Source organism: Cornus florida, unplaced genomic scaffold (assembly GCF_030987335.1).
Source record: "Cornus florida cultivar Cherokee Brave unplaced genomic scaffold, ASM3098733v1 CherokeeBrave_3.0.0_Hap2_Chr08, whole genome shotgun sequence".
NCBI classification, from domain to species: domain Eukaryota; kingdom Viridiplantae; phylum Streptophyta; class Magnoliopsida; order Cornales; family Cornaceae; genus Cornus; species Cornus florida.
Window position 1 is genome coordinate 33,871,817 of NW_026775578.1, and position 64,039 is coordinate 33,935,855.

A 64,039-nucleotide genomic window follows, 5' to 3' on the forward strand; every position below is an offset into this window, starting at 1 on the left:
ACGTCTGGATGTATGATTTTCAAAGAGCTCTGTGATCAAATGGTTTACAAAGCGTATGATGAGAAGAAGAAAGAAGGCGGAAATTTTTGTTGTTAATGGGAGGCTTTTTCATTTGGGATCCGGATCATCGGCTCGTTGAAAATCACTCACAGATATATTAAACTTTAATTACAAATAAATATATACATAAAATTTTATTTTGGTTTCCTCCAATAATTCAAACTATGCAATGTTTTGAGAATATTAGAAAGAAAACCATTAAATACGAACCGGTTTTTGTTGCAATAAATTAAATAAATTATAATTATTTTTTTGTTAGGCATTACAGTTTGTTATATAGGGTATAATCATTCTTTTTGAACATAAAAAATCCCCATTCATGAGACTCACACAACTCACACAATTTCAGTGGGTGAATTTCTGTCACAAACTACGTGTTCAACACTAAAATAAAAAATTTATAAAAGCTGTAAATTATTTAACAGTTTAATGTATTAGATTAAAAATGTGACAAATAAAAATATATAACAATTACAATATAAATATATACTATCATTAAAAACTTGTTCCAACAGTGTCATGATGTCCTTGTGGTTGTATCACAAGGTTTTCATTGCATCATAATCACTGTAATGTGAGAATGAGTCTCCTCTCCCCTAGTTTGTCAGGTAATAAAAATAAAATAAAATAAAAGTGAATTAAAATTTGACGTGATACTTTGATTAATAAACTCAAAAATTAAAGATGACAAAGATTAGGAAAAAACACAAGCATGTTAAGAAAGATTGAACCACACATTTGTCTATTAATTATAATCATTATTTCAACTAATACTGATAATCATAAATATAATCTTTTTTAATGTATTGGGTTACATGCACTATCATGATTCAATTGGATATGTTTTCAATATTTGCTTTTGGCTCAAGTGGGTAACTCGCTTGGTTCTGCTATCTCGCAAAGCATCAGGTTTAAAGTTTGATGTGAGAAATGCAATGGCACAGATACATGGAATTTGATAAATGTACTCAATGGAATGAGAATTCAATTGATAATGCATTGTTTCTGAAGTTGGATTAAGCGAAATTATAACACATGAAAGAAAGAGAGCAAGCCATATGCTTAGAAACAATATGAGAAGCAGCAATGCACAATGTAGCAAGTATGAGAGCAAGGCCTACTTCAAATAATGTTTCCATAGAAAAATGCCAACACGAAGACTATTTTCAGCATTTGCTTTTACTGTTGAATGCAACAGAAACAAATTTAAAGCTTTCTTTCTCATTTCATCCATAATGCTTTCAAGAGCATTCACAATTTCACATACCATCTAATTTTGGCGGTAACTACAATGCAATCGCTATAACATTCACAATAAAAAAACTAATATGAGCGCCTGTAAAAACTGAGGCATTCCCGTGATTTCCAAAAGATTTCCTTTGGCAAACATACAGGAAAAAAATAAAATGGAAAAGAAAATCACATTTGAACTTCTATTCAGAATGGTTTGCATATACTACATAGTCCGCAGAAATCCACGAACTTCAATAAGGAAATTGTGCAGACTCTTTCTGAATTTTTGGTAACTTGTTCGGTCAAGTGTAGAAGAAAAGTGGTTCGAGCTTGTGAGAGACTGCAATGCATTTGCCAACCTTGATCTGAATGTTGGATCTGCCTGTCTTTCTATCAGCTCATTCCCTAATCTCTGTAAGAAATAAGAAGCCATACAACTCTCAGAAGATTGGCATTTAAAAGGAAAAGAGAGTCTGCTACATGTCTAAGTAAATTGAAACTGTCTAGAATTCCAAATAACCATGTAGTTTGGCGAAAACGTGTGATGTCGAGTACTAAATCATTGCTAGCAAGTTTTCAGAATTTTTTTGATGAAATTTGTCAGAAGCACATCCAACTGTAATTTGCGTTATAATGGGTGACACTAATAAATCTGATCGGAAAAAAGAGTGGACAACAACAAATCAATTTATTCTTGGAAGAAAATGGAAAATACAGTCCCAACAGATCCCCAAGAAGTGGGCCAGGTCCATTCTTCAAAAACTTTGTATCAACTAGACAGATTAGATAGAGGTCATCATAACTTCACGGCACCCTCTTTGTACCTTTTAATAATAACCAGAATCTAAATACTGTTTAGTTATCAGGTTTTATAGCTTAAAACTGAAATCAGAAATTCTACAGTGAAATCATACAAAAATCTAAGCAGAAATACCTGGTAAAGGTTTTGTTCAGAAAGGATCAATGGAAGGAGAGCATCCGCCGCAGCACTGACGAGATCAATGCTGGAGAGAATTAAATAAAGATTATATCATGGTTGTAAAGAGAGAAAAATATTATTGCTTAAACCATCCAGGTATATAAAAAATAAAAAAATAAAAAGGCTTTGATTAGTTAATCCTATCATGAGGTATGGCAATCAACTTAGTCTTGCTTTTATCACACCTGTAGTCATCAAAGAGGAGAAAGTGCAGCAGCAAACGAAGGAACCGGCTCAGAATTCCTTCCTGTGATTTCCCATCAGGGTCCTTGAAATCTAAAGCATGCGGACCTAACCCAACTTTACCAGCAGCCATCTCCTTGTAGTGGTAAGAAGCAAGTGCTTTCAGAGCACTCAGACACATGTCAACAACTTCCGTGTCCTATCCATCAGAGGGTTAATAAAATAAAAGTAAAAGGAAAAAATATATATATAGAAATCGGTCAGCCACAAATTTTCGACATGCAATTCACCGAATCCATTACAAAAATTTGTAGCCTCAAGTGGATTTAATCCAATTAAGTGATCAGTTATTTACCTGATGGTGGATACCAAAATCAAGAGTTCCAAGTACATGAGCAAAGGCTTCACTGTTTAGTCGTGTAACCATTTCAGGATAAACTTCCAACATATGTGATAGTAGTGAGAAGTACTGCATAAGACAAAAAAAAAAAAAAAAAAAAAAAAAGGGTATTATCTTCCAGAAAACAATACCAGCATGTTCTCTTATGATGAAAAAGAATGCTTACATCATGAGAAAGCTTCGGGAACTTCAGCAGGTCCAAAGTTATAAGAGGGGTAACTATGTGAAGACCCAAATAAACCACCTGCAAATTGAATGTGTTGGAAACCATTCGAGGAAATTGTACAAGGTGAAATGCAACACCGATATACCTCAGATATGTTTGTGCCCTGTCCCTCAATGGAATCCGATGAGAAGTCAACCTGCAAATTTATTAATTTAGATTGGGATAACTAATTTCACACTTCAACAAAATTAAACACGCCAAAAACAAATTTTGGTGGAAATAAATCAAGAGAAAAAGTACCAGATCCTTTGAACAGAGATGTGCAAGGAGTTGTAGAAGAGCACGTAAATCCCTATATTTCTCTGTATTTGCTTCACTCAGTAAACTGCTTGAAAGGCTAAGTGATATCTAAAAAATCAGTGAAATTATAGAAGTTAATATATTTTTTTGCCCCCCTTTGATATCAAAGACGTACATTCACATTCACTATGGCAGGACTCTGACCCATTAAATTTTCTTTGGAAAGCGGAGAGAAAAACACTCGAGCTAATCTTTGGCGGTAGAGACAATAGGGAAAAAAGCACACACAAGAAGACAAAATTAATAGATTAAAGATAAAAAGTATACAAACTTAAAAGATTACCTCCAAAAACATTAAAACCATCTATTTTGGCAAAAGTCAATGACAGCTAAACAAATTTTGCGCACACAGAAAATAATCACCATAACCACTAGGGAAGAAACTAAAGAAGTATGATGATGGTTAGTCCCACAAATTTTAAAACTCCTTTATTGGTCATTTACACTAGCCATTTCTTGATTATTGGAAGTCCACAATTTCCTTTGCCTCTTTATCTGGGCAACTTGTATTACACATATGGCTGCACAACCACTAACGTCATTTCATTCCTATCCTCATTCTGCAACCAGAGGGGAGCACACAATAAACTCAAACCTGAACAGATGTCCTTTTAATCGTCAGAGTACTTGGAAGGTTGGTGTCATTTACCCTTTTATAATTTAGAAATAATCAAGTTAACAATAACCTTAATGGACCAACTACTGATAAAAAATTCATTTATCATCACATAAATAATTAAATGGTAAGCGAATTCTAAGTCATAGGGGCATCTTAAATCACATATAATAATCTCCCAGGGAATCTATGAAATGCACAATACCACTACTCAAGTTGCCCATTAACTAAATATAGAATGAAAATCAATATGTGGTTGCGACCGAGTCACGATTCAAGAAATGACTCGAAATTAATTGTTGATAGAGTAGAGTGGTGTAGCCATGATTCCAAATTAGTTTCAAATGTTAGTTCCGATCTTTCAAGAGAAAACAAATGCTTTAGTACATCTGGAAATGAGATATATATATACATATTTTCCATAAGATGTTTAGAAATGAAAATTTCCGGCAGGACGTTAAGTAAGAACAATTTGTTAGCATATATGATACCACGATTTATGGTATGACTTACCATAATAGCAGAAATTTGACAATACTATAGAATATGCTTTAGAATAAGTTGTGAATTGATTTTGATTTGATTTAGTTTCCTTTCTTGTAATATGAGCATGTGCTCATTTTATCTATAAATACTAGAACTGTGAATGAGTAATTTATATCATTCAAGCCTTTACACAATTATCTCATTTCTCTTTTTTATATATTTCTACTTGGTATCAGAGCCAACACCTTTCCACACCTTTCAGCAGCCTTGTTACTTGTGCGACAGCTACCTTAGGCTGTTTGTAACACCGTGTGATGTTGCCCACACATATTTTTCTGTGTTGCTGTTTTGTGATCGACAACAGGTATTTTTAAGTTTTACAATTTCTTATTCACTCTTCTAGGGTTAGGTAAATTGGGATAGTTGGTTTCCAACACCTAGAAGGGCTTGGGTAAAAATAAAAAATAAAAATAAAAATGTCTACAAAGAGGTTCCGGATATTAAGAAGGAGGCTGTCTGGTTATATGTAAGCGGGCAGCACTCCTTAAAAAAGGTATGTATTTGGATTTTTCGGGAATGGTCTGAGGAGACATTGTTATTGTTTATGGTCTGAGGAGACCCTTTGATTTATTAACAGAATTTGTGGTGTTTTTGGAGTTTTTTATTATCGTGTGACAGATTATGGCAGATTCAAGGTCCTCGACTGTTAATTCTCTTGGCTCAAGTTCTGTGGGTGGTGGTGCCATTTTTCCCACCAACTCATCAGAAAATCCAGGACTTCAATCACCACAATGAAGTTGGATGGTTCCAACTATTTGATTTGGGCACAATCTGCCAAGATGTTCATTGGTGGCAAAGGCAAGATTGGCTATATTACTGGTTCTGAGAAAGAGTCAGCTGAGTCGAAGAAGGCATATCCACGGTGGTTTGCAGATAACACTATGGTTGTGTCCAACTCATCAGAAAATTCAGGACTTCAAATCACCACAGTGAAGTTGGATGGTTCCAACTATTTGATTTGGGTACAGTCTGCCAAGATGTTCATTGGTGGCAAAGGCAAGATTGGCTATATTACTGGTTCTGAGAAAGAGTCAGTTGAGTTAGAGAAGGCATATCCACGGTGGTTTGCAGATAACGCTATGGTTATGTCTTGGCTAGCCAATTCGATGCAACCAAACATAGCTGTTGGCTATATGTTTATGAAGACTGCTAAGCAGATTTGGGATTCAGTTCAACACACTTATTCTCAGAGGTAGAATAATGCACGAATTTTCCAGCTGGGGCGAGATATCACAGGGATATCTCAGGGTGACTCGACGGTTTCAGGTTCATCGCCAAGCTTCGTGCTATTTGGGAGGAGATGTCATATTATGATTCCTTCCACTCTTGGAAGGATCCAGATGATGCAGTTTTATATGCAGGAATTGTGGAGAAGAATCAAGTGTTTCAGTTTGTTGCCGGGTTGCACGACGAGTTTGAGTATGCTTGTGTTCATTTATTGAGCTTGTGTTCATTTATTGAGCTTGTCTTCATTCTCTACTCTTGAGGATGCATACTCCTATGTGTTGTCAGATGAGAGCCACCGGACTCATCAATTAGGTGTTGCTTCTGTTGATCGTTCTGTTATGGCAGTTCGGGTTCCCAACCTTTCAGGAACTTCACCATCCCAGTCAGTTCAGAGCATTACCACCGGTCCTCCTCTGGGACGACGACGTGGACGATGTGACCATTGCTGAAAAATTGGTCACATCAAATCTCGTTGTTATGCTCTACATGGATGTCCACCGCAATAGAAACAACAGCCTAGATCCTCTGCACATTTTGTTACACAACCAGTCTCGTTGTCAACTCCTAACAACCCTGCCTCTACATCTTCTACCACAATTAGCTTGACTCAAGCTGATTTGGACAAATTTAAGCAATTCTTCAACCAAATGGAGGCATCATCTCAGCCAACCTCCACTTATGCTCACTCAGGTACTATTGCGTCTGCACATAGCATATCTACATCTTCAACACCATGGATTATTGATTCTGGTGCTTCAGACAATATAACTGGTATGTCCTCACTCTTCCAATCTTATGGTATCTGCTCTGGCCAACGCAAGGTCCGCCTTGCGGATGGCTCTCCATCTTCCATTGCTGGGAAGGGTCACATATCAGTTACTTCTCCATTAACTTTGTCAAATACACTTCATGTTCCAAAGTTGACTACAAATCTTATTTTTGTTAGTAGCATTACCAAACAATTAAATTGTAGTGTAACGTTCTTTCCCTCTCATTGTATTTTTCAGGATCTGGTGTCAAAATAGACGATTGGCAGTGGACGTGAAATGGACGGTTTATACCTGTTGGATGCTCCTTTGTCACCTCAAGCACATTCAGCTACATTTTCTAACTTTGTTTCATCTAATAAAGCCCAGCTTATGCGTTGGCATGTGCGTTTAGGACATATTTCTTTTGCTTATTTGAAACATTTATTTCCTTCCTTATTTTGTAACGTGGCAGTGTCAGATTTATCCTGTGAAACATATCATATGGCTAAACATGTTTGTTCCAATTATCCTGCTAGTAGTAATAAATCTGCTTTAACACCTTTTGATCTTGTTCATTTAGATGTGTGGGGTCCTTGCCCAGTTACTTCTAGTCTTGGATTTCGATATTTCATGTTGTTCATTGATGATCATAGTCGTGTTACTTGGGTTTATCTTATGAAAACCAATAATGAAGTATACACCATTTTTAAAAATTTTATGACAATGGTTCAAACTCAATATGGTCGTACCATTAAAAAATTTAGATCTGACCAGGGTACAGAGTACATTTATGGGGAGGTACAACGGTTATGTACAGAATTTGGGATTGAGCATCAGATGGCTAATGTTAAAACTCCTCAACAGAATGGTCGTTCTGAGAGAAAGAATCGCCACATCCTTAACTTAGCCAGAGCAATCTGCATTGGCATGACTGTTCCCCAGTCATTTTGGGGAGATGCAGTTCTTACCGCTGTTTACATCATTAATAGGACTCCTCCTAGGATTCTTAACTTTGCAGCCCTACTCTCAATCTTACATCCCAATTCATCTCTTTTTTTTATTCCTCCGTGAGTCTTCGGGTGTGTGTGCTTTGTTCAGCAGTTGGGGCAGACTCGTACAAAGCTTGACCCCAAGGCTTTGAAGTGTGTGTTTTTGGGCTATTATCACTCTCAAAAAGGTTATAGGTGTTACCATCCTCCCAGTCGTCGGCGGTTTATAACCATGGATGTTTCTTTCTTTGAGTATACACCATACTATAGTGGTTCAGTTGGTTCTCAGAGTGAATGGTTCCCATTGAATATAATGGATGATCACCTTCTTCCGTCTTTAACTCCTCTACCATTACCTGTTTCTTCTTCTATGATTCCTCCTCGTGATACCCCTCTAGCAGGGGGAATTGTTCCTTTTTCACAGGTTTATAGTCGGAGACAACAGGTACAAGCTTCTACTCCCACGATCGACTGCCCTATTCCTTCGGCACCAGCTCCGCCTTCTCAAGCTATTGTTTTACTTGATGATCACCCTATTGCTCTTTGAAAGGGTAAACGTTCTTGTACATACCCTATTTCTAATTTTGTTTCTGATTATGCTCTCTCACCCTCCTATCGGAGTTTTCTTGTTTCTATTGCCTCGGTTCCTATTCCTTCTAGTGTTGCAGATGCACTAGCGCAACCTCAATAGCGTGATGCTATGACAGAAGAACTACAAGCGCTTGAGAAAAATCAAACTTGGGACATGGTTCCGCTTCCTATTGGACGAAAGGTTGTGGGTTGTCGTTGGGTGTTTACAGTTCAGCATAATCCAGATGGGTCAGTTGCTCGTTACAAAGCCCGATTGGTTGCCAAGGGTTATGCTCAGACTTATGGCATAGATTATCAGGAGAATTTTGCCCCTGTTGCCAAGATGAATACCATCCGTGTATTATTTTCCGTTGCTGTAATTCGATCTTGGCCTCTATTTTAGTTAGATGTCAAGAATGCCTTTCTCAATGGTGATTTGCAAGAGGAGGTGTACATGGTTCCTCCTCCGGGCTTTCGTTCTCCTGCTCATTCTGGTATGGTATGTCGTCTTTGTCGTTCTCTGTATAGCCTCAAGCAGTCTCCTCGAGCTTGGTCTGATCGCTTTGGCACTGTTATGCTCAAGTTTGGTTTCTATCAAAGTGCAGCTGATCATACCTTGTTTTTACGTCATTCAGGCGGTAAGATAGTTGCTTTCATTGTGTATGTTGATGATATTGTTCTTACCGGCGATGATACTACCGGAATTGATGAGGTTAAGAGCTATCTTGTCCGTCAGTTTGAGATTAAGGATCTTGATCCCCTACGGTACTTCTTGGGCATTGAGGTGGCTCGCTCCAAAACTGGCATTTTCATCTCTCAACGCAAGTATGTTATTGACTTGCTTTCTGCTTCTGGTCAGCTTGGCGCTCGTACTGCTAATATTCCGATTGAGCAGAATCATCGGTTGGCTGATTCTAAGGGGGAGTAGTTGTCAGATATTGGTCAGTATCAACGACTTGTGGGGAAGCTCATCTATTTATCCATAACTCGACCTAACATTGCTTATGCCGTGAGTGTTGTGAGTCAATTCATGCACTCTCCTCGTGCCCCTCACCTTGATGCATCTATTTGGATCCTTCGCTACTTAAAAGGGTGTCTAGGCCATGGTATTTTGTTTGCTAATCATGGTCACTTACGTGTTGAAGCTTGGACAAATGCTGATTATGCAGGATCAATTTCAAATAGGAGGTCTACTTCAGGTTATTGTACCACTATTGGTGGTAACTTGGTTACTTGGCGCAGTAAGAAACAAGATGTTGTCTCTCGATCTAGTGCAGAGGCAGAGTATAGGGCTATGGCTCTTGGGGTAGGTGAGTTGCTTTGGCTGAAAACCTTGATGACAGACTTGTGCCTTCCAGTGTCGCTTCCATTCTAGTCTGCTATTAGCATAGCAGCAAATCCCGTTCAGCATGACAAGACTAAGCATATAGAGGTGGACCGTCACTTCATTCGAGAGAAGATCATCTCTGGTCAAATTTACACTCCATTTGTCACAAGCTTTCAGCAGCTTGCAGACATTCTTACAAAGGGCGTCAGCAAGATTGTGTTTGAGAATGCATTGTCCAAGTTGGGCGTTTCAAATATCTACGCACCAACTTAAGGGGGAGTGTTAGCATATATGATACCACGATTTATGGTATGACTTACCATAATAGCAGAGATTTAACTATGCTATAGAATATGCCATAGAATATGCTTTAGAATAAGTTGTGATTTAATTTTGATTTGATTTACTTTCCTTTCTTGTAATATGAGTATGTGCTTATTTTATCTATAAATAATAGAGCTGTGAGTGAGTAATTTATATCATTCAAGCCTTTACGCAATTCTCTCCTTTCTCTTCTTTTTATATATTTCTACTCAATTCAACGCAAGGAAAAAACCAGAAGGTGACAAGAAAAGCATTCAACTGGAGACGGTCATCAGCATGCTTAAATAGTTACAAGAAATGCACAAATGAACAAGAGATCTCACAGGAGGCTAAACCGGAAAATAATGTTGTAGTAGTTAATTATTAATGTGGTAAGTAGAGCTATGAATTTTTGACATAAAACAAAGTTTAGAGACTGTATTAGTAGCTGACTTGGCGGACAGAATCACAAATCAGTCACGTAGTGTTAGATTTGAATCATGTGATAAGCAAAGATACGCTAGCTGTAGAGAAATACAAGAAACTAAAAAATGAAGCTAAGAAGATGGTAGCTAGAGCCAAACAAAATTCCTTAGATGAGTTACATGGAAAATTAGGTGCAAAAGAGGGTGAAAAAGGCATTTATAAGTTGGCGAAAAGATCAAGTTAGATGTATTAAGGACATGGATCAAAAAAATATTAGATAAAGAAGATGACATATTGAATAAGTGACAAAATTACTTTCAACAACTCCTAGATGAAGAATATCCTAGAGAGGACATTGAGAATAATGGGCCTAATCTTAGTATGATAGATAAAATCAAATAGGAATGAGGTAGATAACACATTTCGTAAAATGGAAAACAATAAAGAGGTAGAACCGAATAATAACCCTTAGAGGCCATTTACCTATCAAGGGAAAGAATAATAGAACAAAGACCAAGGAAAGAACATACCATATCAATTTGGATTTATGCCGGGAAGATCCACTATAGAGGCCATTACCCATTAAGGCAACTATTGGGGGTGTAGAAGTAAGCAAAAAGATCTACACCTGGTTTTTATAGACTTAAAGAAGGTATATGATAGAGTTCCAAGAGACATGATTTGGTGAGCCTTACGAAGAAAACATATTCCTTTAAGACTTAATGAACTTATTCAGGATATGTATAAGGATTCTGAGATTAGAGTTTGTAGCATATGTGCCACGCGGAGAGATGAATGATTTTTCCACAAGAGTAGGATTACACCGAGGATTGGCGCTAAGTCCATATTTATTTACGATAATCAGGGATACAAGGAGATACAAGGAGATCTTCCATGGTGCATGTTATTTGTGGAAGAAATTGTGCTATTGGATAGCTCTAAGGAAGCCTTAGCAATAAAATTAGAAGCTTGGAGAGTGGCTCTAGAATCAAAAGGCTTAAAAAACAGTAGAACTAAAACAGAATACATAGAATGTAAATTTAGTAGTGATATAGGAAATGATATATAGTAGTAAAAATTTAAGACCAAAGCATTACTCAATGTAATTATTTCCGATAATTGGGATCAATCGTAAAAAAGGATGAATTCCAATTAAAGGATGATGATGATGTAGTCCAGTTAAAGGTTCAAAAGAAGACCAATTAGAGGATGAATTCCCGTCCAGTTACACACAGGCCATTCTTTTTGTCCCGGTCTGGACCATTTGGAATATTTAATTGCCATCAAACATCAATATCATCTTCTCCACATATCCTGTTCTTCGCTATACTCCTCCATATCAAATATTTTCATGTTGTCGAGTATTGAGTGAAAATCGTAATCAATGTAAATTTTCAATCGGAACCGAACTTAAAAATGAAAATTTCTCAGGTACTTTCAAATCATTTCTCATGGAATTCTTAACATTCTTAATCTTGAAACGAACACTATAAGCAGAACAATATTCACTTTATAATTAAATATATAAAAGTGATATGATATAAGACTAATGTATACTACATCCTAGAAACATCAATGGATTAATAAATAAATAAAAAAAGAAAAGGAAATACATTAATTGACAAGCTCTTGCTCTATTTAAGATTGAGCATCAAGTTTAGGGAACAAATCTATAATCCAACAGTTCCTCTACAACAGTCCTATTGCTCTATTCATAATCAAGATAAGTAATGCAATAACATTACATCCTAAATACATTAATGGATAAAAAGTACAATAATGGACAAGATCTTGCTCTATGTAAGATTGTGCATATGGTTTAGGGCAAAAGGGGATGTGACAAGAATTTACCTTGCCAATATTGTGAGATGAGTAAAGCTGAAGTAAGCGCAAACAGAAATTAACAACTACTGCAGTTTCTTGAGCCTCTAGGTAGATAATTTGTCCGTCCACCCAGTCAACAACATATTTAAGTAGCAGATAGACAACTGCAGACTAAAAAGTAAGTTAGGATCAGTAAAGATAAATCTTTATCATTTCAACAATGTATACCTATATTATAATTTGAACAATATATACCTATATTATAATTTCAGCAATGTATACATGTATAGCAGTTAAATCTGTACATTTTAACATTATATAGTTGATTAAGATTAAATTGACCTCAGAAAGTCTGAAAATGCCACGCAAGATAATTCAAGTTTTTTATATTTTTTAAATGTAACTAGAAGAAGAAACTGAAAATCTTGTGGTGCCCAGCAGGATCTTAAGCATTGTGTTCAACAGATAGAAGGGGAAAATATTTAAGCAAAAGAGAGTGAAAATTAATTAATAGAAATAGCGATGATCATTATTTGGCTTCACTTAGTGAGATCTTCCCGAAATCTTGAAGAACAAATACTATGTAAAGATAATGATAGAGAGCACATTAACAAATGGCCACTAAGGACCTCTTATTGTGGAATTTTGATTTAAATTCAATCTTACTGAAAACTTTTTCATTCGATTAAAATGCTACAACTTTTTCCTGTACCTTTTAATACTTCCTTGTTTTTGGTTGAGTGAAGCACTGAAGCTTATTTTCGGAGTATAATTAAACATTGGATAGATTGTACTAGTGGCCCATGAGTTTTATTATGCTAGTAAATTGGGTAGCTATCCTGTTGAGCTTTTATATGTGGCCTTATACATATTTGTATGATGGGATATGAATATATATATATATATATATATATAGTGGCCCTCAACCCAATTGCTATTGAGCCAAAAAATATATATATATATTGAAGTGTAGCATTATGAAAGGTTTAGGCTAGCCTTAACCATAAAAGTTCAAACTTCTAACTTCAGAGTCCTAATCCATAAAATTTAGGAGACCACCAGTGTCTTGTGCATATTTCTGTACTTTTTGAATCAATGTTCAACTTAAATAATTTGCAAGTAGATAATTGTTTGATGGAAACTACACTGTGGGCCCAAGGGAATGTAGGTGAAATTTCCAGAATATTAATTATCATATTTCATCATGACATGCGATTTCCTTTACTTTTTCATCCCAAAATTCTGGTTTGTAACTCCAAAACTTTCCATACCGTTTTGGTGTTTTTTTTTAGACAATTAGCTGCTGTCCAACAACACATCCTCGGAAAGTCCAAATATTTTCAACTTTATAACCAAGCCTAACTAACCTTTTTCAGTCTAGAAAGCTCATAAGTATCCATAGACAAAGCTCACCAAATAATCAGCCATGGGTAGCTTATTCTGAATAATTAAGTGCAGTGACTGCAGTCCTACATCATTAGTAAGACACCTAATGTTTGGGTATCTAAATTATGTTGTATATATCCAGAATGAGTATGTGCATACATGTGAATAAGAAATATAATATTACACTCTAGAGTCAACCATTATCATATATCCAAGTGTAATGATATTCAACCAAAACTAAGTTCACAAAGAAGTCGACCATGACTCCATAATTTAATGTCAACTTAATGTCAACAACAGGCAAACATTTGATAGCTCAGAAAATGAATTAGTTCACAAATGTCAATGAAAATTAAGAATATATAAATTCAGGACATCAATAAAATGTTAGAAGCTTTTGAACACAAACTGTGTATTAAACAAGTGGAAGTCCAAAAAAGTAGGAAACCATAACTTTCAGAAAGGCGTGTAATGGAAGTAGATTACACAAAAATCGATACATACAACAAATACCTCATGTTTGTAAACTTCAAGCAAAAGCAGAACAGCGTTCGTTATGGAGAAACCCATCTCGTAAATTGCCTTTTGTGTTCGAGGTTCTGTGGCACTGGCAGCTCCACGAAGGCGCTCCAACAAGCAGCTGATCTACAGGATGTCCGTCGAGTTTTTAAAATACTTTTCTTGACGAGTAACAATGGAACATACATGAACTGAAAATGACCTCGTATTTCAAAAGTTATGTAATTACCACCAGGATAACATCTGGTTGTTGGGCAAAATTTTTTAGATCATTCTTGCCAGACATCTCCATTAGATAAGCTGTCATATGACCCATGAGATCCCTAACGTACCTTTGAGTAATTGTAACCAGATATTAGGCCATAAAGCAGAAGTAAAATCATAACAATTAAAAAGTAAAAGATCATGAGAAACCTAAAAAGTAGACTCACTGATTTGAAGCCTCTGAATTTCTCATGCCACCAGCTGAAAGAACAAGGGTTTGAGCCAATGAACGCTGCAACAGGATAAGGACAATATTGTAGTTTACTAAACTGAGAGAAAAAAGTGAGGTCCTGGTGACAAAAAATTTAAGTCATTACTTGCTGAGCAGCGTTTAAAGTGAACAAACTTCTATCATTTGCAAACGCATTTGCTAAGTCACGCCATGAGCCCTGCAGAAAAAAAGGAAAAGAAATGGCTTATTTTTCATTCTCATTGAAAACTTTGAAGAACTGATGCTATATTATTGAATCGTAGATATGTTTTCTGAATTACAACACATATTTATATACACAGAATATGCCCTAACTAAAAAGAAATAAAAGACAAGACTGTCCTAACTAAAAAGAAAGAAAAGACAAGACTACCCTTAATAAATAAATCCTCTAACACTCATATACATAGCTAAGATCAACATGAAATATATTTTTTTTTCCCTTTTAAATTGGTAAGAAAAAAATCCAGATATTTCAGTAGGAAAAAGATGCTTACATCAATATCTAAATTATTAAAAGTATCCTCGTTGTATATGTGACCTTATATAACGAGGATACTAGCAAATTGGAGCCAATGGCATGCCTTAAGCCAAATATGCCACCAGCCAATTGGCATGATACCGACAAGCCATAGGTTGTTTCATGTATCAACATCTTGAAACAAATTCCCATGTATAAATAAGCAATAACAAAGTCATCATGAAAACAGTGTCACACCAAAATACAATAACAGGCTATTACAACATGGATATAACATTTCAGCATTTTCACCATGTTCACAACACTGCAGTGCACTCTCATAAATGCATAAGCACTTTTTTTCAACGCACACCAAGTTGGGGTCCTTAATTCGCCTTCTAAGAAAATCATATAACACCCACAGCCATTACGATATCTGTATGCTGATCACAAATCCACTCTAAGTATGCCTTATTCCAAACATCTAAGGCTACATGAATCCAGATTTTTACATTTCAGGATTCATGTTCGAAAGTGTAAACACAAAGGTCTTGCGGTCCAACTTACTCAAGCTCCTTCCTTTTTGGGCTTGCACTGGGAAAGCTAAACTAAAATTTTGATGGTTTATTCATTTATGACAAGGAGGGAAAGGAAAAAGAATGAAAAGGATAAAGATATGATAAAAGAACCCCACTTCAATAATTGCTAAAATTAGCTAGTTTTATTAACAAAACCAAAACAAAGGAAGGTGGCCAAGAGCACAACAAAACACAATGATACACTCCACTAAGATTCACTTGCATTCATAAACAATGTATATACAACTCACCAAATCAACAAGGTGCACACAAACATTCCTTTGCCGGACAAGCACATGAAGCAACTGGTAACAAGTAACTGCCTGTCAAATACAAACACAATTATAACACCTGCCAACATCTTACATTTGAGAAAGGAGAAATAAATTTTCAAACAATAAAAAATAAATAAATAAATAAATAATAAAAAATAAATAAATAATTTATATATTTTGAAACATGAAGCAAGACACTGTCAAGGAAATATTCCTAATTAAAGGAGATATCACTCCTTGCACAACCATTTAGGCAATCTTGGAACTCGAAAATCAGATAAAGCTAGTCAAAGTGTAAAATGTAAAATAAAAAATAAGAAAGGAATAAAGTCATATTTCATGAAGTTAGTTGTGAAATGAAACTCCATTAAGTCAGGAAAATTAAAAATTGTGAGTGCTGAACAAAAATTATTTGTCAGTCTTCATCACATAGTTCCAAGCAGGAGAAATGAGCCAGGGATATAATATATTTATATATATATATTAGAGCTTCAAGGAAAGGACAATAATGGAAATGGAACCCTCAACTTTGTTCCAGTTCTATTGTGAAGGAAGCCTGTGGAAAAAATTTATCATGCTGCCTCACTGCAGTGATTAATATATTATTTTACAAATAATCCAACCTCTAATATCAAAGAGGTTCCTGAATAAGGTGATTAAAGTCGGTGAGTATTTTTAAGAATTATTCAATAAGAATCAAGTCGAGAAAAGATAGAATGTGAGTTGTTTTTGTATCTTTCATGCAAACAATAACTATCCTGTGATATGGTGGAACTTATAAACCATCCTTGGCATGTTGAAAATGTGACCACATGAAGTGGTAGCAGACATAGCAGATCAGCTTTTGAGCCACTGAAAGCACCCAAAGTGCACTAATTATTCCCACAAAAACAATTGACAGAAACGAGGCACACTACTTCAGAGCATAGTCACAGGAATCATCAACCTTAGAAATGCAATTCTAAGTCTTCCCTCCCCCACCCATGCCTCTCCCTCTGGTGTAGACCTAAATCAAGTGGATAAATTCCTGCCGCTTAAGAAGTGCAATTCTACAATTTCTAGAGAAGCCAGGCACTCTCCTTTGAGAGCTTAGTCATAGGATTCATCAACTTTGGGTGATACTGCCACTTTAGAAATGCACATTTCCCTCCTTCACTCCCTTCCTCCCTCACTCTCTGGTGTAGATTTAAATCAAGTGGATAAATTCCTGCAATATTGGGAACACCCTGAAAAGGATAGAGGGAAAAGAAGGAACAAACAGACAGGATTAAGAAAGTCTTTTGATACTTTGTTTTAATTTTTGTAGTAAGGCTAATTATCACTGACATTGAGAAGGAAAACCCTATAAAGTTTTGTTTTGTTTGGGTTTTAAGAATTATTGTTATTGGAGTTCCCAATTCATACTGAAGCAGCGAGAATTTGCCTCTTTATTTTCTCCGTTTTTTTCTTACTATATTCTTTATTTTCTCGTTTTTTTCTTACTATATTCTTTATTTTTGTCTCCAATCTGGTAGTGACCGATGATTTGATCATTTTCTCCTGGTAAGGCATCAGGTTTGGTATCAGAGCTTTAGTTTCGGCTTTGCGACCTCTCAATCATGCTTCCATGAGAACACCAAGAAGAGGACGTTGTAGGATGCAAGTTCAAGAAGAACCCTTATAAAGCAAGCCCAAAACAAAGTAGAACTTCCGCCAAGGCAAGTCAAGAAGCTAACCCAACAAATGGGTCAATATCCTATCCTCTCCTGGTCCTGCTAACCCAATAAATGGGTCAATGTCCAATCAGAGCTTTAGTTTTGGCTTTCCAGCCTCCCAATCATGCTTCCATGAGAACACCAAGAGGATGTCATAGGATGCAAGTTCGAGAAGAACCCTTATAAAGCAAGCCCAAAACAGAGTAGAACTTCCACCAAGGCAAGTCAAGAAGATGATGTGTCTGGTACCATTTTATCATCCGCATTGTCATAGATCACCAAACAAAGGGACTGACAATGTTGGGAGGCGAATATCAAAATTAAGATTCTTGAACTTTATGAAGTTTTAAGGACGAGTTGATCTATGGCTAAATACCATCGTGTGTTTTAGAATACCACGACATATCCGATCACAAGAAGGTCAAGCTCATCACTATTCATTTGAAATAAGAGTATCAGCATTATGGAACAATTACGGATTACCAGGGAGCACAGTGTAAGCTTAAGATTGCAAAACGGGAAAAGATGAAGAAACAATTTTTACCTTTTGATTATGTTCAAACGACTTCAAGAAGCAAGTCGCAGTATGGAAGACTATACCAAAGAAGTTTACTGATTAATCACATACAATGATTTACCGGAGAGGGATGAGCAGTTGGTGACACATTATGTCAGGTATTAAGGCCCAGCATACAAGAAGCCTTACTCTAGTATTCATTTTCTGTTTCGGAGGCTTAGCAACAGGTTTTGGTGGTAGAGAAACAACAAAACAGGCAGGTTTGGAGCTCTAGCAGCAGTTCCGCAGTATTGCAGCCCACTTTTAGAGGAGAATCAAATCAGCCTTTACATCAGTGCAAAACAACGCTCAGAATGTGAGACCGTAGCTGCCACACGTTGGCGGGGTACGAAACCAGGCACTAATGCCAAAACAACCAAATTTTGAGGGGACAGCAGGTCAAAATAGCGGTGGAGACCTTGAAATGAGGTGTTACATGTGTGGGGAGCCCAGATATAGGTCAATAGGGTGCCTAAAATCCAGGGGCAACCGTATCAATAAAGGAACAAAATGTGATGGAGGAAGACACGAACTATGAATTATATGCGGAGGTTGAGCTGAACTTTGATGATTCCTCAGATGGAGAGTATGGTGATATTCTACATGGTGACAAAGGCAAATCCTTGGTGATGCGAAAATCAGGGTTGCTTCCAAAACACGAAGATGGATAACAATGACTCTGGAGCAACAATTTTTCACACCACTTGTACTATTGGTGTAAAGATATTGGTGCAGGGCAGTAGCGATAAGCTGCTGTCCGGCAGCTGTAACAGTGTAAAACAACGAAAGAAAAGGATTTTCAGCAATAAACAAGCAGAAAAACAGAGAGATAAAGCAATAAAATCGAAGTTGGAACGTAGATAGGTGAGTTCTAGGGCAAAGAGACCCGAGAGAAACTCTAAATCTGAATTTCTGGAATCAAAACTGCATACAAAGTCTCTTAATAGACTATTTATACAAGGGTTACAGCAGCACTAGCATCCTACCCCTTGATTACTTCAATGACTAATAAATCTTAACCCTCCAAAGTACTTAAAAAGTCACATGAGTATTTAAAAAGACTAGGACTATAACTATCATCTACCAAATAACATAAAACATAAAAATCAAATAAGACACACAGAAAATAAGCAAATAACTAAAACCCCAAGATAAATAGAACCCAAGCCTAGCTGGCTAGGGGGCCCAATTAGTCTTGGAGAGCCTCGTAGATGCTCCTGCATCAGATATGCACTATGATCATTGATGGAGGAAGTTGTGGGAACAAAATATCCCAATAAGCTAGGGAGAAACTCAAACTCAAGTCTGGGAAGCATCCGAAGCCTTGCAAGCTATCTTGACTAGGCAGACGGAATGAGCTGACAGCTTCACAAGATTGCCTAGCAAAAGGACAAAAAAGAAAAAGACAGTCTAGCAGTTATAACTAGCCTGGGGAAGATATGAGTTGGAAATGAATCTGCAGTAAGTCAAGGGAGATGACTGTGAAGGCAAGGATAAAAGATTGCTACTCCTTCAAGCATAAGGAGTTGTGACATGATCCCAATGTTTCATGATAAATAGCTTTGTGTACTCAATTTATTTGATGATATCAAGAGTTTAAATCTTCTATACATTATGAATTACACACAAGCATACAAATAATTTTGCTTTGAAAGAAAAAAAAAAAAAAACAGAAGTAGCCCGTCATCTAATAGTCAAACATATACTGCAGTTTTCATCTGAAGACAAATTTCATTTCACTGTCATTTTGCATTTTTCCAAAAACAGTCAAGGTTATGGCAAGAAAACAAGCAGGGTTGCAAGAAAAATGTTGTACTAAGAGCTTATTGATAGACAAAGCAAACAATTACATAAAACCATGCTTAACTAAGAAAGTGGGTCTACCAAAGTAGCATTCTGTTTTCAAACTGATTATGAAATGTGAAATCATGCAGCCCCTCAATCACATCTTGCAGTAAGTAAGGTCAATAATGCACTCAAACACAATAACAACTAGGAGTGAATGCATTTCCCATGATTTATGACATTAGGTGTAGCAACAATTAACCATCAACAAATGGCGTCCATCTGAGGACTTGTTTTTCGTGGAAAGCACACTAGCAAGTACCATGGTTCAATATCTCTACAAGAAGGAACTCAAAATATTATCCTATAACCTTCCTAGTATAACATCTCTATAAAAAGGAAGTCAAATTATTTTCCTATACCCTTTCTGAATAGGCATGTATATAGAACTCAAGAGTACAATCCAGGAGAACCTATCAAATATCAAAGACTGAAATGTCTACTATCAAAGAACGAGGAAAAATATTTTCCATATCTCATACCTGCAAATCCTTCTCCCCGGGATATGAAACAAGTGTCGTCATGGAGATGCGGACAATAACATCAAGCACGAGTTTACCTTGATCATGCTCTCCAAAAAAACTAAGCAAAGCTTTTCCGGGGCACTCTGACTTGAGCTGATTCTCATGATCATTATCTGAATTACTGCAAGTGTCTCGACTTTCTTTATCTGGTAATAGATAAGTACATGACCATCTTGCAAGGAACCATATAACTGCCTGTATAAAAATTTAGCTCAAACAAATAACTAAGATAGCATGACTAGGATAACAGTAGACAAGTTCAAAGAGAAGGATCTTGCTTGCCAAACAACAAAAAATAAAATTAAAATTCAAGAGAGAAAAATATTACTTAACATTAATGCTTATTTTATTGCATTATGTAGAAAGTTATTCACGGGAAAAATATATATATTTGCAACAAAAGGACAGTAGTCAATAATTTGTAGGACAATAAGAGGAACTTAGGATATTAGGATGCCCTATCAAAATCTGATCATCATTAAACAAAATTGAATGGTATACAAGGTAATGATACAGGTCCCATATGCCAAATTAAATGCATATAATGCCAGAACTAACACTACCAGGAACCTGCTTATGAATTCATAGACCTCAAACATTATTAACTATGAAGCAAAAACAAAGACGTGGATAAGGGTAAGAAAAAAGACAACCACAACAAGATGAGAATTTTTGCAAAAGATAGGACAGGGATACCGCAAAAACATGGCAACGAAGATTTTTGCATACATGCAATAATAAACATTAAACGTATAATTGGAATCTATCAGACTTTCTGTGGTTATAATGGTAGAATTCACATAAGAAAGACTCAGGATGTTTCCCTCTTTTTTTTTCCTTTTTTTTTTTTTTTTTTTTTTTTTTGTGGCTGAGTAAGTTCATTATACATTCTCACACAAGGAGAAAAGAAACCAAGAGATGGGCATTACACACAAGCCCGAGGAGCAGAGGGAGCATACCCCCTGGCAAATCAATTTTTCTTCCTTTAAATAGTCCAACTATTTGGACACTTGGTAATGTTTTCCCTAAATTTTTGCACTCTTATTATAAGAACGCGCATTTTGTTGTTCAAGGCATGCACGACACATGTCTTGAAGCATCAGAATCCAATACGACTCTTTACCCTTGCTTTAGTTAAAATGTAAAAGGAACATGCAGTTGAGCCACTACATTGGGATCCCAATCCCAAAGATGGCATGGAAATGAGCAGAAAAGGATCCAAAAGTTGAGTTGATATAGGTCATAAAAGAAAGTGATTTGATAGATAACCTCCATAAGCCGAGGACTGAAAAACGATGCTCTCATATCTGGATCTAAACTCTGCTGAGCAAACTTTATAATTGAGCTGCATCAATAAAGAAAAGAGACACGTGATGAAAATATCCAACAAAAAATATCACAACAAGGTATGTCCAAAGACCATAAAAATAAAACAAAAGAATCAATAAATAAAATATACAGTTACCATAAAAATAAATCAAAAAGAATCAATAAATGAAATACAGTTCCAATTGTATGGTATAATTGCGTGATGCAAAGATTAGAATTTGATGGTGACAAGATGAAACGCAATTAAGTTAACATTTATAGCAGCATAATCATGATATAATTACTTTTTTTTATTTCAGAGCTACCAAGAGTACCAACAAACTGTAAGTGTCTTGATACCTGTCCAAATGAATCTAGAAGTACCAGCATTGTTATACATCAAAAATGTACTGTGAGATGTACATATGACTCCTCTTTGTTATGGGATTTTCCATGCAGTATTCTTCCATAATTTTTAATGCATTTGATACTCAAATGATATGGTCCCTTTCCCCTGGAAGTCTCTTTGGCGTTCTAAGGCTCCCCTTAAGGTAGCCTTCTTTGCTTGGACTTCCGTACTGGGTAAGATTTTAACCCAGGATAATTTGAGGAGGAGGAATCAGGCGGTGATCAATCGATGTTATATGTGCTTGTGCGATGAGGAGACAGTTGATCACCTTCTTTTGGATTACAGCTTAGCCAGAGACTGTTGGGATTTGATGCTTGGTTTATTTGGTGTCTATTGGGTTATGCCTTGTTCCTCCAGAGGGTTGATTGAGACTTGGAAAGGTGTCTCTGTTGGGGCTGCATTAGTAAGCAGGTCTTTACCCATTTTTCTCACGCAGGATGCCTGGAGGGCTACGCCTCTTTGTATTTGGTGGTGCATTTGGCTCGAGAGAAATCATAGATATTTTGAGGGAAAAGAGAAACCTATTTCTATGCTTAAGTTCTCTATTATTTCCACTCTTTTTTGTTGGGTGTCAGGGAGAGATTATAGATCTATTGAGGAGATTATTATTTTTTTGGCCTCTTTGAAGGTTTGAGGCACCTTTTGGCCCTTGTGTTTCTTTAGATTCCGCTCCCCTTTTGAGCGTTTTCAATAAAATCTTACTTATCAAAAAAAAAAGGCTACGGCCTTAGAGGGAAATGAAAAAATAGGATTCATGTAGCCTACCCCAAGTAGTTGGGAAAAAGACTGTCGAGCTACATATGGTATATTTGACTTTAGCATACTATTCTTTGTGGAACTTATATGCACACATCTCCACACACACACACACACACACAAAAATAATAATAATAATAAAATAAAATAAAATAAAAATAAGCAAATATCCACCTTTTTTCCCATAAAGCATATTCACGCCAACTTTAATTTGGCATCCAACTCAAAATACACATAATGTTTCAGCAAAGAGAAAGGGGGACTTTACCCAGAAAGTATAACAACAGGGTGTTTGTCTGCTTCCACAAAGTCCGTAAAATGGGTTTGTATAGAGTTTGGAACCTAAATATCACATAATCTCACCCATGATTAGAATTTCTAGTTACGTAAAAACTATGTTTTAAATAAAATAATTCCAGAAGCATAAAAATCCTGCTTACACATAAATCTTGAATATTTATCAACAGCATAAGATAAGTCACTTATACCCCTAGAAAAAAAGGGAGATGGGACCATGATGTTTAATAACCAAACAAACCAAATGAAAGAATACAACTTAAATATATGGTAAATGCAAATATAGAATTTATCATATAATTCAGGTGGTAACGTCCAGCTTGTGCATCTGCAGTCTGCGTCACATAAAACATAACAAGTTTTATGAATAATTAAAAATCGAATGCAAAAGTAATTAGATAGAATCTTTCTCATAATTGTAAAGCTAAAACCCCAATTAGTTGCTCTAATTAAGAATCTTTCTCATAATTGTAATACTACCCCAATTAGTTGCTCTGATAAGTTAGTAGCCGCCCCCAAACTAGCAAATTACACAAAAATAGCCAAAGGCTCCCTATAAAGCTATAATATAAATACAAATATATGCATTAATACGTTTTGCCGGAATGTCACATAATGGATATCAAATAATGCAATTCTTGAGATTAATGCCTAATCAATTACACAGAAATTGTTCTCAAATAGAATTTAGGAGACATTGGGCTTAATTGCAAGAACAAAAATTAGAAAGCAGAAAATAAGTAAAGTACCGAAGGTGTTTCTCCCTCTCCTTCATCAGCGAGAACATGCCCGGTTATCAGCAACAGTGAATAAAGCTCTTCCAAAGTTTCAGTTGGATCACTTATGCCTCTGCCCTACAAATAAGCAAGTGATATTAAAGATTAGCATGTGTACAAAATTTACACAAAAGCCCCACCAAAATATGCAACCAAAAAAAAAAAGAAAAGAAAAGAAACATAACGTCTTATAGAAGAAGCTCCCCTTTGGTGTGGGGAGCTTCCCCTAGCTCTTTCTTTCCCTTGGCTTTACAAGATTGCTTCTGATAGACAGGCCTTGGTGGTTGACTATTATCATCTTGATAACGGAAGACTAACTTGGGATGTTCAGTTTATGAGGCATTTTCAGGATTGAGAGATTAAGGAGGTCACTCGTTTTTCGGAACTACTGTATCGTCAGGTGATTTCTCATGGGGAGTCTAATTGTTGGCTTTGGAGTCCACACTCTCAGGGTCGTTTCGAGGTGAGGTCCTTTTTCAGGTGCCTTACTGTTGGTGATGGTGGTCCTTTCCCTTGTAAGGCTATTTGGCGCTCCAAGGCTCCCCTTAAGATGGCCTTCTTTGCTTGGACTTCTGTCTTGGGTAAGATTTTAACCCAGGATAATTTGAGGTGGAGGAATCAGGTGGTTATCAATCGTTGTTACTTGTGCCGGCACGATGAGGAGACAGTGGATCACCTTCTGTTGCATTGCAGTATGACCAGAGATTGTTGGGATTTGATGATTGGGTTATTTAGGGTCCCCTAGGTTATGCCCTGTTCCTCTAGAAGGTTGATTGAGGCTTGGAGAGGTGTCTCAGTTGGAGCTCTCATTCAGGATGCTTGGAGGGCTACCCCTCTTTGTATTTGGTGGTGCATTTGGCTCGAAAGAAATCGGAGATATTTCGATGGCAAGGAGAAACCTATGTCTATGCTTAAGTTTTCCATTATATCCACTCTTTTTTGTTGGGTCTCAGGGAGAGATTATCGTTCTGTTGAAGAGATTGTTATTTTTTTGGCCTCTTTGAAGGCTTAAGGCGTTTTGTGGCCTTTTGTTTCCATGGGATTCGCTCCCCTTTTGAGCACTTTTTTATAAAATTCTTACTTATCAAAAAAAAAAAATTATTATGAAAACCTAGGGGGCTAGGGCCAACAGATACAACCAGTAATGTATAAAATCCTTTCTTCCTTCTTTTTTTTCATAAGCAATATATAAAATCCTTTTGAAAAAACATGCCATCAGATCACAAGAGATCCCCAAAATTGAAACAATGCTCTAGCCAAAAAAAAATTTGATAGCAATTATACTTTAAATATTTTGCTTCTATTTCTATGGATAATGATGCCCCATAATATAAGTAATCACAACGATCCATTTTAAATTTTTACCACTTAAAAAAGAACCAAAGAGAAAATGAAAGCTATAGATGCACTAGCTATAAAAAGGATATAGATGCACCCATAGCTCACAAAAAATTTACCCTACTAGATCAGGTTGCCCCAATAACCCATAGCCAACTGCAACAAAGGAGAGCATGTTTACATTCATTCAATTGTATAAACATTTTCATAGCCTCTACTCCTATATAGTCTAAAAGAAACGACAAAAAGAAATATACAGGCTGAAGATGCACTCAAGACTGAAGACATATAAAAATCTATTTTACATGGCCTCTTTAAATATAGGTGAAGTACCCGAGTTGGACACACAATACTTGGACATGGGTATTGGGATATGCATCCAACACTTTTGGTTGGGCATGCACCTAAAATATATATCACTTGAATAGATTTTATTATATTATTGCTCCAAATTGAGTGAAATGCCAATATTGAACAGTGTTACCTAAAGACATTATTTTACTCTAGAAATAAAATAAAAATATTAAATAATTTGAATATTTAGCAATGTCCATGTGTCTTTATGTATGAGGATTTGAAACGTTCGACAAAACACACGTACCCGAGTAGATGTAACATAGATAAAAAGTAAGGCCATAGATGGGTATACAATTGAACTAGCCAATGGAATTTAAAGGCAAGAATGTGGAATATTTTAAAGATGGTAAATGATGCATAATTCAGAAGATAAAACTAATGCAAGGTCGAACGGGATGATCGAATAAATTGATATTAGGGTTAACTACAAAAAAAAAACCCTATAATATACAAAAGGGGGCAATTAACCCCCGTTGTTTTAATTTGTGCAAATAAGGACATTATGTCAATTTAGCAATTGAAATGTCTAAAATACCCCATAAAAGAAATTAAAAAAAAATAATGAAGGAAAACATTTTCTCTCCTCCACTCTATTTCTCTCCATTTTATTTTTTGATCTGTCTTTCTCTTCCAGCGACCATTTTTTCCGGGCACTTCCATACTTTTTTGGTCCAAATTGTCTTCATTGCTTTTAAAATTTCCATCTACCTCCTCTCTCTCTATTCTCTCTCTACCCCTCTGTATATACAGACGCAAACACACACATATATATTTACATATACATATAACTACCACATCCACCCCCACAACTTCTCTCCGGCAACCACCATCGTCGACCACCGTAGTATTTTAGTACCGTACCTATTTATCAGCGAACCATTCTTCCAAATTCCACCATAAAGAGTTCTAGAAAACAATGGATTTACAAATATATATATATATATATATATTAACATGAAATATGAGAATATAATGGAACTCTGATTATAATAATAATAATAATTGGAGGAAAAACTAGTGAATTTGCAATTACTATAGCACAAATCAGGTATGAGCATTAAACTCCTATCCTTTTGCCTGGTTATGAATGATCTATAAAAAACATTCAAAGTAAGGTTGCATGTTGTATGCTATGTGCTAATGATATTGTATTGATATTAAAAAACAGGTAGGAATAAATGTTGGATCAAAAGTCTCGAGAGAAACTCTGGAATCATATAGTTGACTTTAAAAAGGTAGGAGCAGGAGTTATGGAGTGAAATTGAGTTGACTACAACATCAACTACACTTTGTTGGACCAAATATGAGGCAGCAAAAAACATGTTAATACAAGGAGCGCAACTAAAATACAAATACTAAGAAAAAATGTGTAGTAAGACAAAGAAAATAAGAAATAAGAGCATGCAAATTTTGAAGATAATATAAAAGAAAATTGTATGGCCACATAAGCAACAAATATCAGGTTTGGGTCTTCGAAGACTGGTGCCTTTTAATAAGGCCCTCCTTGGGAAATGGTTGTGGAGATTTGGTGTGGAGACACTGGCCTTGGAGGAGGGTCGTGGCGAGCCGTTTTGGGGAGTTGAGAGGAGGGTGGAGTTCTCTGGAAGTGAGTGGTTCTCAGGGGGTGGGGGTTTGGAATTTTATTCGGAAGGGGTGGGATGTCTATTCCAAACATGTTCGGTTTCAACTTAGGGATGGGAGGAGGATTAGTTTTTGGGAGGATGTTTGGCGTGGGGTTGTTCCTCTCGCTCTCGCTTTTCCTCAACTTTTCAGGATTGCTTCGGATAGGCAAGCTTTGGTGGTCAACTGTTATAATCTTGATAGTGGGAGACTGGTTTGGCATGTTCAATTCAGGCGATTGTTTCAGGACTGGGAGACTGAGGAAGCCATTCGTTTCTTGGAGTTGCTGTATCGCCAAAGGATTGTGGTTGAGGAGTCTGATAGTTGGATTTGGGCTGCCAACTCTCAGAGGCGTTTTGAGGTGAGGTCGTTTTTCAGGTGTCTCTCGAATGATCCTAGAGTTCGCTTTCCTTTGAAGTCTGTTTGGCGCTCAAAGGCTCCTCTCAAGGTGGCTTTCTTTGCATGGACCTCTGTTTTAGGAAGGATATTAACCCAGGATAACTTGAGAAGGAGAAACTAGGTGGTGGTTAATTGTTGCTATATGTGCCTTCGAGATGAGGAAACAGTGGATCACCTTCTCATTCATTGCACCATGGCTGGAGATTGCTCGGATTTAATGATTGGCTTGTTTGGGATCCCCTGGGTTATGCTGGGAACCGGGTTTATTGAGGCTTGGAGAGGTTGCCATGTGGGGGCCCACATTCAGGATGCTTGGAGGGCTACACCTCTGTGTGTGTGGTGGCGTTTATGGCTTGAGAGGAATAGGAGATATTTTGATGGAAAGGAGATGTCGATTTCTATGCTTAAGTTCTCTATTCTTTCCACTCTTTTTTGTTGGGTTTTAGGGAGAAATCATAGATCTTTAGAGGAGATTGTCGATTTTTTGGCCTCTCTGAAGGCTTGAGGCCCCTTGTGGTCTTGTGTATTTCTCTTGGGTTTCACTCCCCTTCTGAGCGCTTTTATAATATTTTACTTATCAATATATATATATATATATATATATATATATATATATATATATATCAGTAACTACATCAATGAGAAAAGTTAAATAGTGTCAGTTGAGGGTAATGCTTAATAAATGGGAAAACCACAATAACGTGAGATAAGATAAAAAGGAAAGACAAGGTAATATGAGATTTAACTTAAGTTATGGCCCCAAAACTGCGCCGAATGGTAAACAAGATTCAAGTAGCCACTCCTACACAATTGGGACAAGACTTTGTTGAGTTGAATTATCAATTCATGTTTGATCTTTAAATAAGGGGGCATCCAAAATATAAGGTTCCGAAGACCTGATTATGGAAGATAAAAGCATAATAAGGACACAAAAAGTGTTCTGAATTTATTTTCTGCGTTTCATTCTTAAAGTTTATTTCTAGAAGTATGCCTATCTTACTGTATACAATAGGAAGACGATCTGTTGCCCAATGTCACTTTGTGGATGTCTTTTTTATGCAATTCACAGATGTAAACAAGAATTATCTATTGGGAAACTGACACACCTTCCGACTTAGTTGTCTCACAGCTAATCCCTACAAATTTTGTTCACAAAACATCATTTAATAAAATAAAACCTATACAAACATGAGAGTGACCATGCTAATTCCCTAATTGAGCTCCACACAATTATCACAAAGACTGAAAGATAAACTCTGTGTCTATTCAAGAAAGGTCCAAATCTATATATCAAAAAGTTAAAAGGCTATTAAATTACAATACAAGCTATTGATATTAGTATTCATTACATTTTTTAAATTCCACATATTATATATTTTTTTAAAAATATAAATATATACAAATAAACAAGGACCAAAGTTTATGTAGAAACGAGATTTGATAAAACCCTATTGAGTTGCAAGAAAGGGTGAACCTTGTCTAGAAATCCCAAATGTTTTATGAGATATAAGGCCCGCATGCACAAATCAAACACGGTGGCAGCTTAAACCGTAACAACTAATTCAAAACATAGCATGTAAGATAGCATGGCAATATGGAAGAGCAGAAAATAAAACCATTATCTCCTTATGTTTCAAAATACACTATAAGCAACCAAAATCCAGCTTAAGGTTTGGAAAAGGGAAAAAAATTACAATTTTTTCAAAAAAATAAAGATAATAAAACACCTGATGAAGTCTCGCAAAACGCTCAGAAAACAATCTCGTGAGTAACGGAATTGCGACATCAATAGCTGCTCTTGCAATAAGAGCATAAGAGCTTAACCTTTCATCCATGGCTGCAAAGATGACATAGATAATATAAAACATTAAAGAAAATCAACATTTTAAAATATGACGAAGATTATGAGGATTTCAGTGATGCTGATGCAACAAAGAAGATAGATTCAATTGCCTACCAGCTACAGAAGCCTGAAAGTATTCAAAGTCATTATCATCACTGGACACTGAGGCAGATGCAGCTATATTATAAAGTAATGTTAAGAATTAATAAAGAATAATAATCCTTAAAGAAGTAACAGAAAAGCAAATAGAGTGCAAACATCAGAGTTACCTTTTAATTCAGACTCTACAATCAAGGCAAAGAGATTGGCTGCCGCATTTATCCCTTCTGGTGGGAGTAATGTATTTTTACCAGTAGTACACAATGGCTGCGGATGAATGGCAAAAGTTTGAGTTTATGAGCTGCTATTGAACAAGTAGAGGAAGAAAAATGTACTTGACAAAATACTGTCATATTGTTCAAACCTCATCTTACACCATTAATACTTGATAACACTTGCCCATAATAAAATGCTTCTAATGCAGAATGAGGATTTGGAAAAATATAACCATCAAGCTACCCTATAATTCTTTCCAAAGATACAGATAAATGAAGGGCATGTGACAAGAAACTGAAAAGTAAATAATGGAACATATACCACAAGAAGTGCCGTCCAGGTATCTAATAAAACATCACGTGCCACCCAACTCCATGTCTCCTCTTCAGTGTAATTTTCCATAAGAACTTTTATAACTTCACACATCAAGCCAGACAATAGGCTAAGAGTGCCAAAAGGGCTGAACATCAAGGTAAAAAGTTAACTTGTGTAAAATTGTGAACAGAATAAATTATGTCATAAAGGGACATTAAAGTACGAATACAACTCTTATTAACAAAAAACATTAAATTAAAAAATATATATTTATGGGCCACAATAGAATATTACAAAGCTGACCTTATAGATTTCAAGAGTTGGTCAAACACAAGGGGATTAGTTACAGTTGCTATTGATAGAAGTGCACGGCAACCATCAAGCATCTCACTGAACAGAAAAAAATAACAGGTAAGACATCAAAGGACAAGTAACACGGAAAGAGGGTTGGGACTACAGGAATATAACCTTTCACTTTTTCCACATTCAATTGCTTTTGAAATAGCATGAGGAGGGTCAATCCACTGAATAATTCCACATAGCAGTTGCCGAAGGTGCTGCTCTTGCATATGCCCATTATCTAGATTTAAAATAAATTAGTAATTATAAGAAACAAGAAATAGGAGTAGGGAGAAAGAAAGATAAAAAGGCTTAGAAGGATGACAAATCCTTCAGGTTAGGTAAAAAAGAACAGACCAGAATAGGTAGAACAATATAAACTATAAAGCCCCATGACCACTATTCACCACAGCAAACACCACATAGCAAAGCTCCCTAAAGTCAAACTCAACTAGGTAAAACTGACCTCTCCCTTCTTGGCCAAGTAATCAGCCTGATCATTGGCAGATCTAGGAATTTATCTTCTGGACTAAAGAGCTGTGAAAATGTCTAGAATCTCCAATGGATCAACCATAATGACATATAACTGGAGATAAAGATCACATCCAATCAATAACCACCACGGTATTAAGCTCTATTAGGCAGTCCATCATACCCATAAAGGCATGAGACCATACAAAAGACCTAAGATTGTGAAACCGGCATCCAGCTGGTCCAACAGAGTATGATAGAGCTCCCCATAGCATCTCTGAAAATACCTCCAATTCCCATTTCCCCCGGATTGCCTAGAGAACAACCATCAAAATTATGTTCACTCTGCCTATGGAAGGGGGCTTCAAATAATATTACGCACATAAAAGAACAACAGTATTAGGATATTGAGTATATTCCTACACAAAACTAGGGTTGTAAGACAAAATGTCTTGACTCAGTTGGTCTACAACTGAAGAAGATATTGAACATGATGAAGACGAAGAATATACCGAAATTTATCAAGTTTGTGATGTTGGGCCCGAATTTTGTTTCAGCCCAAGTCGCGTTGCTGATTGTGGACCCTGTTTAGGACTCTCTTGTAGTCTGGTATATAAGGGTGTTGAAGGTTTAGAGTGAGATAGCGAGAGAACATTGAAAAATGCAGGAGAGAGAGCAAGAGCTAGGGTTTTGGGGCTGAAACTTGTAATCTCCTATTTTTCGCATAGTAAAATCTTTCGCAAGATCTTCACCGTGGAGGTAGGCCTTGCCCAACCATGTAAATCTTTGTGTTCTTTGTGTGTGGTGTGCTTACTTTTCTGTTGTGATTCTTGGTTTGTTCCTGGTTCGCATGGTTTGTTGTAACAAAGTTCAATCATATATCTAGGTTAAGGTAAAATAAGACCATAGCAAACATAGGAATCTAGGTTGAATTAATTTATTAGATATTTGGACCTCCCATGACCTAGGTTGGAGTGTTAAAACGCTCGTATTGAAGTTAAACAGATATTTAAAAAATAAGGATATCCAGAAATTGAACTCTTAATGGATTAATAGAAGTTTTAAACAGGATTTTATTGGAAAACCAGAAGGCGGAGATCGATGTTAGGATCAATCAAACGTCGAACAGGGTCCAGAAAGTTATGATTGAACGAACTTGCTGGGCTTACCAATCAATGGCTGATGGAGTTGCTTTGATCGAACCCATCGAACGCTCAATAAGACGCTCTAACCAAAACACATAAAGGAGATTGATCGAAGTAGTTTTCATAGAGCTTTGCTCAACATATTGAGTTAGATCATAAAAACGCTTAAAGAATACGGATCATTACTTGTTCTATATGATGGAACTAATCTAGGAAGCACGGACACGCCAAAATGGGCAAAGAATCCGTGTCCGACACGTGTTGGACACCGACACGCGTCAGACACACCCCGACACGTGTCGGACACGCCAAAAAACGTGTCTGGAATTTTTTATTTTTTTTAATTTTCGGACACGGCATGGACACTCCGCGAACACGAGTCCGACACACCAGGGGTGTGTGTCCGATACGCGTGTCTTATTTTCGGGCGTCTAAAAAATATTTTTTGAAAAAAAATTGGGTTAAAGTATAAATATGTGAAGTTATTTAACAACTTTTACTCACTTATGTGGTCAGTACATAGTAATTTTAAACTTGTGAGGTTAATATGCAATTTTAGACAAAACAAATAGATATTTAAGGGCTAGTCATTACACTATTACAGTAGATGAGTTATAATTTGTGTATTTTTTTCATTATGAGGTTGATGAAAAATAGTAACACTCGGTAATTTTTAAAGTACTACATCATATATATATATATATACTATTCGTCGTGTCCTTGCCGTGTCCGTGTCTCTGTCCGTGTCCTAATTTTTTTGAATTTGCCGTGTCGCCGTGTCCGTGTCGTGTCGTGTCGTATCCGTGTCCCGTATTCATGTCCGTGCTTCTTAGGAACTAATTATATTACCAAAACGAAGAATGGCGGTGGTTTTCTCTTGATGACAAAAAAATGGTACGTTATTGAAATGGGATGGCCGCAATCAACTAAAATTGTTGATGGGGAAAATGAATAAAACCAAGAACTAAATGAGGTAAAAGCGACTATGAGGTAAAACCAAGGTTGTAGTGTGATTTCTGAAGGCTTGAACCCAATCTTTAGCGCAGTGAAACCAAAAAAAGGAAACCTTTGATGAGTTCTATGGAAAAACTAATGATATAGTAAATAGCAGCCATAACATAATAGGAAAAAAATTCCTTAATGTAACGTTGTTAGTTAGTGAAAGCGACACTGAAGATGAAGAAATAGCTCTTTTACAAGAAAGTTACGAAACTTCTAAAAAATGAATAAGAATTACGAAAATTTCAAAAAAAAAGAAGGATAAACTGCAAAATCAAAAACCATGTTATATACTAGTACAAAAATGTGCGAAAACCCCCCTACATTTCCAAACTGAGCAAATAAGGATATTTTCTCAATTTGAAGACTGAAATACCTACAATGCCCTTAAGGCGAAATAAAACAAAAAAACACCCAAAACATCTCTCACCTCTCCTCTCTCTCAACAGCATCTCTTTCCCTTTCTTCAGCATCTCCTTTTCTCTCTCTGTCTCTGTCTCTCTCTCTCTCTCTCTCTCTTATAAACCCATCTCTCACCTCTTACACTCTCTCTTATAATTTCTCTACAATTAAATCACATAAACTAATGCAAGTAGAGATACCACTCTTAGTTCATAAAATTGAATTCAAAAACCTGAGAATTGATCTCCCAAAACCCACCACAAAGAACTGGAAATTGATACTTTCATGTTATGATATTCCATGTTAGTATATATCTATACATACACACACACACACACACACACACACACACAAATGATTAATTTGTCAATGTTGAATTGATTCAATTTGTTCCGTATTCTTGATCTGGTTTTGCTTTGGAAAACCGAAATATGACTAATATATTGACAATATTGATTTTTTTTTAATACGTAATGTTGAATTTGATTCAGTCCCCCCTCTCTCTCATTTTTGATTAGGTATTATTAATACTTGCAGGCACACTGTCACACACACACACACATAATATTAATATATATATATATATATATATATATAGCGAGAGAGAGAGAGAGATGGTTATTGAATCTTTAGTGTCATTACAGAGGTGGGTAATCGATGGAGGATAAGTACTGACCTTAATGCCATCATAGGTTTGAGGAATTTTTCTGGAGAAGACTAATGCTGAATGAAGAAAGAGGTAATGCCTGCAGTTTGATATGGTTTATATTGATTAATCTTGATGAAAATCATTTTCGCTATTAAAAGAGAGATGTTCTATATTTCAGGCATGAACAGAGAGAGAACGGAGAGAAAAATTTGAGAGAGAGAGAGAGTTTATTAGGGGTATTTTGGGGTTTTATGAATTTTTTGGGTCAAAATTGACAGTCAACAGATATTAGGGAGCAATTTGCACATAGTTTTCAAATGTTAGAGGTTATCTGCTCATACTAAACAGGAGGGGTGGTTTGTGCACATTTTTTACATAACAGGGTAGTTTTTTGCACCTTACCCAAAAAGAAATTCTTCAAAATTTAAGAAAACATCATCAGAGAAAAATAAGAACGTCGGTCATCAAACAAATGAAATAATATGTTGGAATTCTAACAAAAAGGTCATATGGCATACAATTGACCTGGAAAGAGAAAAAATAACTGAAAAGGAGCATCAAGAGTAATGACTGGAACACTATATAATTCATTTGATCCCAACAGTAGTGTCTCCCCCCCCAACAACAACACACACACACACAAACAAGCAAGCTTCTATTACGAAGACAAAACAGTACAACAACAGAGTGTCCCTCACATTACAAAAGTAATAGAGTAAGACCATTTCAAATAACCAGAAATGAGGAAAAGAAATAAAAGAAAACTGCTACAGCACCACACCAAATACCAAACAGAGATCCATAGTTCTATAAGTATAAACTAACACTAGAAGACCCCTGCAGTCTTGTTTTAGATCCCCAACTGCTCATCATGAAAAGACAAGGATAAACCAGTGGTTCATCCTCATCTCCCAACAGTAATTGTTCTCAAAGACTGGTGATTTTTTTTTTTTTTTTTGGGGGAAAGATGGCTGATGAAATTGATGCTTAAGTTGCTCTTGTTGCCATACCAGACACATCTAACATGACAATAGGCAAGACTCAATCAATCTCTTTAAGTGATTTTGAAGATGATACCAAAAGTGAAAATGAAAAATGAAAAATAAATAATAGATAATAATAATAATAAACAAAATAACATTCGGAATGCATTTAATGAGTTGATGAGACATTGAGAGTCAAAAGGGGCAAACAAAAAAGTGAATGAGAAAATCAGACTGGTTGAGAATGAAAAGGATACATTTTTCTTTCGAACACATATTGCACATTTTGGTGATCAAAGACTGCTAAATTACAGGTGCAAAAAAAAAAAAAAAAAATTTGTAAAAATATACACTATTCAATCAAACACAGCCACCATTTGATTATTTCCATTTTAACATAATATCTTGTTCATATGAAAGCAATAACAATACATCTATAGCAAGAATCAAGTGCTAACAAACAAGGCATGTGATCAAACAAACTGACTATTAAGAAGCAGGTAGAAGAGAAACATTTGTAACAGATGGAAATATGGTTCAAAAAAATATATAATAAAATACACTATTCAATAAACACAGCCACCATTTGATTATTTCCATTTTAAGATAATATATTGTTCATATGAAAGCAACTATAGCAAGAATGAAGTGCTAACAAACAAGGCATGAGATCAAACAAACTGACTATTAAGAAGCAGGTAGAAGAGAAACACATACCAGATGGAAATATGGTTCCTGTCAAGGAGCAGAACTGTACGATAAGTTTTCGAGCAGAGACTGCAATAGGGCAGTCAAGCCAGTAACCTTCACATGAAAACTTCTGTCTCAACGCACCATATAAGCTCAAAAGCCAGCCAATGTGACCACCAAAAATCAGAACATCACGCCAAGAAGAACCAGGCTACAAGCAGCATAAAGAGAGAATTATAGACTGTTAGGAAATTTATCATGGCCAGCCAGTAAAAGATAAGGGAGTAAAATTCTATTAATGACATCTTAAATGATATATACACATGTTATGTGAAAGAAGGATTTTTTAAGATAAATCAATTTCTTCAATAGAAGTAGTAACAAAAACGAGATTATTCCTTTATTAGAATTGAGTTTTTTTCCCGTAAAGTATCTTTAATTTTGAAAACAAATGTCAGGAAAATTGAAACAAGATAAAGTGTCATCAGCTGGGAGAATGAAGTAACCAAATGTACAGACTTTGATTTACTCTAACATGTTCTATTCACTGGTATGTCATTATATGTAGTATATATATGTGCATGAAACAGATTAAGAAAGAGATGTTTGTTACCTGCACTAGTACACAATCAGACTTCTTGGCTGAGGCACTGTCATGTCTAATTGCAGCAGAAAAAACATTCGTCCCATTTTTGGCACCCTCAATTGCATTTTTATTATACCGAAAGTCCCAGTTCAGGATTTGAAGCATGAGACGTAGTGCCACCGAACACACATTAACCTCAGGTACAGCAGAATTAGATTCAATTATTCTATTTGTGACACTTACAGCAGCATCTTGTGCCCAACGGTAGAATGTCTGAATTGAAAGATATTAGAACCTTGAATGAGAGATGGAAACAATAATTGTGTTTACAAGAGAGAAAAAAAAAAAAAAGACAAAAGATTGGCCCAATACTACAATAAATACTACAAGGGAAAAGCGACAATTGAAATAAAAAGAAAACAAATAGCAGACAAAATGCCAATGGAAATTAGAAGACCTTCAAATAGTCTAACTCCAATGATTTCTGGCACTGCTCATGAAACTCTCTAGGAAGGCCCATAGCAGTTGAAGTAGAGGGTGAAAATTCGGAAACCTGGAAGGACGATTCTTGGTCACAAAATTTGGTTGCCCAGATGTAAAAGCTAAAGAAGAAAACAGCCAAGAACTGGAATTCATATGAAGTAATAATCATTTTGTGTGATATTACCAATGATTCTAGGAAATTGATTCCACTGTACTGCACATCTAGTCCATGGCTTCCAGAAACAGCTCGTTTAACCTGTGGGTGTAGAACTATTAGAAACTTAAAGAAAATACTAAAGAGAAGCTCACATGAAGCCTTAGACAAAATGTAGACTCAAAAACAAGTAAATTGAAAGGGTTACATATGTTTTAAAAATGAGAAAGATGTTGAAAAATCAACAAGAAATGAACATTAAAGTTAACTTTAATCTGTCCCAAAAAAATTAATGACACCACTATTTTCCATGAGTAACAGGTATTCTGTTACACTTATGGATGTAGGATCGCACTAGAAAAATCAATGTAGCCTGCACTGGTTTATGGGGGAATGTGATTATAGAAAACTTGTACCTTTCGTGTTTGAAAAGGTGGAATAAAGGGGGATGTATTGGGTTATGGATGCAAGGGCATTGGAATTGACACACTTGTCAAAGTGATCGTTTGTGGAAACTACAGAGAATTGGTGTCTAGAAATTCGTAACAATAGTTAATTATGGGCTTAGGGCTTATCAAAAAAAATTATGGGCTTTGGAGTCCTAAATTAGAGTCCAAAAGGGTAGGGTAAGGGTTGGTAAAGTAGGACAGCTTTATAAGAAATGCAATTAGCTGCCTAACATGTAGATTCAGGGTTCTAAAAGGTAGGAAGGAGGTTCAAGGCTTTGTTGATAGGTAAGGGTTGAAACCATGATTTGAGACAGACTCAACCGAGTCTCTCTGTATCGGACAGGTCTGAGCCTTATACTCATCGATATATTGGCGGGAATTGGAATCACATCAATCTCATTCAAGTTCCATGGGAATTGGCCGAGTCTAACCCAAGTCCCTAGGGACTCCATCGGGTCAGAAGCAGCACATCTAATGGTGGGCAAGGCCAAGAAAATTTCAAGACCACGATTTCTGATACAGTTAGGTAACACCCATTACACCTGAACCCTTATCTGCTGCAGCGTCCACTACTTAAAACCATGGGACTCTGAAGTGGTGGATGATCAAATTATCAAGGAAAAGTGAGATTCAGTTGTTGTATCAAATGCACCTCAACAAGCTGTTAAACTATTCTTGAAGAGCTCAAAGCTGAAGAGAAAGAAGAAGTGTCACCAAATAAAGAATAAAGAATCAAAAACCCATGACTTCTTGTAGCCAAAAACAATTTAAAAAGAGGTGGAACAATGCAATATATGATCAAGGTAAGATCACAGAGCCTTTAGATCAAGTGGTCTTACTTGAAGAGGAGAGAGAGAGAGAGAGAGAGAACTTCAAAGTTCTACTCCAGATTTATGGAAGAACGTTAATGCTACAGAAAGTGCTCCTACCATTGATTTCATTATTCCTGACAAACTCACCAAAATAATCGAGAAGGGAATATTGAAATTAGTATTGCTACCACTGAGAAGTGAAGCCAGACATTATGCAACTTCAGAGTTTTTATCTCCAGCTAAAAATAGATTTCTGAATTTGGAAAACTTCAAACACTTCATTTTCAAAACCGAGCATATTTCTCAGATTCTCCAACTGAGGGAAAATGATATGGATCATAAGAAGTTCATTTTAAAAAGTCCATCATGGCACCTCTTTCTATATCCCACAATTAAATTGCCAAATACATCAAACTTTCTTTTTCTTTTCTTTTTTTGGTGAGGGGGTATGCAAGTTCAAATTAGAATCTTGCCGTATGACTACATTGATCCTTGTATCTGGATTTCCATTCTCTTGTAATATTTTCCAAATATTCACAGCATATTGTCCATAATACAAGAAGGAAAGTAGAACAAACAATTAGACAAAAAATTGTATCAGATGATGTTCTCTTCATTCATATTAATCTATCTAACTAGTAACTACTCATATGCTATAAATGCAAATTCATTGGTCCAAAATAAAATAAAAAGGAATATCAAGAAAAGATGTGTAGATGTTAAACGTGATTCACAAAACTAACTGAGATGAAACGGAAAAAGTAGGGGAAGGAGGGTTAAGCCTTTATGCTTATGTCTGTAAGCATGCATGTATAAATATTCTGCAAAACGATGCTACATTAACAAATAATATAAAAGAAACACGATTACTTATGTATAAGCCACAGAAAGAAGTTACTGCAAAAGAAGGAACAGTACTATAAAGTTCAAAAAAAAATTGTTCAAGTATATTTGGAGTGATAATATATATACCTCATAGAAAAATGCCTCCTTCTCAGCAGTTGTAAACTCTAGCCTACATAAAGGACATTCAAGCAGAAATAACTACAAGGTTTTCCAATTTTGTTTGAGCTGCTAACTAGGATTCCATGCAAGCAATGAGTTGATATGTAACTTGTTACTATAATAATAGGCAAAGAATGCAACACAGGCCATTAGAAGTCCTCTCATATGCGTTGAAATAACAAAAGAAACCACACGAGGAGTTCCTCAAACCTAGCCAAGACATAAAGGTCACAATTTACATAGGTTTCTACCCAGGAAGAAAAAAATTACATAGGTTTCTGCCATGTCAGAAAATATTGTATATATTGAAACGAAGACAAACTATCTGGTAATTAAATCGTAGTATGTATGAATTAACTTTACGATTTATTAAAGTTCTGACATGGTTAAGCTACTTTATGACATGACACAACTCTTCTAGCTGGATTCCTTATTCAACTACTCCATAAGCTTGCTTTGTTTAAATTTGGGAATTTCTTTTTATTCAGAGTCATAATTCATTAGGCAAGTTTGACCCATTTCTCAAACTCTCCTGGAGATAAGGCTATGCAATTTCAATTAAAATAAGTTTCATGATCTGATGTGTTAGTTGTGAGTTCGTATAAGTATTGAAACCCTTATACATGCTGCATTAGACTACATATTTGGGAATCATAAATAGCTTTTGCAGCTGATGCATGGGTTGCATATGCTGCCATTGAAAAAAATAATACGTAATAAAGCACGCAAATTGATTTAAATATTGAAATGAACTATGCAGAAGAGAAACTGAAGTTTTTTCTTCTAAAAAAAAAAAAAAAACACACACACACACAGAGGAAGAAGAAAATAATCAGTGTCCAATTTTGTTGATTCTGATTTCAATAGTTGCTTACACATGACTCATTAATGATCTAGTGTCTCAAGAGAGCAGTAATCTTTTAATTCCATGCACAACGTGAAATGGAATGTAATAGTGCCTGATAACAGCTAACACTTTGCATTTATCAGAAAGAAAAAGTGAAAAGAACGTAACAGTCTTAGTTCAGCACCTACCTCAAAACAAAGACTTTTATGTCAAATCTGAATAAAATACTAGTGTCTCTCAAACAAAGAGGGGTTTGTTCTGTACATCGTGAAGATTATGGGCTTCTGGAAGAAATTGTCAGAAAGGATTGAGTTTTCCATTTACACATTGAAGTTCTCTGTTCAATCATCGGAACACCGGCAAGTCACTTCAGCAGTCCGTGAAGGGACCCTCGCTGTCCTTTCTGCTTGTTATCTTGGAGACCTTAAGCCATATAATGACAAGGTAAATGAGTGGTATGCTAAGAGCTTTCCAGAGAGGAGCTGTCGGGGAAAATCATTTGGTATTGTCCAACCTTTTATGTGAAGAGACAGGAGATGCATCCTCATCTGCTTTCAGGCCAGGTTAGACAGAAACTGCAATCATTGTGATTGATCTTTGACAGCTCCAAGAGGCCCTACACAACGGCTTTCTGGTGCAACAATCATAAAGGATCTTACAGATCCCTGAAAGTCATACTAAGATTATGTTTTTGAGTCTTTGACCTAATTTATATCTCTTTTTACCATTCTAACATCAGTAGACAAGAACTAGAGAGGCTTCATATGAATTTGTTTAGGGGTTGCCTCAAAGAAATATCACCAGGTGGAGGCTGGAGATAGGCCAGAGTATGCATGCCTTTAAAGGTTGGAAAGTTGGGTATCAAAAAGAATATTTAATCGAGACTTGTCAGGCAAGTTGACGTTGAGATATAATCTTGAGTTGAACAAGAAAATGGAAATTATTTACCCCCCCCCCCCCCCCCCCCCCCCCCCGCTGGATGGGGGGAGAAAAGGAGATGTGATGTTCCATGGGCCTCTGAAAGAGCGTTATGAAGGGTAGGTTCTCTCCGTGGGCATTCCAGGATTGGAAAATTAATTCAGTCACGACTTTGTTGGAGGCATCTACAAAGGTTGGAGGGTGGACGACAATGTAGGGTTTGGTTAAGTGAGTGTTTCGAACGATATGTCCTTTATGTGAGATTGTTCTATAAGGTGCTTTTTAGAGGAGCTATGCCGAATTTCCCCTGGAAAGCAGTTTGGTAAACTAGAGCCCCTCTAGAAGTGGCTCTTTTTGCTTTAACAACAATCTATAATGCTATCTTGGAGATCTATAACCTGAGAGGAGGAGTTACCATTGGTCGATGGGTGCTGCATGTGTAAGAAAGCTACGGAGACTGTAGTCTTCTGTTAAATTGTTCTGCAGCATGGATTATATGGTGTCCCTTGTTTTCTTTGTTTGATGTGAATTGACAATGCTAGAGTCAGTGTTGGCCAAACATGCAAAAGGTGTTTGTAAAAACACCTGTTCATCATGTGCCTATTCTTTATATATTCACTTAAAGAAATAGCATGTCAAGGTCATATATAGCAGCAATGTCACATATACCACAGCAGTTAAGCACAGAGTATTGCATATGCATTTTTTGCATGTTAAGTTGATTAAGATCAAAATTATGCGCAACATACCAGCCCCTTTTCATCAATTGAGCAGCCACTGAAGAAACTTTTGCTTGGACATAGCGCTCAGGTGAACTGGCATGTTGCATAACATAGCACAAACAAAAGCTGCAAAAAACATACATTCATTTATACAGTAAACGATTACATGCTTATGTAGAAAGAAAAAAAAAAAATGAAGAAATCCCATGTATCATGAATAATAGTTCGTAATAGAAGAGGATATTCCAACATATGTAAAAAGGAAATGCACTCATGCACTAATGTTGATAATAATAGCAATATTCTGCCACTATGAATGACACTGATACGGACTTCCAACTTGTAAGGTTACCTAATCAAGCTTCTCTTGTCATCAGCTGTAAGGAACACCCATTCTCTAATAGCTGCATTTCGGATTGCTGCAGCAGCCTGAAACCTTGCACTTGCTAGCTGAGAATTCTCTGGATAAATTAAAGTACAGTTAGTATGCCAAGTTAACAAATCTCATTTTGTGATCTTTTAACTACCACCTTCATACACTAAAAAATTAGCTAGGTTTTTGTGGTTCATTCCTTTTAAATACAAAATCAATTACATCAAATTATCAAAAAATACATTACAAAACCTAATAGAACAAACAACCATCTTACAGTGATTCTGAGTTTCTGGAAGGTTCGAGAATATTCACACATTTAGATCATCACATACAGTTAGATACACGGAGATATATTTACATGCATGCATGCACATTTGTTCACATAAACTTTAATCCGTGGAATATCCTAGATCTTTCTGATCACAGATAAAGCAAATAAATCAACTTTACTGGCTACTGCTTCATAAGGAAGAGCCACACACATATATGACACAGCCATGATAGAGCACCATATCCCGTTTGACTAACAAACGGTCATGTCATTAGTGAAAAGAATGCACCACAGAACCTCATCTATGTATCAAAACAGAAAAAGAAGGAGCTTAGTGCCAACCACACACAGAAAAGTGACCATTAGATTTCACAGTTTTCACTTGGCTTTCAAATTATTCATGGTATGACAATTTAGCTACCAAATACTAATATTCTTTTATCCTTTTAAAACTTAAGTTGGTAATAATATTTAGGACCTCTTAAAATCTACAATAGGCAATGCTTGGAACTATCAATTTTGAGGACAAAATTCCTTTTTAGGAAAGTAGATTGTAATGACTAAAAGTGAACATACCAAATTTAAAACTTTTACTAGCATGCAAATGCCATACCATGCACTTGCACCATACTGGATCTCAATCTAAAATAAAATAAAATAAAATAATCAAAATGAAATACTATTTAGGGTCATATGTCCTAAACCAAATAATAAATATTTCTTTAGGGTTCAAGATAAACCCCAGAAGAGAGAACAAGGAAGATTAGAAGACTACCGGGTTATTTAGAACATCAAAAGAAAGTAAATATTATATTCTTAAGTTAGGGTTTAAAATTGTTGCTTATGTGTTTTAGTTTGTGATGATGATTTTTTACGTTAATATCTTTTCGAATCATAAGACTAGTTTAAGTACTGTAATGAAATTGGAAATTTTGATTTGATAATTACAAAAGTGCTTGATATGGTAAATTCATGTGGACGTATGTGTATATACATAACTGAAATTCTTAGTGTATTTCTTGGCATTGCTGCTTCTCATGCTTGGTTGGAAGAAATCAAATCTATACGGTGGAGGGGAGAGAAGGGGAGATGATTCAGTTTTCTAGGAGGAGGAGCAGGAAGAAGAAGATCCTTACTTCTTGGAGAGGGGAGAGGGAGCTGAGGAATCTTTGTTCAGATGTGAACTATGATAGGATGCTTGGGGGGGAGGAGAGGGGCAGTGATAAGGGGGGAGGGAGGGGTAAGGGGGAGATGGGTGTGCATGTTTCCTCATGAAGCTACGACTTTTATCTTGGAATGTCCGTGGTCTCAATGATCCGGGCAAGCGAAAGGTGGTGAAGATGGCTGTGAGGAAAAGGGGGGTTCATTTGATGTGCCTTCAAGAAACGAAGATTGATTCTATGACTGATAGTGTGGTTAAGAGCTTGTGGGGTAATCGGTTTGTTGAGTGGAAGGCGCTGGATTCTGTTGGGACATCTGGCAGTGTTCTTCTTATGTGGGATAGGAGATGGATGGCTAAGGTGGATGTCTGTAGGGGGCGATTTTCTCTGTCTTGTGCCTATGTGATGGATGACTATGGTTTTACTTGGGCTTTTTCTGGGGTGTACAGGCCGGTTGATGACTGCGAGAGGGATGGGTTGTGGGAGGAGTTGAGTGGGGTGAAGGGGAGGTGATCTCTTCCTTGGTGTGTGGCCGGAAATTTCAATGTGGTTAGATCCCCGGCGGAGAGATCTACAGGTGGTCCATGGACTCAAGCTATGATGCTCTTTTCAGATTTTATTGATGGTCATCTGCTTCTTGATCTTCCTTTAGAGGGAGCGTCCTTTACTTGGTCCAGTGGAAGGGAAGCGCCAACCCTTTCTCGTCTTGATTAGTTCTTGGTTTCTGGAGATTGGGAGGAGAAGTTTCCGGACACTGTCCAAACTGTGTTGGCTAGGGTGACTTCAGACTATATCCCTTTGGTTTTGGACTATGGAGGTTTGAGCTCTCATTACACTCCTTTCAGATTTGAGAACATGTGGCTTCAAGCGGAGAATTTCCAGGGGACTGTGTATTCTTGGTGGGAGGAGGATCTGGTGGTGGGTACGTCGAGTTTCATTTTAGTAGGAAAGCTTCGACTTCTGAAAAATAAACTTAAAAGGTGGAATAAGGAGTTGTTTGGGAATTTGGAGTGGAGGAAGAATAGGGCCTTGGTTGATATTGCTGAGATTGATAGATTGGAAGGGGAGGGTATCCTTCTCGAGCCTCAACGGATTAGGAGAGCAGCTTGTCAGGCAGAATGTGTTGAGATTGCTATTTTGGAGGAAATCTCATGGCGTCAGAAATCTGGGGCCTTGTGGCTCAAAGAGGGAGACTGTAATACCAAGTTTTTTTCATAGAACTGCTAATGCTCATAAAGAGGGACAACCATATTAAGAAGATGTGTGTGGATGGTACGGTTTTGACTATGGAGAAGGAGGTGCGAAGCGGTATTGTCTCTTACTATCAAAGGCTCTATTCTGAGCCTCTTCGATGGAGGTCACGGCTCGATGGTCTTCACTTTGATTCCATTTCTGAAGTGGAAAGGGATGGGTTGGAGAGTCCTTTTTCAGAGGAGGAGGTGCTGAAGGCTCTGAAGAGCTGTAATGGAGACAAGGCTCCAGGCAAGAGGGCTTTACTACGAGATTTTTGTTGAAGAGCTGGGAGGTGGTTAGATACGAGGTTATGGGCACTTTTCATGAGTTTCATTCTACGCGGAGGTTCGAAAAATCGTTGAATTTATCTTTTATTGCCCTTATTCCTAAGAAGGGCGGTGCTTCTAACGTCAAGGACTTTAGACCAATCAGTCTGCTTGGGCAAGGGAGGAACTAGTAATGGGCTAACCTGGGCTATAGCCCAGGTCCAATTGAAAAAAAAAATTTAGTACTATTGTTCTTATAAGCCCGTGTACTACTCTTCCTCTTCCTATCAGCCCAACCCAATCCATAGTATTTCTATAAATAAAAAGAGTTATACAATTTACAAAGGTCAAACCTTAAATATGAGCAAGCCCACGAACCATAGACATGCCCAATCACAAAATAAACCATAATAAATTATAATAGGGCCCAACCCAGTAAATCAAAACACATTGTTAGTCTATCGAAGAAGACCTAAACTCTTCGTGTGTAAGGCACTAAGGCATAAGTAGATGGATATCACGGATTATTATTGTTAATCCAGTGAAATATTGAATTTTATTTTTGTATATATATAAAAAAAAAATTTAAAAAAAGGACTTTGTTGATGACTTGATAATTTCTTGTTAAATTGGGTAATTTACTATATCATGGATTAATAACTAGTCAAGGGCGGAGCACATAGGTATTACTTTCTAATGTGAATTTATTGATAAGGAACATATATATCTTGCATTCTTGTAGTTGTTTGTTTTAATACTTGTATGAAGCAAACTTCAATGGATTCTTGATTGTAAAAATACGTTAAAGTTTGAAAGTGTAAATGTGTTAGAAAGTTGTAGATTATTAGGTTTAATTGAATAACTGATGCATGATAATTATATATTTAGAGTATGGATGACACACTAAGCAATCATGGGTTTAATTATTTTTAGCCCTCCCTACTTTGCAATCCTGGCTCCGCCCCTGTGATTGGGTGTATGTATAACAGTATAAGCTCATCACTAAAGTCCTTGCACTTAGATTGAGGGAGGTTCAGGATGGAGTCATTTCTAAGTCTCAGAATGCATTCACTGGGGGTAGACAGATCCTGGATTCCACTCTCATTGCCGGTGAATGTGTGGATTCTAGACTTTGTAGTGGTGTTCCTGGTGTTCTGTGTAAGCTGGATATCAAGAAAGCTTATGATCATGTCTGCTGGAATTTCCTATTTTATCTTTTAGAGAGGATGGGCTTTGGAGAGAGATGGAGGAAATGGATTGTCAAATGTGTTTCCTCTATCAGATTTTTGGTGTTGGTTAATGGGTCTCCTACCGGGTTTTTCGGTAGTTCTCGTGGTCTGAGGCAGGGGGACCCTCTCTCCCCTTTCCTGTTCATTATTGTTATGGAGGCCCTTAATAGGTTGATGAGAACGGCTGTGGATTTGGGATTCATTAGGGGCTTCAAGATTGGCCCTGACTCGGTCCAGTAGATGGAGATTTCTCACCTGCTTTTTGCGGATGACACTCTTGTTTTCTGTGAGGCTGAGGTGTCCCAGTTGCGGTATTTGAGATGTGTCCTGGTTTATTTTCAGGCTGTTTCTAGTTTGAAAGTCAACGTGGGAAAGAGTGTGCTTGTCCCTATGGGGGAGGTTTAGGAGGTGGATACTCTGGCTGTTGTTTTAGGGTGTGGGACGCGACGTTTCCCTATTTCGTACTTCGGTTTGCCGCTGGGTGACTCAGCTAGGAGGGTGGGAAGTTGAGACCTGGTGATTGAACAGTTTGAGAGAAGATTGGCTGGATGGAAAAAGCAATATCTCTCCAAGGGTGGTAAAGTTACTCTAGTGAAGAGTGCTTTGTCAAGCCTCCCAACGTACTTTCTTTCGCTTTTTTGGATTCCAGCCTCTATTGTTAGAAGACTTGAGATGCTTCAGCGGAACTTTCTTTGGGGGGGTAGAGGGGAGGAGTTTAAGTACCATCTTGTCTGGTGGGAGCAGGTTTGCAGGCCTTTTTAGTTGGGAGGGCTTGGGTAAGGAGATTGGCCCTTTCAACGATGCTCTTCTTGGAAAGTGGCTTTGGAGGTTCAGCAATGAAAGACATAGATTATGGATGAAGGTCATCTCTTGTCGCTTTGGGGAGGAGAGAGGGGGGTGGTCAGCTAGGCCAGTCAGGTCTGCTGGCGGAGTGAGGGTGTGGAGATCCATTGGGAAGGGATGGGACGAGTTCTCCAAACATATTAGATTCAGAGTTCGGGATGGAAGGGATATCTGGTTTTGGGAGGATACCTGGTGCGAGGATAGCCTATTGTCTCTTTTGTTCCCAAGGCTGTTCAGGATTGCTATTGACAAACATGCTATGGTTGCTGACTGCTATCGCCTTGATAGCGGTAAGTTGTCTTGGGATGTACGGTTCCGGCGATCCTTTCAGGATTAGGAGTTGAATAATGTCACAAGTTTGTTGGCTCTCTTGTATAGACAGGAGATGGAAGGCACTGGTGTGGATTCCTTGACTTGGGTTCCTTCTGCGCAGGAGATGTTTCAGGTCCGGTCCTTCTTTGTGTGTCTCTCTGGGTTTCACGGTACCACCTTCCCATGGAAGACGGTGTGGCTGTCAAAGGCGCCTCTTAGGGTGGCCTTTTTTGTGTGGACCGCAGCTTGGGGTAAGATTCTGACTTTGGACAATTTGAGGAAGAGAAGACATATCATTGCCAATCGATGCTGTCTTTGTATGATTGATGGAAAGTCCATGGATCACCTTCTACTGCATTGTCGTGTGGCCCATGACTGTTGGAGTCTTATTTTTGGTCTGTTTGGTGTCCATTAGGTCATGCAACGGACCTCTAGGGAGTTGATGGACATCTAGAGGGGCCAATGGGTGGGGGCGCATGTTAGAGATTTTTGGAGGGTGGCCCCCTTTTGTGTTTGGTGGAGCCTTTGGAAAGAGCGGAATAGAAGATCTTTTGATTGGAAGGAGTCCTCCATTGGGGCGTTGAAACTTTCTATTATTTGTACCCTTTTTTGTTGAGGATGGGGGAGAAACTATTCATCTATTGAGGATATTGTGGACTTTTTGGGCTCTTTGAGTCCATAGTTTCCACTTTCTTTTGTGTACAGCTCTTGGGATGGGTTCCCCTTTTGAACGTTTTCTAATACATTTTACTTATCAAAAAAAATATATCTATACTATCACACAGCAAGGCTTTCTACTTGAATTAGTACTATGTTCTCAACAATTATTTCAAATCCCTGTTATCAATCTAGTTACAACCCATGTTACATGGACTCTTCAAAAAGACATGTTGAGCATATGCACTTGGATAGGGTGTTATTGTACACTGTACAGATATGCGTCCGAAAATTTTGGTTAGACATGTCCATAAAGTATATCCAAAAACAGTATTTTTATTAGATTATTGCTTTGGAGCAAGTTAAATAACTATTTTGAACACAACGTTACATATTTTACTTCAGAAGAAAAAAAAGAAACAAATAATATGAATATTTAGCAATTTCTTTCTGTCCTATTTAGGAAGTTGATACATTCAATGCTCGGACACAAACCCGCACCTGACACACGCACAAATAAGAAATTAAGAAGAGAATAAAAGAATGACACTTTGATTCACCACAAAAGATAAATTTGTGTTCAGATGCTTTCAAATTAGAACGTAGCATTTAATAGGCTTAAATCACAAAGCACAATTTGCGCAGCTAACCATGAGGATAGGGGTGACGACAACAACAATAAACAAACTGAAAGAATGTTTCCAATGCACAGAGCACCTGAACATCATTAGATCATATTTCTCCTAGATCTAATTTTGTACAAGGCAAGCAAGAACAAAATAAACTTTCATTGGATTGAACTTCATTACTTATGATTCATAATGTAAAAATTCAGTAATCAGTTTAAGAAATTGCAATCCACTAAAGACAGACTATCATTTTTAACTAGGGTTTTCAGGAAGTTTTGCCGCTCTTGGCTTAAAATATAGTTCGGTTTTGTTGTAATTCCAATAACCGATTATGATTTCTTCAGATGAAATTCATTGCACATTTAATTGATAATGCTGATAGGGTAGACTTTCACTGCATCTAAAAATTTTGTAACATAGATTGTGGGATGTAACAGGATCACGCCAGTTAGTATCTTGTTCGAGCAAACTGTTAGGACTTAGTCTCGTTGTGCGTTAACAAATTTAGCGTCAAAAATTTCAACTTAACTTTCTTGAGTCTTAGGTCCGTTGGGTTTTGTTCACAATGAGAGACATTTATTGAGTTACTGAGGGGCACATAGGAGTCTAGGACAATTGAAATTCAATGAAGTACTAGGGATTCACAAAATAGGATCAAGATAAAAATTGTGTCTAGGTGCCTTAGTCCTTTCATATTTTAGTTTTGGAATGTTTAAACTTGTTTTGGAATTACTTTGAAAGCATTTTGAAATGGTTTAAATAGATTTTAACAATCTGAGCATCTGTTCACTAGTAGGTGGTAGTCAATATTTTGAGCACCGATACTCAATCCTCAAGTGAGGTAAGTTACCGGTTGCATAAAATTTGGGCACTAGTACTCAGCGGCAGAATGGGCTGATTAAGCTGTAACTCAAAATGTAAGCACCAGGACTCAGATCGCCAGTTTCAAAAAAATTGGTTTCCGAACTTAAAAGGGTGACTTTTTGGACTAAACTCAGTCTGTCAATCAATTTCAATATTGTTCAAGGTTATGGATTAGGGTTTCCCACCTATATAAAACCATGTTTTCATACAAGAAAGAGAAGTGCATACACATAGACACATCTTTAAAAAAAACTAATAGAGCATGCTACTTAAGCTTCAAAAAACTTTTCTAGAGCAAGCTACTCTTGGATTTAAATCACACTCAGTGGATACTGAGTGTTTTACTTGAGTGATGATCAAGACTTCTCTTGTGGATTGAGAAGACAAGTTCCAAACTGCAGAGACACACATTGCATTTGAAGGAATGGACAATGGGCTAGAGAAAGCAATTTGATAGACACATATCAAGGAGCATGATTGAGGCTTTGAGAGGTTGTACAGTGGGTTTCCAAGGCCAAGAATCGAAGATGTTTGGTGGGTGGTGCCCTTGTGTGTTTGGTGGGGTTTGTGGATGGAACAGAATAGGAGATCATTTGACGGAGAGGAGACTCCTGTTGGGATGCGTAAGTTCTCCATTATTAGTTCTCTTTTTTGTTGGGCTTTCGAGAGAAATTGTAAATCGAGGGTGGGGACATAGTGGATTTTTTTGGATCTATTGAGAGATTAGGGGCCCTTGTGTAGACTGTAGCCTGTTGCGGGTTGCATTCCCCAGCTGATCATGTGATTTCCAATGATACTTATCAAATACAGGTTAGTGAAAAACATTAAACATGGAAAAAGAGAGAGTTACAGAGAGAGAAAGGACAGCAACAAAGCTTAGTGGAGTCTCTTGCAAAAGTTTGTTTTGGAGGTAAAATAAGCTGAATAATGATTCTAAGGCGAGACTAGCATGGTAATGTCATATTAGTTTGGCTTCTTACTGTTTGGCTCTAGTCTAAGTCCGTAGTTATTCAAATTTTCAATGTAAAAATTGTGTCCCGCGCATTGCTAGCTCCCGTTATTCTGCTTAATCATTTGCTATTTCGTTTTTCTAATGATTGTGATGAAGAAACGAAAGGAAATTTAATTTGAAGCAAAATTTAAAAGAGACCTATTAAACCCCCCCCCCCCCCCCCAAAAAAAAAAAAAACAAAAAACACACATCCCCCGGCCCAAAACACCATTTTTTTTCTAGGTCTATTAACATTTTACACATGTGAATCGATCTAATTATCGAAGGAGTTTATCAAAATACCATAATCTTACAATTGGATTTGCACCTTATTTTCATCCCATGTACAACCCACCTTTCCAAAGTCCAAAGCCTAGAGTCACTTACCAAGCAGTATAAAATTTCAAGTCCGTCAAATTAATCTTAGCTCACAGAGTTTTGGGGCCTCAAGAACACCACCTCAAGATTGTCATTGTGCTAAACTGTCACGTGAACAACTTCCAAGTAGAGTATGAAAGAATGTTATTTTTAGCTATTTCAAACATATCTAATTACATTAACTTACCAAGAATGAATTGGCAAGCTTGGTATGGCCGAGGAGACTGGCATAGTGATAAAATAGTTGCCTCTGCTGCTGCCGGATTGACATGCATCTGCTAAAAATATAAACCAATTTGAGTAAGTGTATCTTTGCAAAGTTTATCTTTGCATGTAATCCCATTTTCAATTGGAAAGCCAATAGGGAATGTAATTCACTCACTGATACTAAGAGCCGTGCAATAGAACCCAGTCAGTGATTTAAAATGTTATGTAATTAATTAAATATATTGACAAAATAATGTAATTGATTCAATAACTCTAAAATAAATGTTGAAATGAAATTAGTCTTTGTCGTCATATTACATACTCCGTATATTATATGAATGTGTGTTTGTGTGTTAGAAAATAAATTCACAGTTTGCTTGAATAAACATATAGCATAAATAGTAACAAGTTACGAGAGTCTATTTTAGGGATCAATCAGATCATATTAGCTCGAGTTTAACAAACATTATTTTCTACCTTTCTGGGTACTTAAAAAATTTTGTTTATTTATAGATTATATTCTTCCTAGTGTGTGGTTTTGGTCAAATTTCAAGAACTTCTCCTATTATAATCTTTTACATGACTGTGTATAACTGGATTTTTCCTAGTATGTGGTTTTGGTTCAATTTCAATAACTTCTCTAATAACAATCTTTCAAGGACTCTGTCCATGGGTTCTTCCTAGTATGTGGTTTTGGTTCAAATTTCAAGAACTTCTCTAATTATGATCTTTCATGTGACTGTGTATAACTCGGTTCTTCCTAGTATGTGGTTTTGGTTCAATTTCAAGAACTTCTCCTATTATAATCTTTTATGTGACTATGTGTATAAATGGGTTATTCCAAGTATGTGGTCTTGGTTCAATTTCAAGAACAACTCCTATTATAATCTTTTATGTGTATGTCTGTATGACCTGAATGGAACAAAAGATCCAAAAGATTAACAAAGAACCCAGAAATCACAAAATCATATATACAATATTTCCATTTCTTTCTGTTTCGAACCAAACAGAGCATTACAAATTCTTGAATAATCGAACAATCAGAAAAATGAAAAAAGGAATTGAGAGAGAGAAGCGAAAAAAAAAAAAACCTGAATGGAACTGCAAGCAAGTTCGATTTCTCGCATGGTGGCTTGAAGGTGAGCCAAATCAAAGGGTCCACCGTTCTGATACCCTTGATGCATCTTTACTCACTATACAGTGACCGGAACAAAATCAATTGTTATAGAGGTGTGTGTAGAGAGAGAGGGCTTTGCCAGCATAGGGGCAAATGACTCTTCAAAGAAGAGGAGTGTTATTTTACAGGGTGCATGTGCAAATGGCTGTTTCTTGCAGCATTAAAAATGAAAAATGAAAGAAAAATAAAGGGACCGAAATTATTTACGGAGTATTACAAAAATAATAATTATTTATTTTTAAATTATACAATTACTCTTCTAGATATAATTTGTCTCCCTCTCTCCCTCTTTGAGAGTCCCAGCCCAAAAAATATATATATAGTAAAAAACAAAACAAAAAACTAAAAAAGGTATAACTTGAATAAATTATCTTACAACAAAAAAACTAATATATATATCTATACTATTATTAAATGTGCAAAGTGTTTCAGTATTTTAGTATATATTTATTAATTAATATAAATTATATAACACTCAAAATTACCTAATAAAATTAAAATTAATTCATATTAATAAATTTTAAAAAGAGTTTAATTCAAATTACAAAGTTTGACATTGGTTTTAAGTAAAAAGAATTACATGAAAGTCTCTTATAAAACTATAGAATTAAAGAAATAATAATCACACCTTCTCGGCCTTTTAGCTAAAATCAAGTGTAGTACTAAATATTTTTGGGTCGGCCTTTTGGCTAGCCTTTCTTGGTCTTTTGGTTAAAATCAAGTGTAGTACTACTTTCTTGGCCTTTGTGCAAAGAGTTTCAGTATTTATTTATTAATTGATATAAATTCTATAAATCTCAAAATTACCTAATAAAATTCAAATTAACAAAATATAAAAAGAGTTTAATTCACAATAAAGAGCTCTCATTAATTATTATATCCCACGATTTAAATTTTATAAAACTCAAAATTAACTAATAAAATTAAAATTCAATCTATAATCAATTATGCTTAACCAACCAAATGATCCATAAATTAACTTATTTATCTATTTATTATTATAAATTTTTTAATAAAAGAAAATCTAATTCGACAAGAATTATGAATATAAAAATATTCATTAATTGATATATAAAATAAAATAATTTTTCTAAAACTCTACTATAAATTAGCTTTTATAATGAGTTTCTTAGTAAAATTAAATCTAATTAGACAATGATATATTTAAAAAAAATAAAATAATTTCTATAAAACTTAATCACAAATTACCTATTTTATTTTTAGTAAAACTACATCACACTAGACAAAGATATATTTAAAGATTTTTTGTAAAACTCTAACACAAATTACATATTTATCTATTTATTATGAGTTTTTTAATATAAGGAAATCTAATTAGGCAAGTATTATTACTATAAAAAATTATTTATTAATTGACATAAAAAGATATTTTAAAAGAGTTTCTATAAAACTCTAACACAAATTACCTATTTATCTATTTATTATGAGTTTTTTTTAATAAAAGTAAATTTAATTAGACAAGAATTATTAAAATAAAAAATATTTATTAATTGAAAATTACCTAATAAAATCATGCAAAATGTTTCAGTATTTCAGTATTTATTTATTTATATAAAAAAATATTTATTAATTGATATAAAAATAGTTTCTATAAAACTCTAAAAATTACCTAATAAAATCAATCACATTCTATATAAGACTCTAATTTTTAGTTCTAGTTATTTTTTATGGATAATTATCACAATATAACCGGCCTGGCCCAGTTATGATTATGTAATTATCAGAAAAGGACACATGTCATCATCTTATTAATCCAAAAAGCATATAAATAGAGGCATGGAGGACAGAGGAAGGAGTATAGAAATTGAGAATTCTATAAATCCATAATTCCAGGATAAAATACAGTATTTATTTATTTATATAAAAAAATATTTAAAATATTTATTAATTGATATAATACTATTATTAGATGTGTAAAGAGTTTCAGTATTTAAGTACAAATTACCTATTTATCTATTTATTATGAGTTTTTTTTATAAAAGTAAATTTAATTAGACAATAATTATTAAAATCAAAAATATTTATTAATTAAAAATTATCTAATAAAAGCATGCAAAGTGTTTCTGTATTTCAGTATTTATTTATTTATATAAAAAAATATTTATTAATTGATATAAAAATAGTTTTTGTAAAAATAATAATTTCTCATGCTTTAGTTTCGAAAAATAATTGTTGTAGTGAAAAACAATCAACCAAAATAAGAGACCAAATGCATTAAATGGCTGTAATACCCCTAATTTTAAAAGGATAATCTCGGTATTTATTTATTTGTGTTTAATTATATTTTTAATTATTTAATTGATTATATGACTAATTGTTTATGTGTTTAATTAAATTAGGTATTACTTGATTATTTGATTATGTGTCTATGTATTATTTGTATTTGTCTATGTGTTAATTATTTAATTAGATTATGTGTTTAAATGGTGTTTTGATTAATTGTAAATTAAATATTTTCTTTTCTTTTATTATTTTATTTTATTTTCTTTTATAGTTATGATTAGTAATAATGGGCCAACCAATTAGGTCACATGGACTACTTGAATAGGAAGTTAGATGTGTATAAATTATTACCCATGAATAGTTGTGTCTGTATATATATATATTTATATTATATACATATATAAAAAGGAAAGTAATTTATTAATTACTTTTATGGTAACTTCTGTAGTAATATTTAATCTGATGTATATGTTTTATATTTAAATAATAAAAATATACGTAGATTTGATACGTGTTATGCTTTAAGTTACTTATTAATATTATGGTAACTTAAGTATTATTAGATAATCCATTAATAAATAATGGAATGTGTATAATTTATTTATTTAATAAAGATATACATAAATTATATACTTAACATATTTTACTTACCTTTTTAATATATATAAAAGGAAAAGTAATTGATTAATTATTTTTATGGTAACCTGGGTAGTAATATTTTATCTGATGTATATGTTTTATATTTAAATAATAAAAATATACAAAGATTTGATACGTATTATGTTTTAAGTTACTTTATAATATTATGGTACCTTAAGTATTATTGAATAATCCATTAATAAATAATGGAATGTGTATAATTTATTTATTTAATAAAGATATACATAAATTATATACATAACATATTTTACTTACCTTTTTAATGTTTTATTTTTTATTTTTTTTAAGTTGACTTGGATTGGGAAAAGGGTTAAGGTTATTTTATTTAGCCTATAAATATATAGCTATAGATTGTAAAAGGGGGTTAGAAATATTCACGTGATATATGTTATAGAGAGAAAGAGAGAGAGTTAGAGAATGAAGGAGGAAAAAAACCCTGTAGAGAGAGAAGATCAAGGAAGAAGAAGTTTAACTTTCGATTCGAAAGTTTAAGGTAAGTTCTTATTCTATTTCTTTCCCTTTGATTCGTGTTTAGGAAATTCCAGGATTTATTAAACACATAAAATTAAATAATTATGCATGTTTAATTGGATTAGAACATAGGTTTTATGAATTTTGTTCATATCTGTTCTTGTGTTATGAATTGATAAATGCAGGATTTTGATTTGATTTTCAGTGTGAATTTTTACATGTTTAAATTATATATTTTTCATATCTGTGAAATGATGGAACGTAGAAACATGCCTAGGATTCCTGAACATTAAATAGGAATTAGGTTTGGGTTTAAATAAATTTAAATAGACTCAATCATAATGATGTTTGCTATTAGAATGTTTTAAACAAACGAATGAATTTAATCTTTTAATATGTTTTAGCAATTGAGATTAAATGTGTATGATGAATTGGATATGGAGAATGCTTATTTGACGGTATAATAAAATATCATCATATGTATAAGAATCAGTTTATGTAGAAAATATGATATAGGAAGCTTAAATAAATAATAAGTCATTCCTATTTTGTGATAACTTGATATCATATTATCATAGTTATTTCTGGATTGTTTGATTAATTTCCTTAATCGTTACATTAATTGATGGATTGTGTGGTTTAATGCACCGGTATGGGACGGTGGCATTCTAAGGACGGATTAACTTATCAGTTAAGTCATACCTATTTTATATAAGGGAATGGATTAACTAAAATGTTAAGTCCTACTTATATTCAAGGCAGGTCAGCTGAACAAGTTGAATGACTTATGGAGGATTAATTTATTAAATAAGGGAATGGATTAACTAAAATGTTAAATCCTACTTATATTCAAGTCAGGTCAGCTGAACAAGTTGAATGACTTATGGAGGATTAATTTATACTGAATAGGATGGTTACTAGATTATATATATATAAGTATGGTGCCAAGATATGAGCTTGAGTCTCAGGATCAATGGTTAGGGTGCGTATATCGCCAGGGATGTGTAGCTAGATATAGTGTAGTTGTGTACCCTAGTAGGTCTATGTACTCATGCCCACTATATGTGCGTTTTGCATGTTGCCTACTATTCAGGTTAAGACAACCCTATAGTCTAGTGAGGTTCTTTTAGTGTGTATATATATATATATACGGACTACTAGTTACTGTTGGATTGACTAGGATGTATACGTGTATCGGATCTCTGCTTGGACTGTAGTAGAGTAGAACTTGTTTGTGGACCTGACCCACCATTATTTTTCAGGTGTTCGTCAGGAGTAGAGGTTGTTCGTGCTGAGCGGGGATCAGTCTACTTCATTCTTCCGATGCTACATAGGAGTTCCTTTATGATTCAATTTCCTGATTTAGATAGTTATTGCTGTCATTTGTTCAGTTTGAATTTTCTAGGGGTCCACACAGTATGGATTCCCGAGTTGTATTTTGGAGGATCAGTTGTATCAGAAGAGTTTATTAATTAATGGAAATATATTCTGAGGTTTATTATTAGATTATCATTTTAGTTTCTTGTCAGCATTTTATTTATTCTTCTTTATTCTTTTGTACTCTGTATTCGTTTATTACCGATTTGTTTTTGATATCCTCGGGTATTCAGGCGTGGGCCTGGCCAACCCGCATTCTAGAATCCGGGGATATCACAGTTGGTATTAGAGCACTCCAGGTTCAAGTGTCCTTAAGAGTGTCTTTCGTTATATGACTTCCGCGTTGCGTCTCTTAAAACTTAGAGCCGGTATTAGGATTCATTGTACTTTATTTACGGTTTGTTAGAAGGAGCTGATGTCAATTATATTTTGTAGTCATAGAATGGTTGGCACTAGGAAAATGATGGGTTCAAGGCGAAAGCGATATAGACCCAAAGGAGTAAAGGAGAACGTTATCAATTTCGTTGCCAGAAGGCAGAGTTAGGGATCGATGATGTAGGTTCATTTGGTGTTACTTTAAAAGTATAAGCCAATGAAGGATTTAGGTGTACGTGATTGGACACCGCATATCGGGGCCAACACGACTTCAGTTGATCTCAAAAAAGAGACAAGTGAGAAGTAGGAGCCGAAGAGGATCCTAATTGAGGAGATTTATGTGCATCCAATAGAGAGGGTACTAAATCTTGAAGATGGATGATCGCGCGAGGTGATCTGAATTACTAGTAGTATAGCGAATGTTATTAGTAAAATAGGGGTTGATCAATCTATAAATAATTAAGCTTTCTTATCATTTCTAAAAGAGATACATAAGAAGTATTGTTCAGGAATTTTGGGATCGGATGTGTTCTTATCAGAATGAAATATATAATACTTAAATCACATACAAGAAGGCACTGGTATTATGTTGTGACGTTCTAATTTGCTTTATAAAGTCAAGTTAGACAGTTTACATTCTGCATATAAAAAGGATGAGGGTTAAGCCCTTAGTATTTGCTTAGACAAACATTTGTGTTTTTAAGCTATGTTTTAAAGAATATGTTTCGAGATTGGATAATTATTTACAAAACTATAAAAGGAAATTTTGAAACAATCTAGTAAGGTTGATTTCAAAGGAGACTTTCTTTTCTAGAAAAAACGATATCCTAAGTAGGAGTATATCTTGTTTTGTTGTGTTTATTATATGTTTATTATTTTTTATTTTATTTATTTATTTATTTTTTTGTTGTTAATTATTCGGAATTTGGTATGTGGTTTAGTTGGGGACACAAGTGTGTGATCAGCCAACTATTGTTTTAATAGCATGGAGTAATAGCGCTATTTACGTTAGATTTGTGAGCGTACGGTCATAGGATTTGGTAGATACACATAAATCTAGCCAATCTATTAGACCTGGACATGTGTCATTATGGTGTGTTTTGGGATGGGATAATTAAACCATCACTACGAGTCAAATAATTTAGAACGATTAATTTAATATACTTTACGTTAGGTATGAATTCGTATCATATTACAACACCATGATATTGGTGGTTGTTAATGTTTCGGTATACGTGAGGTAGTGGTAAATAAAGATCACTGTAATGCCATGATGATTTATCAGAGGTGCTGGATTTGCTGAACATTTTCTTGAAAATTTCAGAAGTTGTTACCAAGTCGGAAGGAGGATTTAGTATTGGATTAAATACTTATTGGAATGACACCGAGTAAGGATAGGAGACTGAACAAATATTCATCAGTAAATTCTTAATCAAGAATTTATTCACGAGGGTGTATCATTAAGAGGGATTTGCCAGTGTTGCACATGGAGGAGAAAACTAAATCTCTTCATTTCCATAAATAATATGGAATTATTTTTTTATTCACAATTTGCAACAATTAGCTGTTGCTAGGAAATTGATAACTTATATAAAGGATGGAAAGAATTCATATTATTTTGAAATTAGATAAAGAAGTCAGATTGTCATTAACTTGTCTTAAAGAAGCAGGGTGTGTCAAAGACAAGATGGTGAGACCAAACACCTATATAAAGATGAGGTGCATGGTAAGTATGGAAAGGTCGTAGTTTGTTGACTTTTGTTGAGTTAAAATCATAGTTGACTATTGATAAATGGAATTACCGATTGATTTTCAATATCGGCAAGTTTATCACGGATCAGTGGTGGATAGATTTAGTTACAGAATTCGCTTTTGAAGATGCTTTAATTTAAACATTGGGTACAGATGAAAGCTGGTGGTACCAGACTAACGGTACTTTCTATAGACAAATTGGATGGAGGATGCACGGACTGAGTTTCACAACTTTTAGTTCTTCATCCTGGTGGAAACATGATGCTTCACGATAGGCGGGAGAAGGGACATAGTGATTTCTCTCCAAGTCTAATATTTATTAGATAATAGAGATGGACCATCAAAGATCACTAGATCCTTTGCAGCCATTTCCTATACTAAAGTGGAAATGAGAAAGCATTTTACAGATGTAGTTGCGGGATTTCTGATTTTACACAAGGGTCAGGATTCTGGATGGGATATTGGTTGACTGATACATTAGGTCCGCTTGATTCTTGTCTATTTCGAACTGGTAGGACTTCAGTTCATACAAATAGAATGGATCATGAGACGGTTTAGATAGATTACAGTGGTGATTCACACTTTATATCAAATTCCGTCTGGTGGAAGCAATGATATAAATGGATGCTCTCAACGAACGATAGAATATTTAAATCTTTTAGTTAGTTGTTGAGTTATTAGATGCATTTATAGCAGGTGTAATAATAACAATTGTTATTATTACGTTACTTGAGAAGGTCAACTTTGAATATTAGAGCTGACCTTGGAGACGGTGTTACCTTACTCAGATGGAGTTTAAGGTACTCGAGGAGGATTTAGCAGTTTCCATAAATAGTGATATGACGATCGGGCGACTGAGCTGGAAAGTTTATAATTTTTCTTGGTGTGCTCAGACGGTTAGAAGGTACATCATGACATCAAATGTCGGTTTTGGTGAGCAAATACGGATAAGGATGCATATATAATTGCACTGAGTGTAAAACCTGTTACAAAGGTGGAAAGTTGATCATCGGATATCATAGGAATCTTTAGCCACTTCCTATAACAAATATGGAAGTTGAATTAATAAAAGGAAATCTAATCAGACAAGTATTATTAATATTAAAAATTATTTATTAATTGATATAAAAAGAAGTTTTAAAAGAGTTTCTATAAAAGTCTAACACAAATTACCTATTTATCTATTTATTATGAGTTTTTTTTTTTTTAATAAAAGTAAATCTAATTAGACAATAATTATTAAAATAAAAAATATTTATTAATTACAAAATTAGCTAATAATATCAATCACATTCTATATAAAACTCTTATTTTTAGTTCAATATAAAAAGAATAGTTATTTTTTATAGATGATTATCACAATATAACCGACCTGCCCTGTTATGATTATGTCACTATCATAAAAGGACACGTGTCATAATTCTATTAACCCAAGAAGCCTATAAATAGAGGCATGGAGGAAGGGGTACAAAAATTGAGAATTCTAGAAATCTAGAATTACAGAGTAAAATACAGAAGCTCTGCCAAAGAGTTTCAGTATTTATTAAAAAGAGTTTTTATCTATACTATTATTAGATGTGCAAAGAGTTTCTATAAAGTTCTAACACAAATTACCTATTTATCTATTTATTATGAGTTTTTTTAATAAAAGAAAATCAAATTAGACAAGTATTACTAACATAAAAAATTATTTATTAATTGATATAAAAAGAAGTTCAAAACAGTTTATATAAAAAACTCTAACACAAATTACCGATTTATTAAAATACAAATATTTATTAATCGATATAAAAAGAATTTTTAAAAGAGTTTATATTAAACTCTAAAGCAAATTACCTTATTTATTTATTATAAGTTTTTTAATAAAAGAAATTCTAATTAGACAAGAATTATTAATATAAAAAATATTTTTTAATTGATATAAAAAATAAAATAATTTTTCTAAAACTTTATCACAAACTACTTTTTATTATGAGTTTTTTTTTTTTAAATAAAAACTAATCTAATTTGACAAGAATTATTAAAATTTAAAAATATTTATTAATTGATATAAAAAGAGTTTTTAAAAGAGTTTCTATTAATCTCTAATACAAATTATTTATTTATTTATTTATTATAAGTTTTTTAATAAAATAAAATCTAATTAGACTAGAAAAACTCTACCACAAATTACCTATTTTATTTTCAATAAAATTATAATACATTAGACAAAGATATATTTTAAGATTTTGTATAAAAACTCTAATACAAATTACCTATTTATCTATTTATTTTGAGTTTTTTTAATAAAAGAAAATCTAATTAAACAAGTATTGTTAATAGAAAAAATTATTTATTAATTGATATAAAAAGAGGTTTTAAAAGAGTTTCTATAAAATTGTAACACAAATTACTTATTTATTTATTCATTGAAATCTAATTAGACAATAATTATTAATATAAAAAAATATTTATTAATTGATATAAAAAGAGTTTTTAAAAGAGTTTCTATAAAATTGTAACACATATTACCTATTTATCTATTTATTATGAGTTTTTTTAATAAAAAAAATAATTAAACAATAATATATTTAATGAAAATAAAATAATTTTTATAAAATCTACCACAAATTGACTTTTTTATTTTCTATAAAACTCTATCACATTATCTACAAAATATTCAACACGTGCATTGCACGTGCCTTTTCCGAGTATATATATATATCTCAATTGAATAACTTTTATCTATTAAATAAATTCAGGAAAATTATAAAAAATAAGAAATAAAAAAACTAAAAGAATAGTTATCTTTGTTAAAACAATTATCTTTTGACCAAAAAAAAAAAAAAAAATTAAATAAATAGGTAAACATAAAATAATCATCTCTAACCAAATAATAATAATAATTATTATTATTATTATACCCTAAAACGTTTCGTTTTTCATTTTTTTATTTTTTCATTTGGTGTATCAATTGAACAAAAAATACACACACACTCTATCATTATTCTTGTCTTAATCTCATATGATAGAGTGGTCTATGTAAATTAGTGGTAGTGAATTTTTTTTTTTTTTTTTTTGTCGTTTAATTTTTTCTTTAATGCATTTTGAGTACTATCGTTCATTTGAAATATGAAAGACATACCACTATGCTACACTGTGCCATTCATTAATCTAATTTTTTTTTTTTTATTTATAAAATCACTCTATGCGGCAATTGAACTAAATATCAAGACTCAATTCTGCATACAGATATTTCATGTGGTGATTTTTTTTTTTTCTTTTTTCTTTTTTTATAGATATCAGTAGGAGACATTTAATTAAGTAACTTCTAATTTTAAGAATTCTAAACAATTAGGAGTACAAATGTGAAAGGATACGACAACAATTAGCATTTCTCTTCGAATATTAGGGTTAGGCCTAACAGTACTTTGGACAGTTAATTAGCAACCCATTCCACGCATGGAAGAAGTCTCATGTCCAAATTATTTAAATAGACGGGTTAGACCCTTAGAGGGTAAGGACTTGGTGGGCATACCAATGATATGATATGTGCTAAGTCATACAATCATTCTCAATGGGTGTCGCTCTTACGCTTCAAATGCATTCTCGCTCTTATGCTCTGTGCGCGTTCTGACTCAAATTCTCACTATTTATAACATATTTCTACCGCTCTCACACTCCCACTTTATGTGACTTGTATGTGCGGACTCACTATTTATGACATAATTCTACCACTCTCACGCTCCCGCTTTATGTGACTTGTATGTGCCAAATATCTTCACATAAGAAAACGTGCTATGTATTTTTAGGCAAAAGACAAATTTACAAATCTCTATTTATATATATATATATATAATTTTTGTTTTCATATATATATTTTTTAATTATTGATTTGAAGCTTGTAAAAATAAACCTTACAAAAAATTTTTGTAACTCTTTTTATATTAATTAATAAATATTTTTTTATATTAATAAATAAATACTGAAATATTTTGAAATTTGTGGCAGTTTAAGTTTTACAAAGTAATAAATTCTTTTAGGTTTTTATATTAATACTGAAATATTTATATTTTATTTTTTATTAATTAATAAAAAATTATTTTAATACTGAAATTGGTGGTAGAGTTTGAGTTTTGCAAAGTAATAAATTTTTTTAGGTAATTTGTAATTTGAATTTTATTAGGTAATGTTTAAATATATATATATATATATATATATATATATATATATATATATATAATAGTGCAGAATTGAATTTTATTAAGTAATTTGTAATTTGAATTTTATTAGGTAATTTGAAATTTAGTATAATTTTAAATTTACAATAGAAATTCCATTATATTAAATTTTAAAATAGAAATTCAATTATACTACACATACATTGGATTGAAATTGATATAAAAATTTATTATATGTAGTTTGTGGTTATTTCGGAAGACCCTAGGTTATACTTTATTTTCTTTAAATATATTTTTGTCTAACGTGATAGAGTTATATAAAAAATAAAATAGGTAATTTGTGGTAGAGTTTTATATAAATTATTTATTTTCTTTAAATATATATATATCATTGTCTAATTAGATTTTCTTTTATTCGAAAAACACATAATAAAAGGTAATTTGTGGAACAATTTTAGAAAAATTATTTTATTGTTTATATTAATTATTAAAAAAAATTATATTAAGAATTCTTGTCTAGTTATATGTTCTTTTACTAAAAAAAAAACTCTTTTAAAAAATTATTTTATTTTCTTTAATTATATACTTGTCTAATTAGATTTCCTTTTATTAAAAAACTCATAATAAATAAATAAATGCAGGTCATATGTGATAAAGTTTTGAAGAAAATACAATAGATGATTTGTGGTAGAGTTTTATAGAAATTATTTTATTTTTTGTAAAAATATTCATGATAAATAGATAAATACA

General features: G+C 34.7%; 1 protein-coding gene across 10 annotated transcripts; it reads right to left on the bottom strand.

Moving 5' to 3' along the window:
- Nucleotides 1–1,250: 1,250 nt before the first annotated feature.
- Nucleotides 1,251–52,418, bottom strand: LOC132271236 (uncharacterized). 10 transcript variants are annotated; one of them, XM_059772562.1, is made up of 32 exons: nt 52,165–52,404; nt 51,054–51,141; nt 42,010–42,118; nt 41,685–41,783; nt 39,138–39,180; nt 36,935–37,006; nt 36,725–36,820; nt 36,295–36,540; nt 35,709–35,892; nt 30,472–30,583; nt 30,307–30,393; nt 30,010–30,148; nt 29,643–29,739; nt 29,488–29,535; nt 29,258–29,367; nt 23,790–23,894; nt 23,012–23,085; nt 21,540–21,615; nt 20,229–20,465; nt 15,628–15,699; nt 14,445–14,516; nt 14,295–14,359; nt 14,093–14,195; nt 13,858–13,989; nt 11,986–12,129; nt 3,322–3,429; nt 3,167–3,217; nt 3,022–3,099; nt 2,811–2,924; nt 2,458–2,654; nt 2,228–2,297; nt 1,251–1,705 (listed from the first exon to the last, which is right to left on the bottom strand). In XM_059772562.1, exons 1-32 carry the CDS (start codon nt 52,255–52,257, stop codon nt 1,517–1,519), a joined length of 3,510 nt encoding a protein of 1,169 aa, XP_059628545.1. In that variant the 5' UTR covers nt 52,258–52,404; the 3' UTR covers nt 1,251–1,516. The 10 variants fall into 10 exon arrangements, 8 of the variants coding, with proteins under 8 accessions (XP_059628545.1, XP_059628543.1, XP_059628544.1 ...); XM_059772560.1 differs by having other exon boundaries at nt 29,488–29,550; XM_059772561.1 differs by having other exon boundaries at nt 51,054–51,144.
- Nucleotides 52,419–64,039: the final 11,621 nt, after the last annotated feature.

Excerpts from the sequence above, each read along its gene's own strand:
- LOC132271236 (XM_059772559.1), bottom strand. The coding sequence starts at position 52,257 with ATGCATCAAGGGTATCAGAACGGTGGACCCTTTGATTTGGCTCACCTT. Across the intron at positions 3,100-3,166 it reads AGGGCACAAACATATCTGAG|GTGGTTTATTTGGGTCTTCA; the intron begins GTATATCGGTGT and ends TTCAATTTGCAG. Across the intron at positions 2,298-2,457 it reads CTCCTCTTTGATGACTACAG|CATTGATCTCGTCAGTGCTG; the intron begins GTGTGATAAAAG and ends AATTCTCTCCAG.